Raw genomic sequence first — 72,089 nt, 5'->3', positions numbered from 1 at the left:
ACTACTCATCCAGTGACCAGTATATTTGCCCTCTACCAGACTCCTGTACCCCACTGGTCTGGGTCTGTCACAGCTGGCAGGTGTCATAAGCACCTGCCAGCTAATTAAACCATAGACCTGCAATATATCTTTAACTTGATCCCTTTGCGCTACAGTTATTAACCATCTACTGGACGTGACTTGCCTTTTCTGATTTTCTTTTCTACATAACTTGGTTGTCTCTATGACTAATACAATTAAAAGTGCTCACTTATTAGCATATTTGCTAAGCAAAAACTTTATTTAAAAAAAAACATTAAGATTGACAGCACGTTTCACATAACAACCAGAAAAAAATGGTACTTTCATTACAATTATTTTTCCATCCCATAAAAGCCTGAATTTTAAAAAGTCTGAAAATTAACAGTTGGATAAATGCAGCCAGTTCTCTACTGCCATCCCATCTCCTCTGCTCTCCTCTCATCCCATCCCATCTCCTTCTTCTTCTCCTCCTCAAGGTCCTCCCCCAATCGTCCATCACCCCCCTTTTGGTCTCCCTTCTCTAACAAGACCTTAGTTAACTCCTTCCCTGTCTGCTTTCATGTGGGGTATACACTCACCCCATCACAAGATCTTTTAATATATCTTTGTAATTCTCCTAATAAACAAAACACTGAACTACATTTCTCAATTAAGCCAATGAAACAACAACATGGAGTTTGTAGTCCACGCCATTTTGAAGCAATGAAGTGCAAAAATCCCTAAAAACCAGCAATAGGAACATTTTTCAACCATCATAACTTTGAAGTGCCTTTTCTCGTATTTTATATGGCCTCCACTACAATAGCATCTGAATATCTCACAATCTACAATGTATTTATCTTCACAACATCCCTGAGAGGTAGGGCAGTGCTATTAGCCCCAGTGTACAGATGGAAACTGAGGCACTGAGAGACTAAGTGACTTGCCACAGGTCACAGAGGAAGTCTGTGGTGGAGCAGGGAATTGAACCTAGCTCTCCCAAATTCTAGGCTAATCCCTAACTACTGGACCCTCTTTCCTTTCTAGCTTTAACTCTAACTCTATGAATTCTACTGCTGCTTCATAAAGAAGCCACATGCAGCTATATAAAACCTTCATCCTTTCACACCTCACCTGCTCCCATTGTTTTTATCCCCACTCCCAGAGTGATGTGTGAAATAGATTATAAACTCTTTTGTGCAGGGACCACATCTTATATCAGCTATGAAGTGTTCTGCACACATTTGGACATTATCAAACCACAACTAAACATAGAAAGCTTGTTTGTTTGGTTTACTATCTAAACCATATACGTAGGATCTATTCTCTCCTTGACATGTGGGCACACCTTCCAACCAAATGAAGAAGAGATCCCTATTCTGTAATTCCTTAAATTAGTCACTGAACCATTATATGGGGTACCCTTATCTTTTCCAAGGCATTTTAGGAAGAGCTATAGAGGATACATTATCATGAAGCTAAAGTAATGTTTTTTCATTATCCTATTAAACTTCCTATACCTCAGTGTCTTGTCACAGGCACTAGTAACCACTGCTTGAAAAGAATAGACTTAAATGAAATCACCCTCTGAAGGAAACAATGATTTGTGTAATACAGATCCCTCTGATTTCCTAAAGAATCTCTCAAATCCCATCTTCAGAAATATCATTTGCTATTGATCTCTGCTGTAAAAGAAAATATATCCTGACACACTCCAAGAGAGCTGAACATGAGAGTTTTTAGTAGTATTATGAGAATATGGGTTCTTGGGGGACTCCCAGTGGAAGCCAACCATTGGGGGTGATGCTCTGAACAATCTGCTTTGGCAAAGAGGTGCCATTTACATACATGTATGTAAACTGTGTTGGTGTAGGCCAAATCCCCTGTTTTTACATCACAAAGTAAACTGAATGAATCTCATATAATACTCTCTCTCTCCTGGCCCAGGAGTTGCAGTTCCCACATCTGCCAGAGCGCAAAGAAGAAATTGCCATTCCTGCTCCTAGGTGGAAAGGAAAATGCCATTCCAAATCTTGCTCCATTTGACATTTTAGGAGGAATTCCTTGGTTTGCATGAGAATATCCATGGTAAGTTGGAATCTCAACAGCATGTCCTGGGGACCTGTAGTCCTTCCGTGAGCAGCAAGCACTTTAGAGGGTTTCTATTTGCTGTTTCTCGGGTTCAAACTCCCTTTTGATTCTGGCGGCTGTGTTTTTATTAAAAGTTACCCCCTTTGTCATGAGGGCTGGCCTCGGGTTTAATGCATGCTTTTATAAGTGGTCTGAAATCACTCAGTGTCACACAGACTCTTCTGTTTCATTTTCTGCTTAGTGAGCACAGAGCAGAGATGGATGCTTTCACTGGATCTGTCACCTGCAAAGCCTTGGAGGGAGTGCCCAGAAATAAACATGATGATTTTTCTTTCTTCCCTCCTGATTCCAGTAGAAGTAAACTTTTTCTAATGTTTCCAGGCCATTCTGTGTTAAGGGAAATGGAATTCTCTTGGATTCCCCTCCCCTATTCCTCTCATTTCTCCCAGGCACCCATCCTATCGAAAAGCCCACACCATAGAAACAGTCCTTTTCGTTGATGCAGTTCTTTCCAAGCTCTATCTCTGCCCATTAGACTTCATGGTTTGTCTTCATTGTGCTTCCAGCTCCTATTTCCTAAAGAGTTCAGGGCCAGAGTCCAGATCATCCATGTCACAGCCAAGCACACCGTAATGATATTGGATGAATAGAGCTCCTATAGAGTGACAATCAGGTGCCTTTTTCACAAATAAAGCCAATCAGTCCTTGGCCCAATACCAAGTTTTCATCAGAGAAGTTTTGGGGTGTATGTCAAATTATTATTATTAATAATAATAAAAGATGCAAACTAAGTTATTTTGAATTACTCAAGTTAAAAATGGTTAAAGATCTGTGGCTTTTTGATCCCCTTCAGTGTGAGGCATAAAGTGAGCGATGAAGAATACAAAGGTCCCTAACCCCACAGAAATGGGGACAACAGATCTGACTCATCATGTTGCCCTTCTCTGGAAGCCCATGAAACCCTGGTCTGTATGTGATCCGTGCTCTGCAGCTCTGAGTTGGGGAAGTCCCAGGAAACAGTCACTCCACAGGACATGTTCCCCACTGAATCACATGGAAATGAATATTGTTGGAATCAGGAGTAGGTTCCACTTCATGCCATACCCTCCCCAAAGAGGGGGAGTAAATGGCAAGTGACAATGGTTGCTTGGTTCTTGAGGAAGAGAAGCAGCCCAGAGAGGCAGGCCTTCCATGTGGTTGGAATGTTCTTTTCCTATGGATTTCAGGATCCATGAAATTTAGAGTTACTTCCATGCCACCTCCCCTAATCCCTCCTCCACTGAAGGGTGCATTCAGAGGAAACTTCATGACATTAATCAGTGATTTCTTGGTCCTCTATACCCATGAACTTGGCTTTGAAATAAACATTTTATTAGTAACAGTAGCATATTACTATTTTGTGACAGGTACTGGATTATGAGGCCTGGAGACTGAATTCCAGCATCAGTACAAGTCTTCTCCAACTGCTCCACCAATATACCTCAACTTTGTCTGGAATTAAGGGTAAAAGGATAGTTTAATATCACTGACCACTCCTCTTTATGGTCTCCCTCTCTATAGATACTACCAAAATGGGTGTCAGTCACTACCGATTGCAAGGGTATTGTTTGTGAAGGACACCTTTCCGCTTGGAACCAGATTGAAAGGAACTACTTTCACATAAATCATCATATAGCCATCAGGTGAGAGAGATTTCCAGTCACTCCCACTCTGAGCTGGATTTAGGCTGGCAATTTAGAAATGAAATGCTCCAAATTCTTTTGCTACTCCTCTGAGCCATTCGGTCCCCAAACCACTTTAGTTCAGAGCCTCAGCTAATGTTAGTCAGCATAGCCCCATTAACTGCTGAATTACGCCAGCGAGGGATCAGATCCTTTGTTTATAAAACTGGCAGTTCACCTTTCAGCTTGACAAGCAAAGTGAAGAGATCAAGTTTAAGTGTGTGGAGTCAACCACTGAGAAAAATCTTACTGAATATTTTTAACCTATTAACCAGAGAAGCTCTTCCCCAGTGAGAAGCAAAGAGCATCAAGGACCATGTTTTCAGACAAACGCAGACATCTTTGCCAAAATTCTGTAGACCTTCAAGTAAACAAAGAAGTAGTGAATATAAAAAGGAAGCCACTAATTTGTAGACTCAATAGTGATAAAGATGCAGAAGCCCAAGATTATGTTATATACAAATATAAAGTAGAAAAATGCACACAAGGTAGGAAAGAATTAAAAGCTAGGCAGAGAGTTTGAACATAAGAACGGCCATATTGTGTCAGACCAAAAGGTCCATCTAGTCCAGTATCCTGTCTTCCAACAGTGACCAATGTCAGGTGCCCCAGAGGGAATGAACAGAACAGATAGTCATCAAGTGATCCTGTTATACTTATAAGACGCACATGGGATCTTTATAGGGGAGAAGGCAAAAATGCCGCATTTATTGAGAATAAAACAGTTAGCATATGCTTTTCAATCACACACACACACCATGCACACAGCCTCGCCAGTTGATGTTTATAGTTACCAGTCCAGAGTCTGGATCAATCTAGTGGCCAGCCAGATTGGTCACAGAGGGGAGCAGGGCTCTGTCAGTCGCTATCCGATGCTCCTGGAGTGTGGCAAGATGAACCCAAAGCCCCATAGCAGAGCACCCTGTTCTTATAGTCTTTTTCCCCCTCTGTTGAAGTCTATGGATTTTGCTGTGTCAGTTTGTGACCAGGTTACTTCTTAATTGGTGTATCTTTTGATGTAAACATTCCAATACACCTCCGAGAGGGTCATCCTGTCCTGGTTTAGATTTAATCAATTGTCCTTAGGGGTGCCAGCCTTCACCTCAGGGTCGTCAATCTGCCCTCTCTTCATTATGGATGTGCATTGATGGTGTCTAAGTCTCTTCACTCTTTCTTCCTTGACCATTTGGCTATAACAATGGCCTTCACACCTTATCTTTTCCTGATGCATACATTCCTCATTCACACAAACAGTCTTTTACAGTTAAAGGTATACAGCAGTTTTTATGTTGAGCAAGAAAAGGCATTGTAAATTAAGCCTTCCTAAATCTTATAATCAAAACAATTTACATTGGGGCCCAGGCCTTCAACGTTCCTCTAATCTCCTTAACATAGACACAATACAAGATCCTGTCTCTTACTTTCTAAACCTTAAAACAAAGAAATGTATATTTAACTAGAGTGCCTAATTTGTAATACATATAGGAAACCATAGTAGACATTATAACTTATTCTAAAACAAAAGGGTGACCATAATCAGTCATAAGGATTGTTCTGGACTGTCATTCCTTTCAGGTATTCAAAAAGGGTGGCTGGCAGGATGAAATCAAATCATACATTAATTTTCATAGTACAATTATAAAATCCTGCTCCTACAATCCATTCCTTGTCACCCATTCCCAGCTTCTGGCAAACAGAGGCTAGGGGCACCATCCCTGCCCATCCTGGCTAATAACCATTGATGGACCTATCCTCCATGAATTTATCTAGTTCTTTTTTGAACTTGTTATAGTCTTGGCCTTCACAACATCCTAGAAACTGAATATCATACATGTATTAAAAATGGTGTCACCATCTCTGCAACCTTTGTGCCTCCCAGTACCATCTGCTTTACTGACCAAAAAAAAAAGTTTCTACTTGTGTTCACACTGTAGAGCTAGTACAGCTATGGAAGAGTGAGCTAGATTGTAGTCTGCTTCATGCATCATTGAGAAAGTTGTCAACTAAGTCCCCAACTACAGATTCTTTATTAGCAGTGCTAATGTAAAAGGCATAAGGGGAACATAGCTTGACTTTCAGTGCCTAGTCTCAATTTTTTTCCGAATGAAAATTCATCCCTTTACCCATAAACTGAGCAAATTTGATATTAAGTCATCAATAGAAAATAAATGTGGAACCCCACAATGAGCCAGAAGCAGCTCCATGTGAAGTCAGTGAGTTTTGCTGTTGACATCAGTGAGAGCAGGATTGAGCCCAATGTCATTTTTAGAGAGAGTTACTTTTCTGATAACTAGATTTCAAAGAAGGAAGAGGTTTGACACCATTAAAAACGTATTCTCATACCGTAGCCAGACAAGTTGACAAATTTTGTAATATAATATGGATTTAATGTCATATTTTGTATATATTTATTCCATTTTCTTTCCTCTTGTGGCTATTAGGTTCTCTATAGATTCATTAATAGTTTTTTAAAAAATTCTTCATGAGATGTACTGGTGAACTGTACATATTTTCTATTTCTGTTTCAAATTGTGTGACAAACTGTATTTGGTTTACATGTCAGTGTATTCAATGCTCTAGAAGATACAGAAGAAATGGACCCTACCTCGAGTTTATAATCTAAAATATTCTGCTGTCATTTGTCCATATCTGGCTTTGTTTTCTGTTCTCTACAACTCAGCAGACAATGATGGGGTTGCTTTCGAGGAAAAGCAGCAAACAGCCCTGGTGTAGAGATGCTATAATTCAATTGATTTTCAAAAAGATTTCAATGATCCCACATTACTCTAGGGCTGAAATGGCATGAAAACATTAGGGCCAGACCTTTGAAAGCACTGGAGCTTGGCTAGTTTAAACAGATGAGGATCTGGCCCTTAGTTGCCATGTTTTGAATGGTTTATTTCAGATCTGAGATGCTATCAGAATAGTAATTTTTTTCTGATTGACAAAAATGATTTTTTAAACAATGACATTGCATTATGAAGAATTTTGCAAGTTGTTTTTTACTGTAACATGAGGTGCCAAACTCTCAGCCTATTATAATAAAATTAACTAGAATCATAGTAATGTAGGATTGGAAGGGACCTCAATAGGTCATCTAGTCCAGTCCCCTGCATTGAGGCAGGACTAAATATTATCTAGACCATCCCTGACAGGTATTTGTCTAATCTAGTCTTAGAAACCTCCAGTGGCGGAGATCCCACAGCCTCCCTATGTATTTTGTTCTAATGCTTAACTATCCTTTACAATTAGGAATTTTTTCCTAATGTCTAACCTAAATCTCCCCTGCTGCAAATTAAGCCCACTACTTCTTGTCCTGGGTAAGGAGAACAATTTACCATCCTTTTTTACATTTATGTACCTGAAGACTGTTAGGTCTCCCCTCAGTCTTCTCTTTTCCAAGCTAAAACCCATTTTTTTCAATCTTTCCTCATAGATCATGTTTTATAGACCTTTAATCATTTTTGTTGCTCCCCTTTGGACTTTCTCCAATTTGTCCACATCTTTCCCAAAGTGTGTTCCCCAGAACTGAACATACTACTCTAGTTGAGGCCTTATTAGTGTTGAGTAGAGTGGAAGAATTATGTCTCTGGTCTTGCTTACAACATTCCTGCTAATACATCCCAGATTGATGTTTGCTTTTTTTGCAATGGTATTACATTGTTGACTCATATTTAGTTTGTGATCTATTATAACCCCCAGATCCTTTTCTGCAATACTCCTTCCTAGGCTCATATAGAACTTTTCAATAGATCGCAACATTCTTTACAGTATTTTTATCCCCATTTTACAGATGGGGTAACTGGCATCTACAGAGTATCTCAGCTTTCATTTTTTTAAAAAGCAAGTTTCTTGCCCTGATGGTTGCTCCCCCAACATACTGCTTTCTTCCTGATTCTGCAGAGAGCCTGAATCAATGACCCAGAGGCATGAACTCTTCCATTTCCCATGAATCTCAATGGCATGTTAAACCCTAATGACTAAAAATACACATACCCCCCCACTAAAACCATTAACTATTTAATCACTGAACATTTTTCATGGATGTGATGGGGAGAGGGGTGGGAGTGAAGCCAAATGGGGACTGGGAGTTACTACAGAGAAAGAAATAGAGGGAAGAACAGAGGAGATAAAGATAAGGAATGGACAAGAGAAATAAAAAGGAAGATGGGGAAAGAAGAGAAACAAAAGGCAAAAATATCAGTGGTTCTAAATGGGAGCAGATTTTCCCACTAGCTGATGAATGCAACAGTACTGTATTGACCTATAGATAAACAAAAGTTTAGCTACCACATAAAAGCCATATTTTCCTTTCGATCTTTGAGTAAACCTCTTAGTGAAATCAGCACTGGATCCACTGTAGACTGAGGGGAATTGGGAGTCACATATACATCCCTGTCCATTGATCATAATTAAAAATTGAAATTGGCCTCCTTCACTCAGTGTGTTTGACAAACCTACCACTGTACAGTGGTGACTTTACCAACTGGTTTTGCCTGAGATAGAGAAGGTTACCTCAGTATTTGTGGTACTATATTTCTCTATTCACACTGTATTCATACTGCAAATTCTGAGGGAGTGCTGTATTGCTGCTTTAAACTATATCTACCATACATTGGACACACTTCATACTTAAAGAGATACTATGTATCTCTATGTAGGACTGGAAGGGATCTCTGCAGGCAACCCACCAAATAATCCCTTTCATAAATTTATACTATCAAGACAGAAATCACTTTAAAAAAAAGTTCTTTATCTCTGGTGCCTTACTATTACCTATAGAAACTACTAGGGGATGAGAAAAATAGGGTTTTATAGAATTTACTGTAAAATGCATGAAATATAATAGAAAATGAGTTCCTTTCCATGGAATTTTATAGTAGGGATATATTTTCTATTCAAGATAACAGGATATTTCAAAAGCCTATAAAAAGTTATCATTGCCTAGTAAATTCTATAGGGCTTGCCTATGAGGTGATACACAGGGGGACCAGAGAGACAGTCAGGCCCTGCTACCAAATTGAAAAGGCAAGTTAGTTAAAGAAGATGGACATTTCAGAGTCAGGAGGACATAGGAGGTCTTGGTGGCCCTGCCAGAGACTTGCCTGGAAATGACAAGGCTATTCCACTGCAAAGAGGTGCCAAAATTGGCGAGTGTAGGGTAGTTTTAAAATAAAAGGGTTAAGGTTGGTTTAGTCAGATACGAATATATACTAATGTGCTTTGTAGCTTATGTGGACAATTACAAAAAAGTAACAAGGCCTTAAAAATAATGGGTTCAAATATCTATCCTTAATTTCTAGATCAAGTTGATATATTTAGTTTATAATGGCTGCCACAGAAACGTACAGCGTCCAGGCCTGCAGAGGATCTCCATTACAGAACATTGTCCTGCTCTGCAGCACCTGAAAGAATGGGCTCTGTACTTTTCATTCATAGTCACCCTATAGTGAATTCATTAAAGAAAGATAGCCACAGGTTAAATTCTGCCTCATCTTGTATGGGTGCAATGTAGTGAGTGTAGAACCTCTCCCTCATCAGTCCCATCACTCTCAAACGGAAGTCAAGCAGAATGCTAACCTAGGATTCCCTGAACACTAGGTAGAGGGCCTGGCTATTGAGCTTAGTGACACATCATTGCCCTAAGGGTCTGAGGTTTGCCAAAAGGCATAGTCAAGTGCTACCCGCCATCCTGCATGATAGCTGCAGGCATCTGGGAGCCAGTACTGGGTAGAGCATACTCTGAATCTGCAGTAAGGGCCACTACTGAGTGAGTTTGTGCTCCCTGGCTCCATTGAGTCATTCTGCTGGTCTCTTTTCTGTGCATTTAGACACTACAGTGCTTCTCCATTCCTCAACTAATGTGGCAAAGAAGGGAAACACAAGAATTTGGCTCTAAGTATTTCCAACCTATCTGAACACTATACAGATGTGGCATTGTCTCAGGGACATTGGATCAACCTTAAAAAAGAAAAAAAAATGTTAGCACTGCTGTTGATCAAAATTCAAAAGGTTTGGAGATCAGGCTAGGTTCAAAAGTATCCTGGACTGGGAGTCTAAAGACCTGGGTTTTATTTCCAGATCTGCCACTGACTCTTGTGTGGTCTTGGGTAGGTCATATAACTCTCTGCCTCAGTTTCCCCATCTTTAAAATGAAGAAAATTCATATAGATCTTTTTAAAGCACTTTGTGACCTACAGATGGAAAGTACTAGATAAGTGCTAGGTTTTAGTACCCAAAAGGTTATCTGATCCACTGGTGTTCTCAAAACTGGACTTGAAATTTTACAAGAAAAAGTTAACTCATGAGATTTCTGAACCTTGCAGTCCTGCTCAGAAATGCCACAGGAGCAGACTCCCCAGCAGTATTTCAGTAGTTCCAGGTTTGGTCCTAGCTGCAAGTGCAAAACTGTGCCGAAGTGGAAAACATTTCAGCATCTTAAAAAGGGTCAGTTTGAGTTTTTCCATGAAGGTTTACAGGAGGTGATTTTATATAATCCAGGCCAATTTCCCCATCCCCAGTCAGCATACACATACATACACAATATAATTTAAAATTCATGCAGGACCTCTCTACCCACTGTGTTTAATTTCAATATCAAGACCATCATTTAAATAAATAAAAACCTTTGTTCTTTCATCTGTGTCCCATGCTACAAATATTTTCATTAAAAGCACCAAAGATTTTCTAGGGAGACAGTCCCTTTAAGCCTGAAAATTAATTACTGATAGGAAGTCCCTGCTGTCAATTATCCTGATTTCGCCTGCTTGCACCCTGAATGACAGAAAAGTCTATTTTGAGGTTTTTTTCAAGGTATGTTTTGAACCCTTCATCAGTGTGTATTGTTGATCCTATTCTGCTTTCACAAATACCTTCATCATTTTGAATATTTCTCTGAGGTCACCTTGACGTCTTCTCTTTTGAAATGAGAATCAGCTCAGTCTTTTGTTTTGGGTTGTTGTTTTTTGCACCCCCCCCCACCCAACAAATGTTTTTAATACACATTTGACTGCCCTTTTCAAGGTCTAAGACCATAGACTTATGAAGAAATGGCCAGAACAGACCACATTTTATATAAGCAATGGAAAAAACAACAAAACAATTTGCACTTCTACAGAGATTTCCATGCCAGTAGAAAAAAGTGTTTTACATACAGTATTGAGTTTATTCTCACGTACCTACCCATAAGGGGGGAGGGATAGCTCAGTGGTTTGAGCATTGGCGTACTAAACCCAGGGTTGTGAGTTCAATCCTTGAGGGGGCCACTTAGGGATCGGGGCAAAATCAGTACTTGGTCCTGCTAGTGAAGCCAGGGGGCTGGACTCGATGACTTTTCAAGGTCCCTTCTAGTTCTAGGAGATAGGATATCTCCATTATTAAAAGGTAAGGAACTATTATTAGACCTATATTACAGTTGGAGAAGTCCCAATGAGGTTAAATTACTTGCTCAAGGTGACATAGGAAACAGATGGGTGTAAACTCAGATCACCTGACTTTCACTCATGTTTGACCCACATGACCCATACTTCATATCTTGTGGCTTATATGCTGTCCCTTTAACACTACTACCCAGTACCTTTTTTAATGCATCCACTGATGTGTGTCTTCAAGAAATTTCCTACATTAACACCTCCATTATTTTCTTTGGACCACATTCTCCCACCCTTTTTGTATAGATTTCAAGGAGAGAAGGGACAAATGCTATCATTGAATCTGACCTTAATGCAGGCCACAGAACTTCCCCAAAATAATTCCTTTTGAACTAGAGCATTTTTTTAAAATCCAATCTCGATTTGAAAATTGCCAGTGATGGAGAATCCACCACAAGCCTTGGTAAATTGTTCCTAAGGTTACTTACCTGCACTGTTAAAATTTACTCCTTATTTCTTCTTCAATCAGAGGAGGGGAAAAAAGCCTAAGATCCCAGTTGAGAGAGCAAGGAGAGGGGATTTCTCCCCTTTGGGAACCAATGGGAGGAGGTGGGGCTAGAGAAGACTGCCATAGCAGCCCATGAGAACATGCTTCTGCGGGATGGGGCTGTAGCAGGGTGGGGAGTGGAAAGTTGTGTGGAGATACTATCCTGCACAGATGGCGGTGCAAATTCAGTGGATCTTGAGAGAGCCGCAGATTTGGGGGGGGGGAACTGAAGATCCTGCCAGGTTCATGAAAGATAAACTCCATCCCCCTCAAGGGTCCAGTCAAGTGGAAACTCTGAGTTCAAATTTGTGGAGCTTCCAGTGCCCTGTGGGGAAATAAACCATGCAGGAGACAATTTGCCCTCTTGTTAGTATGCTGCATGGCTGCTCCATTTAAACTTATTTGGTTTGCTGCCCAGAAGCTGGCGCACATCCTCACTGAGATTGGACTGTCCCACATTACGAGTGGTCTATCAAATTTTAGAGTTGCTAGCAAACTAGAATCACTCCTATTTGATATTTTCATGGACTCACAGATGTATAAAGAAGAGAAGTTTCCTATCTGGGGAACCTTGGAACACTTGACTGGTAACCTCTTTACAGCAAGACACTTCTTGTGAAACCTCCCTTCTCCTCCCAACACAGATTGCTTTTTCCCCAGCAAATTATTTCATTTCCTATGCTGTGACACTGAACTGTATCAAAATTAGCGTTTTGGGTTTGTGCGTATTTTAAATTTAAGGGCCATATTGAGCCATCAGTTTTTAAGTAAAAATTCTCAATGAACTCAGTAGGGAGTTCTGTTTAAAAACTGATGGCATGATACAGCTCTAAGCATTTAACATTCATTGCACTAAATGCTTGAAACACTCCAGGTTAGTTAGTTAAGACTCTCCTTTCACATGTGTCTCTCTCTAAACAAATTATGGTTTTAGAATTGCAATGTGTTCCCTCCCTAAAGTTATGCAAATTGTTGCTAATATTAGCACCACACTTGGCAGCTAGGAAGATGCTCTAATTACTGGCTATATATTGTGGCTCTTTTTCTAAACAGTGATGGCGTGACATTGTTTGGGCCTTAAGTATCTGACTCGTTATTGGAGAACTTCCACAAATTTCAGTTTAAAACTTTGCTAGTTTCAAATCATCTCTTCTTTTAATATTAGGGACAGTTTGTATCACGTAAGGAATAGCCACCAAAACTCAAACTGAACTGGAACCGAGAAGAGGAACAGGTTGTGTGGGATACTGTTATGTTTGTATTTTGTATTTTTGTTTTTTTGTAGTTTTGATGTGAGGAAGGGGATGCCCTGTGACTACGTTACTATGCCACGCACGCACACTCTGTCTACACTACTCTTTACCTGTGGCGGGGAACAGCTTCAGCAGCAGGGAGCTGCCAGAGTCTTTTCCTTCAGTGGGCAAAGGCGCCAGCAGTGGGGAGCTGCTGGAGCTTTTCCCTGCTGTCAGGGTCCTTACCTAGAGCAGGGAAAAGCTCCAGCAGCGGGGAGGCAGTGGGACACTACACGGCTAAAATAGCAGTTTAGACAGAATTTTGACAAGTAGAGAGCCATGTGGGGTATGTACTTGAGTACATACCCACATCCTTCAGGAGTGTCTGCACTCCACTTGCCTAAGCCATGCCTCACAGTCTATGTTTAAACCATGCTGGGGGCTATCCGAGTATTACATGCTGCCAAAAGACACATGCAGTATAGATGTAGCCACAGTTAAACTGTATACATTACCCACAGTTACTAACTATTTGAAGTACAGGACTGTGGTGCATTATTTCAGATACCACTGATCATTACTTTTTAATGACCAATGCTGTATGGGTGCATGTGCGCAAAATAAACAGTATAGAGTTAGAAACAAGCACACATGAACAGTAATACTTTGCATTTAGACAGTCCCTTCCATTTGAAAATCACATAGTATTTTATCAATGTTTTACAGATGAGAAAACATAGTGAAAAAAGACCCAAATTGCTTCCTCCTGCAGAAAAATCCGTTGAGCTGTCCAGAGGGAAGGAAAACTCCATGAGGGTTCTCTATCAGTTCCCCCAGATAATTTATTTTTAGAACATAATACTAGATACTTTCTTTATTTTATCTTCTACTCTACATTTCTGCTTACCCACTTCAGCCTATGTGGCCCTTCTCATGTTCATACATAATGGAATTAATTCCTTTTGCGATCTCTTTTTACTAAAAGCTTAAAACAAAATGTAGTACCAGTGAAAGGGGCTGGATTGACAAGCTGGAAGAAAGAAGCTATCTATATAGCCATAGAACAGGTACAGAGCACACACTGGTAGGATATCCCGTCCTACCAATCAACCTCAATAATGATATGGAGACATTCTGTCAAGGTGAAGGGCAGTTTGGTTTCCATACTCATGCAGTCCTTAGCACTGCTAGCAATATGATGAAAAAGTGCTTGATGAGAGAGTAGCTTTTGTTACATAGATGCCTGTCCTCTTGGAATAGGACTGAGACCAGTGACTCATTTCATATTGGCCACAAGTCATACATAATCAGTTATGTGCTGGTGGTAATGCTCTGTCTATTGACCTACCATAGACATGCTTAAAATTGTCATTAAACTGAAAGTTTTTACCAGTCCTTATGCAATTCTCCATTTTAAAGATGGAGAAACTCTCTGGAATTGGTAAGGGTAGGGTCTTTCAGAATGGTGGATCTTTTGAAGTGCATTCAATCCGGATTTAACTGGCTCCAGCATGTTTTCCATTTCTCTCGTCATAGATGTCTTACACACTATAGAAAACTCTTTCAAAATTATTATTATTATTAGGTGAATTTTCACATTCCTTCAAAATCAAATATACTTGTGTTACTTCTTTTCACAATTACTGGCTTTCTGAGTAGTCAGTCTTATTAGTTATTTACCATACTTGGATAAATGTCCACTATCATGTTCAGAATAACCTTGGATATTGTAGGCTGCAAATAAAACATAAGAAAACATAAGAAAGCAGCCCTTCAATAATTCCAGAAACATGTTCCATTCTTTGGTTTATTCACAATTGTTATCCTGATCAATGTCTGAGTCATTAAAATCCCCCATGATCGAAATTCTCACCTTACAATCCTTTTTTTTAATCTGTAAAGATCTTTTCTGATGTATTTATCCTAAGTGCTCTGGGAAGCTAGAGCAGAATCCTACAGTAACCTGACTATATGCGCTGTCCTGAATTTCCACCAAGCGATCTCCATTGAGATACATAGTTTGGTTCTGTCCACATTTCACCTTGCACTCACCATCATATTCCTCCTCAGCAGAGGAGATCGGATTTGGTTGTATATAGAAACTCTCACACTCAGGGTTTCTTAAAAGCACTTTACAATAATTAATCAGCTAGTGACAGTACAGGGTAGGCAAACGAGGTAGCTTTTAAATGGCTGACTGGAATCCTTGGAACTTCTAGCTAGAATCAATTTTATTCATAGAGGAGCTGTCAGCCAGAGCAGTGCAGCTATCCCATACCCTTCTTTTTAAAGGTACTATGCGATTTTTAACTTCCATCTGGTCAGCTACAAGAGAGACAATCAGAAATGAGGTCAATTTAATGTCTTGTCTAGAAGGTGTGACTTTTATACTGCAGCACCTTGATCCCTCATTCACCCAATGCATTTTCTGGTCAATACTGTAACAGAGACCAAGTCCCTGTATGAGACATAAAGCCCCAAAACTTCTGGCTAAGGGACCAGAGTACTAACTACAAAGCAGCACTTATGCCAATAAATTCTTTCCCCTCAATTTGTCAATCCAACAGGATACAGCATTTAATTTTGTCTGTAATTCCAGACATAACTAAATGCTGTATCCTGCATATACATATAAAGATATATAATTCAGATCTTTGAAAACAATCCAGTCCAGCAGTCACTTTATGTCGGTTCCTAGCATGATTTTATGTAAGAAAATGGTTTTGTTTCTCCCCGTTGACTTTCCTTTGGTTTACCTTCAAATCATTTCCTACAATGCTAACCAGTGAATACATTACCATTACCTTGGTATTTCTAAATTACCTCTAAATTCTTTCCTTCCCTCTTAGATATTTACACGCTTAATTAAAATCACAGTAGGGCATCTCTGACTTTGCTTCCTCTTGTCTAGATGCAAGTTGCCTCTCTCATCTCTTGATAGATGTATGTAGCAAAGTAAGCAGGATATTAAAAAGCTAATTCTCCCCCCTTTACATATCTTGCTTTTTTTTTAAAAAAAGGATCAGCTAACCCATGTAGCTTTTTGTATTCCTTTATGAGCTTGCAGCATGCTTTGTTAAGCATGATATAGCAATACAATTTAAAACTGAACAAGAGTGGCCATGATGAATGTGTTTTTAAAAAATGATTAATCCACCATTTAGTCTGATTTCCCCTCTCTTATTACAGTTTTAAGTGGGCAAAGAGCAAAATGACTTTAGGAGGTTTCTGCAATAACAACAATTAGAACAAGGACTCTGCTTGTTCCTATAGTTTAAAAAAAAAAATCAGTAGAATGGCTAAGCTGATTTGCATGTTCAGAACGAAAAGCTATTTCAAGGCTTGTACGCCATGGACAAAATTCAGTCCTGTCCTGCATGAATACACTAAGTGGGGGGAAGACAGTGCATTAAGACTCTTAATCCACCACCATAAACCTAGCACATGATTCATCACTGCCCTGCACCTTGTATGGTTATTTACATCTCTGCAAAGTGCATGTAAAACCCTACCCAGTCAGGATGGCAGCATTTCACACTTACTTTGCACAGGCCTACGACTATACAAGGTACAAGGCAATGGTGAATTGGGACCCTGGGGTTCTGATTCTCCTCTCACTTACACTGGCCGAAATCGGGAGAGTCTCCACTGAAGTCAGTAGGCTCTATTGAAGTCAATGGAAATCATCTGGTGTAATTCAGGGTAGGATCTGGTCCAATGAAATTAAACCGGAGTAAAACTGATACAAGTAAAAAGAGAGGCCTCTAGAGTTCCATTGAGCCCTGGACTTGAAGTCTGGCTAACATGACCAAGAGTGCTCCATAGTTTGAGAAGCATGGTCAACCAGTTTGGGTGTGTAGCAAGGCCTCCAACCGCCACCCCATTGCATGCATTCTGCTATCTGACAGCTGGCTCTAGGTTGGGAGACAGCACAGTGCTCCATACTGGAGCACAGATATGGAACAATGCAGAGCACACAGACCCAAATACTCTCCTAGTGCAAATTAGAAAAAACTCATTTGAAGTCAATGGAGCTACATCCATTTACATCAAGACAGTTAACCCACAGCTTCCAGGCCCATCCTGAACCATCTAGCTCTGTACATATAGAATGGCACAGGAGCGCTTCATTTCTCCTGCCACCAAGCTACATAGCCCCAAATTTTGTCACTATATATTATGGGTGACATCCTAGCACTATTAAAATCAATGCCAAAACTCTGTTGGCTTCAATAGGGCCAAGATTTAACTCTGTATATTTATATTGAATACTAGAGCTGAGCTAACAAGTCACCAAAAATGCATTCAGTGAATTTCATCTTTCCTCCCTTTTGGGGACCTCGTCTCAGATAGATTATTAATTTCTTGAATGTAGTAATTAAAAATTATACATCAATGAAAAATTCTTGGTGTGCAGAGCATTTGCAAACAGTTTGTTACAAATATTCAAAATGCACAGTTCATGCTATGGTGCTTAGTTACATAAATCTCATGGCTTTGTTTTTGGATGATTTAATGTAACCTCTCTAACCCAGCATAAAATCTAAACGAATGGAATACCCTACATTTCAGCTTGATATTAGCTTTACACAGGTATAGGAAACTTCAAGGGCTCAAATGTTTGCACCACCCTTGTATCTGCACTTCACAAACAAATGAGTCAAAGCCAAATTCACTTTTGAATGTGAATGAATAGTCTCGGAAACCTTGTTCCGCTATTCACTCAGCAATATTTATTCACAACAAATGCATTAGAACACAATCATCTCTAATTAGGGTATGATTAAAACTGGGGTTTGCTTAAGTCAGGATGCTTCTCCAGACTAATTGGAAGGGCACTACCCTTTTGACCCCAGCTTCATTGACACAACTGGCTGCTAGTTCTCACTTTCCTCATAACTGCTTCCCCACCCCCTACAATATAGGTTCCTAGTGGCTCCTGTAAGTTTGCTATAACTCCCCTCCACCCCAACTCTTAGCTCTGCAGTGTTTGAAAAGGATCCTTCTGTGGCTTGGCTGAAAGCAGAGAAGTGGGAATCAAAGTCCCTGACAACCCTATTATCTAGGTGGATGGTTACATATCACACACCCCCAGGCTCTCATCAAGGAGGCTACACTAGTCTAGCCCCAAACTTATCTATTTTCAACTTGAACACCTCTGTTGAGGTTGCCATGACTATCTCATTAGGCAAAATGTTCCATGGTCTGATTGTCCTTTAACGTCAGAAACTTTTTTCTAATTTCTAAGCTGAATTTGTCCTTTTACTTTGCCAATTGCTCCCTATCTCACTGTTTGTGTCTAATGTAGAGTAAATAACTTAATTCCCTCCCTAGCGTTAATAACCTTTAAGTATTTATATGGAATTATCATGTCCCTTTAGTCAAACATTTCTTTAGGCTAAATAAATTCAATTCTCTTTACCATTCTGTTAACTCTTATTTCCAAGTCCCTTTATACAGCTCTTCATTGCATTTAACTCTACATCATCTTTTTGGTACCTTGCATTTGGCACCCACTAGGTCTCTCCTCTGGTTTCCAGCCAAAAACTGAGTAATACTTTCTAGGGCACAGTCATGTGAGTTTCTGAGCACTTCCTATGAAGTGCTAAAAGTCCTCACTTTCCAACAAAGTAATTGGAAGTTGAGAGCACTTAGCTATTCTCAGGATTGAATCCATAATGAGAGTTCTCCATTCCTGAGATCACAGTTACCCTTCCTTATCCCACAAAAATCCTAGTTTAATCATTCGCTTTTCTTGCTCCCAGATATAAATGTAGGAACCGGATTTCCCTTCACTCTTTTACTAAAAGGACACCAAGTTTTATGATGGTTTTTCCTCCACACATAGCCAAATATGTACTTTTCTATGTAGATTTATTATTTTCTGTAGTCTGAAATAAGTATTAATGGAAAATAAATAAAAGATCGAGTTTTTTTTTTTTTTTTTTTACGAATGCTTAAAGTTACACTTAATTAGGAAACTAGCACTGATACCCCTGGGTGGGGGATTAGCAGCAGGGATCAAACCTAGCTCTGGATTTTAATGAAGGACCATCTACTACCTGAACTAGAAGACTCAACTCTCTTGCCCAAGGCCGTACAGCCTGCTCATCAATGACTAATTGGCTTAGCCACCACTAGATGGCAATATAGCGTCCCATTGAATGGGCACTGTTTACGTAAATTTAACCATATTATCAAGTGTGATGAGGGCCCACTACTTCAACTGACTTTAATAGGAACCCCTGGGTGTTCAGCATTAAGAGGAGTCAGGCCACTTATTTAAAAGCAAAACCAACAAGGAGTACTTGTGGCACCTTAGAGACTAACAAATTTATTTGGGCAGAAGCTTTCATGGGCTAACACCCAAGTTTGCAAATTAATTCCAGTTCTGCAGTTTCTCGTTGGGGTCTGTCCAAACCGGACAGTCTCTACGCAAAAGAATAAATGGACACAAATCAGACGTCAAGAATTCTAACATTCAAAAAACCAGTCAGAGAACACTTCAATCTCCCTGGACACTCAATAACGGACCTAAAAGTGGCAATTCTTCAACAAAAAAACCTTCAAAAACAGATTCCAACGAGAAACTGCAGAACTGGAATTAATTTGCAAACTGGACACCATCAAATTAGGCCTGAATAAAGACTGGGAGTGGATGGATCACTACACAAACACACTAATTTCCCCCTACTGTTACTCACACCTTCTTGTCAACTGTTTGAAATGGGCCACCCTGATTATGTTGGCCTCATTACCACTACGAAAGTGATTTTTCCTCCCTTGGTATTCCACTGTTGAGAATAGCCTACTTCCACTTTAATTGAATTGTCTCATTAGCACTGATCCCCCACTTGGTAAGGTAACTCCCATCTTTCCATGTACTGTTTATATATACCTGCCTACTGTATTTTCCACTCCACGCATCTGATGAAGTGGGTTTAGCCCATGAAAGCTTATGCCCAAATAAATTTGTTAGTCTCTAAGGTGCCACAAGTACCCCTCATTGTTTTTGCTGATACAGACTAACACGGCTACCACTCTGAAACTTATTTAAAAGCCTTACTTCTGGCACCTAGTCTTGAAAATCTTGGCCAAAGCATCTAAGTGAGAGAATGCCAGAAAGCGCTCAGTGACACAAGGTAACATTCTGTGCATCTGCAATGAACAAAATGGAAGCTGCTTCACAACAGGCATGAAGCCTCTAAAGGTAAAGGTGCACTCTACAGAAAACAGGACATCTCCTTTCAGTTACATAGCTACATATATCACAAATTTCATGGGGCTTTTTTTAAATCCAGAGAAATGTCTCCTACAGATGTACACAGTATTGGCGGCAAAGTTGGTTGTCTTGATGTACAGTTAATGTACCAGCACCATTGGGGCCTATTGTCTTTTCTGCCACACCACCATCCTTCTCCCCAGCCTCCACCGAATCCAAAAAATCCATAGTAGATGAAGAGAAGCTCCAGACAAGTGGTGGGTAAACCGAGACCGATTCAGTGATTGGCTTCAAATAAGCAGCTAACAGTTTCGATGCTCACCTGAATTATCTAAACATTCGGACTCTGCAAAACTGAGCTAGAAATCTCAGAAGAACAAGCTCTCTTGTGAAATTTCATATACTTCCTGCTCCTGGTTTTGTCGTCAAATAGGATGCCTTCACTGAGAGAATACTGAAGTCAATGAAGATTCCTATGGATTACACCGGGTTTAGGATCAGGCTTAGACACTTCAATTTCTGCACCCAAGTGGAACACAGAACTATAGATCCGAGTTAGGGTGATGACTCAGGACTGGAGGGTTATTTTATTTGAACCAGATAGTCCATCCTTATTATAGGGCAAATAAGAATTAACCCCCCCCCAAAAAAAACTTGCAATAGACATTACTTCTAGTACTCATGCAACTCCATCCCAATCTATCTGCCATTCAGCTGTGGAGAAGTGTAAAGGATCTCATAACAACTTGCAGCCCCATGAGTTGTGCATACATGCATCATTGCCTCGGCACAAAAATCATCCCCCTGCAAAGAGGCACTTGCCTTCCTCTGTGATAGCATTCCACCCTTCTCCCTGACCCCACAGATCAGGCTCAAATACAGAGCTTGTTATATAGGAGACTATTTATACTGTCATGTTACCTACATAGCTTCATGAACTCTGCAGTAAGCTGGACCTAAATTTAGTGACCAAGCCACACCAGTATGTGTTGCACTCCAGTTCATCTCGCTGTTATTTCAGACTGTCTGCAGACTCAGGCAGACAACACTGCATCATCTTAACCTGAATGTTGAATGAAATGTTTCTTCAAACATAAAAGAAGATCTAGGGGCTATTTTTAAATTAATACTTAGATACCACTATAGAATTCTGCCATTAGGGGTAGATTCTGCAGCCACAGAATCATGGAGTATATGAAGCCCCGTCTACATTTAATCTGCAAAGAAGGATGGCTATGTCTACACTGGCAACTGAACGACAAACTTTTGTCTTTCAGAGGTGTTAACCCCCCCCCCCCCCAAAGGCAAAAGTTTTGCCAACAAGCAGCGCCGGTGTGAACAGTAGGGCTCTGCTGCTGACAAAGCTACCACCACTCGTTGGGGTTGGAAGTTTTTTGTTGGCAGGAGAGCTGACAAACAGTGGCTACACTGTGTGCCTTTTGGTGGCACGGCTGTAGCCACACAACAACTGGGGGGAGGGATAGCTCAGTGGCTTGAGCATTGGCCTGCTAAACCCAGGGTTGTGAGTTCAATCCTTGAGGAGGCCACTTAGGGATCTGGGGCAAAATCAGTATTTGGTCCTGCTAGCGAAGGCAGGGGGCTGTACTCAATGACCTTTCAAGGTCCCTTCCAGTTCTAGGAGATAGGATAGGAACCCTGTCACTAAAAGCTGTATAGTGTAGACATAGCCAATGAGAGAGAGATGTGACTAACATGCAGATACGTGAAGGTAAAGAGAAAAATGACCACATGTTCAATTTTTCCTTATCCCATAGTACAAGAACAAAGAAACATTAAATGAAAGTGAAAGGCAGTAGAGTGAAGGCAAACAAAAAGGAGTAATGTATGCAATTTATAGTTAACTTGTGGAATTCACTGCTGCAGGAAGTCTTTGGGAATGGATTTTAAAGTGGGATGCACTGGACGTGCTGTATTAGGGAAGGTTTTTTTAAATTTTCCTCTGAAGTATCATACATTGACCACCACCAGAGATTATGGTGGAGTAGGTGGAATAATGGTGTAGCTGGAGCCATTAATACAAGTTTAGACACTTTCTGAAAAGTGAACTTGACACAATTGTATAAATCTTTTTTAGCTCCTGGATCATTTAATAGAAAAAGGAGCAGTGACCTTCTGCCTTGTCAGGTTAGCTCCTGCAAATGTGCATTTGTGTCACATGCTAAAAATCCTAAGGACATTTTCATTGAGTACAACAACAAAGCAATGCTGCCACAGAGCTTATTTTATCCTTGCGAAAATTAAGGCAGCCACATTCCTAAAAACATTATGAGAAATTAAATGTTCTTAAAACTAATCACCCACCCCATTTGGTATTATCATTATCTACTGGATTATCATAAATCTATTTTAAGTGATTCAGATAGAATTTTTGAAGCCTTCCACTAACATCCTATTTGTATTTATTTTTGTTAGCAATATGGTGCAGCCTTATAGTTCAACATTTCAAATCCAGCTCAGGTCACTAGTAACCAAGAGTAAATAAGATAGCTCCTCAGCCCCATATCCGCCGCCTTTGCACATTTCCAGTAGTGCAAAGAACACAGAGAACTACCCTAACAAGGTAGTTGGTGACTCCCCTTAAATAGGGAATTCCTGGAACACAGCCAGCTACACACTGTCCGCTCCTGGCCCCTCTGACATAGTGAGCATGCCAATGGCAGGAAGGTCTGATGGGGGCATGGTGAAAACACTGGAGCCTTGTGTGTTTAGAGCCAGTTCCTGCTATTGACATGCTCTTTGTTGATTCCTCATTTTAAAAAAAAAAAGGATATTGGTTTTAAGAAATTCTCTATTTGGTAAGATCATTCCCAGAGACAATCTGTGCCTGCCGATGGGGTGGGAGGGAGGGGGACGGGGCAGAGTGTGGGAAGCTGGCTTCAGCTGTGTTACTGAGCATTCTCAGTCCAAACCAAGCAGCAAATCTGGGGGACACGTGAGCCCGCATGCCCCCCTTCCCCATGTTCCTTCTGATCATTCCTGCTAAGTTTCAACTTTTTAGAGCGGGGTTTCCCAAGCTTTGTCACAGCATTCTTCCTCTAAGCACCAGAAAGATACTCATGCCTCCTCTATCACTATAAAATGCACATGCTGTGTATTTGGGAGAACAGGTAGGTGACTGGTACCGGGAGAATGGTGGGAAAAAACCTGCTTGGGAAAAATATTTTGAAAGCAAATAATGGTGCATTTGGAAAGTTTTGTTTTAACGAAGAGGAAACGCTGTATGCATAAAAAACAAACAAAGTAATTTCCTCCATTTTTTTGCTGTTCTTCTGGAAGAGGTTGGACCCTCCTTGGGGAAGCTGACCTCACAATCTGAGGAACGCTGCCTTTAAGCTATTTATGGGTTGTTTTGGTCAGGTCACTAACTCCTGTGGAGAGAGGCATATGCTGGCAATACTCAGAAATGAGCATGTCTGATCAGAATTTTGGTACAGTGCAGTTCAGAGCAAGCAAGCACTTTGGCGCACAGAAATATTTTCTCACCATGGCTGTGTGCACACACTACTTATTGCTCAGGACTAGGAAGATGTGGATTTGACATGCTACCTTGTATTCTGTAAATCACCTTTGGTGACCGATACTTTTAAAGCTACAGTTAATATATGTTAGATTAAGATTTAAACACTTCCTTTTTATTATTGCTTTTGATTCACACCAATCCTTTAAGAGGACCTTTTAGCAACTATTCTGTTATTGCATGTCCCCTTTCCCCTCCTGCTGTGCTGCTCCATACTGTGTTATTAAATATTTGAGAGAACTGCTTTGATAACTAGTCACTACAAACTAAACAATCAATCAAGTTGTAACAAAAGCTTTACTAACTGATGTGCTTAGAGACAGCCATGTTGTATTTCTCTTGCCCACAGCTGTCCTAAGCTGGTGACAGTCCAGTCTAGTGCTATTAACAGCAAGCGGTCTATGAGATAGCCTCCTTTACATAACTAATTTCTTGGTTAGTCTCTGTTCTTGCAGAGTACTCAATTCCTTCCTTAAGGCCACAAAGGTGCAGCTTAAGTAAACATTGCTCTGTGTAACCCACTCCCCCATGTGATGAATGGGGAAGCGAGGCATAGTTAGACAGCTGCAGCTAGGGCCAGGTCTTAACAGGGAGAAAAGGAGGCTGACTGAGGCACTCCTTCCTGTTATATGGTCTGTGTGAGAGGGGGCTTCTTAACATGTATCTATGTTTAAGTACAATGCCAGTGCTGGTTTACTATTTAATTGCATCTCATACCTTAGAGCAAGTTCTACGTGGCCTATCAAATCTATGTATTTCCATTACTGTGGTGCATAAGTACCTGATATTTACACTTGAGCGATGTAGTAAGAGCTCACCACACCCTTGCCACCTACTGTACAGTTGATGAAGGAATCTGATGGCAAAGAAGTATTTTATTGACAACATGGCTTTGTACTTTCCCTGCAATTTTAAAAACAGTCAGCACCACCTGTGGGAAATACGGTTATGAAGGGAAAACATACATTTTCATTTCCCTTCACAGGTTAATTTCCTCTAGGAGAAAGAGGTCTGATTGTTTGGTGATGGACAGTCAATGCAAGCAAAGGAATACAGTAATGCTATTCAAGAAATGCTTCTTCACTTGCTGATACTTACAGAGTTAATGCTACTAGATGGTGTGACATACCAGGGTACAATCCAGACTAATGAGTAGCTGTGTCACCCTTGCCCTCTAACCTGGGATGCCCTTTACAATGCTTTGCTGCTGTAGCTTCCAGTCTGGACTGCTCACAAACAGCCTCCAAGATGCAAGTCACTCCCAGCTATGTCTGTGTGTGTGCTACAGCCAGCCACATGTTGGCTTGGTTAGAATACAGGGTGATCCCAACACACGCCCTGTCTTAGATTCCAGCCCCATAAATGTATGTCCTTGTAGTGGGGTGGTTACCCGCTCCAGCCCTGACAGGGTTAAGGCCAGCCCTGGGAGAGGGCTGGGGCTGTAAGGAAAAGCCCAGGCTGATAAGGAAAGCAGGCACACCTGCGGCCATGCCCCAAACAGAACACAGCAGGTCCTTATAAAATTGCTGCTATCTGGGAGCTAGACAGTCTCTCTCCCCAGTCTTGGAGGGAGCAGGGCCTGGCTGTCTGTAGAAAGGGGAGTGGGTGTGAAGCAGGGCTGGGGAAAAGCCAGAGGAGCAGGGGAGCTCCAGGCTGGCAACTCCCCAGGCTGCAGGGCCTGGTCCTAGGCCCACCCCTGAGGTACTGGGCAGGGCCACCGAGACAGGGTTCAGGCCCCAGTGAAATTTTTTTTTCGGGCCACCCAGCAAGGGTGGATGGGCTAAACAGGGCCGACAAGAGGGGGGAAGCCGGGCCCCCTTCCGGACCGCGGGGCCCCGGTAATTTGTACCGGCTCCCCCCCCCTTGTTGGCCCTGGTACTGCGTGGTAGAGGAAGACAGCAGGTCCTACCCCCTTGCCTGTGATGACTGGCTCTTGTACTGCAGTCTGTCCCAGGGAGCAGGGGCTCATTGCTGACTGGCAGTAGCCACCGGCTGAGGCAAGGTGGGATTAGGGGGTTGGGGTCCCCAGGGAGGGGACACCCTGAGAGTGAGGGGTTACTGCCAGGAGGCAGCACCCCAGATAATGAGGCACGGGGGTCTGGGAGGGACACGGGGGCCTGGCGGCAGCGAGAAGTTGGCCTGCAGAGGGCTCTCCAAGGCTGGAAAAAGAGCTAATTCCCAGGATACCAGCAGGAGGTGCCGCAGGAGTGAGTCTCGTCCCTGTTACAATCCTGTACTGCCTAATCCTCTCCTGGACAATACGAATTCATATAAAGTCCATATAGCTTTAACAGAAATTATATGCACATAAGTTGTTACTCCAAATGGAGTTTCACAGACACTTCAGTTTAAACACACTGGATTAGTTGAAATAATAAAACAAGCTTATTTGCTACTAAGAGAGAGATTTTAAATGCGTACAAGTAATGAGGCATAAAAGTCAGAAACGGTTACAAGAAAAATAAATGTAACATAACTAATGCTTAACTTCAACTATGTTCTATTTAAAGCAAGATTCTCTCACCACATGCTTTCAGCAGTCTTACTGACCAAACTTCTTAGGTCAGGACCCCCTTTCCAATTAAATGGCTGCTTTCTTTGTCCCTTCTGGTGTAGTAAAAATTTATGGACAGAGAAAGAGGAGGAGTGCCTTGGGTTTTCCTCCCTCCTTTTTATAGTGTCAGTCCCCTTGGGAAAGATTTCCAGCTGAAATTCTGGAGACAAAAAGTCTATGGAGAAGGATGTTCCCTGTTGCTTTTTCTCACCTTTTGAGATTTCTTTTGTCTACCTTTCCTGCTTGATGATTCTGTTTACTGCTTAAATGCAAATTAAGCAGAGCACACCTTCCTTTGTTTGAGACAGACCTGTTTGTCAACTTCTGCTGTGTCTGGAACATGAGTTAATATTATAGAGGGAAATCTTATAACTTCACATACAATGTTGCCACTCATAATTTATCAGGACAATATTGACCAGCAAATTGCGAGTTTTCAGAGGATACCCCACAAGGCATACTCTGTTCAAAGATTACTACAACAGTGTGCAGGGTGTGGACACAGGGGTACATTCTGTTACAGATGGTTCCCCTTGTTATAGATAGTGTACTCTAATGGGATTGGTGGGCTCCAGAGTCTAAGCTTGACTCTGCAACAGACAGTGTGTGAGAGCTTAAGAAGGTTACTTAACATCCCTATTTTTTTCTTTTGTAATCTCAGGGATAAGAGACTTACCTGGGCTCTTTACACTTAATACTTTGAATGAGAGGTTCTGTGTATTATTAAATCCCTATCTACCTCTGGATATGCAAGCTACGGCTGCATTGTTTTTCCTCTGTGTCATTTCCACTGCGGAGAAGATGGCACTTTCCACAAGGGCAATGGAATCAGTCCTTACCAAATTCCAAATGCAGGCAACTGCATCCTTCCTACCTATATTTGTCCTGCAGTTTCAAAGGCATCCAGTATGGTTCTTCACTTCCATACTGAAGAAATTTGTAGTGTTGCTCTGCAGTGTTAAACAGCTACCATGTTGCACCCCAGGGACAAATGCATTGAGTGGTGGATGAAATGTTCCTATAGCTGAAGATTTAATCAGATGGTCTTCATTGAAGCTAAACTCCTATTTTCCTCAGTGGGAGCTGTGCCTGAGAATATAGGTCTAGGCTCTCAGCATCAAATTCTTCAGTACTTATTCAGTCTCCACTGAAGTCGGTGGCAGTTTCCTCAATTAAATACTGCAGGATTTTGCCTATTGTTTGAAAAATCAGTTTATAAAGCAATTGACGATCTCTATGAACGAAGGACATAATGCAAGTTGGTATCATTTCTGGGGCTGTGTTCTTATTCTAAAATAATATTCTATTTCTCAGAAGAAATTAAGGGAATAACATGCCATCTTAAGACCTGACCCTGCACCCCTCACTCAGGCAAAACTCCCATTGTCTTCAATAGACGTTCTAACTGAATAAGGAGTTCAGGATCAAGTCCTTAATTTTGCTCAGGCTGCACAGATAATAAAATCAGTAACTTATCCTGGGAAGTATGAGTGGGAGCAGAACAACATTTTCAAACTCATTCTAATTTTTGCAGCCATGCAGTAACCGTGGAATTTTTGTATTTAGATTTTGCAGATATCCCCAGACTTTCCCAACAGTTGAAGAAATACAGAAAGCATTCTCCTTTTGAGTGATGTAAGGGGATGGAGGTCAGACAGATCTCGCCATAGCAGTCTATTTACTTTTCCATCCATGCAGAGTGGTATATCCAGCACTGTTGATTCATTCTCACTTTGTCACATGTGAGTGATTTAACAAATGCTTTGTCTAGCAAATGCCTCCTTGAAAATGTTGGGTGAGTCCTTTCTTGATTTCTGAGACACAAGTGTTAAATATACAGCAGAATATGCATGACTGTAAATAATGGATTGTGAATATTTTGTGACACTAGTCCTCATTATGCAAGTTCTATGCCAAAAGATGGATTTTAATATTTTTTCATAAATCATTTGCTTTTTTTAATCTGATTTATTTCATACACGTACTAAATTCTCTCTGGGTTACACTAAATTCAAAATTTTTAAGCATATTTATTCAAAACAAGAAATGCCAAAGGAGAAAAGTGTATTTAAAAATCATTTTGGTGGTTCAGATAAAATAATGAAATTTAAGTTGTGGGAAAATACTCAGAAACAATTCCTAATATTAATACAAGTGTCTAGATGTTCTAAAGAAAACTTGAGTTTTAAAAAACTTTTTTGTGCAAAAGTGAGTAAAATACACTGGGCAGCTTATAAAAAGATTTTTTTTAAAAAAATCACATCTGAATATAGGTACCAATCCAGCAAAGTACTTAAGCATGTGAGTAGTCCAATTTACTTCAATTAGTCCCATTTAATTACATATGTGCTGAAGTACTTTGCTGGATCAGGATCATAGAACATCTGTGAGGCAGATTTCCTAGAGTTATAGCAGATTCTTCTGTGCCCTTTTGGATTCTTGGCTTGCTCTCTGCTGCCAGAAGTCTATTTCCCCCCATTCTCTCTTTTAGGTCTCCTTCTCTCTCTCTCTCATTCTTCTTCAGTCCACCCACTTCTTGAACAAAATGCAAGAGCACTCATGTAACTGACATCAAGCTCCTGCACAATATCACATCAGCATTGCAATGCCTTGGCATCCACAGACATTACGCACAACAGACTCTTTGATCAGATCTGTGGATTTTGTGATCTACAGTATTAAAGGGAAACTTTGCCACCTTAGGAGACCAGATCCTTTTCTGTTTTCCTGAACCCAGCAATATCCTGTATGCTCATTGCTGTGAGAAAGGGACCACAGTAATCTTCTTTACAGTGCGTCAATTACAAATGCTGATAAAATCTGCCCAGACAGCTCCAAAGCCACAGGATCAAGTTAACTGCTAAAGTCTGGAAGCAAAATGAGGAATAGTCTCTTCTTGTGTTGCCTATATGAACATGAACATTGAACTACAGAAGGGAATAGCCTTCTGTGGTGTATAATGCTCTAACTTCTCAATACACACATCAAAACCCCTTTAATGCCAGGTTTTCTTCCAAGAGTATAACAAAATTGGAGGTTCCTGTGTAGTATTAGGATTTTAGGTTTGTATTTTGTGTAATTTATAATGAAGGATAAAGAATAATATAACATGTATTAAATGTATTGATATATGATTTGACCATATCCTGCCAGCCACCCTTTTTGAATAGCAGAAAGGAATGGCCTAATGGGCCATTGGCAGAGATGCATCAACCAGAATCTGTGTCTGGGCGGATTTCAAGGCAGTAACAGACCTTTTAGGGTCACCACTTTGTTGTAGGCTTAGCATTTTAAAATAAGTAAAAGAATGCCATGATTGTTTTTCTTTTGCATTGCAACTTGATGTTCCTGTTCAAATGTTCTGTGTAAAATAATTCTGTTTTGTGTGAGAGTGAGGAATGTGTGTGTTAAGAGATAAATGTGAAGGCCATCACCGAACCAGATGTTCTAGGGAGAAACCGAAGTCAGACCCAAGGGTGCCAGGAGGTTGCAACATGCCCTTCTTGAAATGTCAGAGGAGGGCAGATTGACAACTCTAAAGATCAGACAGGCACCTATCAATGGGGACAAGATAGCTGTGATCAAAGCCAGCATGGGGTAACTCCCTCTAGGGCCTGGTCTACACTACGGGATTAATTCGGATTTAGCAGCGTTAATCCGAATTAACCCTTCACCCGTCCACACTACAGAGCCAGTTAATTCGAATTAAAGGGCCCTTTAAATCGATTTCTGTACTCCACCTCGACAAACGGAGTAGAGCCTAAATCGATTTTGTTAATTCGAATTAGGGTTAGTGTGGACGCACACAACCGAATTACTGTGTTTAAGTTAATGGGGTAGTGTGGCCGCACACCACCGAATTAATGTGGTTAAAAACCGAATTAAGGTGCTTAGTGTGGCCGCGCACAATCGAATTTATACAACCTGTTTCCCAAATTCGAATTATCTAAATTCGGATTAATCCTGTAGTGTAGACATAGCCTAAGAGACTTAATGAAAGAACAAGATAAAGAATGAGAAGGACAATTTAAGAAAACAAGCACTTGTCAAACAATGGATTACAGCATGACGGTGCAAAACTCATTGGTCCCAATGAAGGAAAATCACTATATAAACAGGGTGCTTTGCCATGAAACTTTGGGTTCGTCCTGCCAAGACTTCCCCAGAGCATCGTGTCATGACCGACAGAACCCGGCTCCTACCTACCCATGATCAACCTAGCTGGCCACTAGATTGATCCGGACTCTGGACTGGTAACTAGAACATCGACTGGCTGGAGTGTGAGTGCATATGCTAATTGTTGTATCTTCAAAAATGCAGCGTATTGCCTTTTCCCCTGAAAAAGATCCCATGTGCTTCTTATAAGCATAACACCTGCTCCTCCAAGTGTATTGCATCCACAAGGCACATTTCTGTCAGATGTCTCTGATTCAAGAGGCAGCTATAAAGAACTTAAAACTATTCATCTATGTATCCCATCTCTGACAACACTGGTTAGGTCTATAAAGGTCAAATTGGCCTCTGGGATGTCAACTCAGTGCCTTGTCTATGCGGTCTCCCTAGGATGCATCTTTATGTATGCAATAGGTTTTCAATTTACCACAGTATCCAAATAAATACACAGTACTGCAATCCCTGAGGTCCAGTTATCCTAATTGCCATTATAATAAAACTCCAGGACTTAGGTCAGCAAGCTAGGTCATCCTTTCAAGCCACACCCCCCACACTAGAGCTCTCTTTGCTATTGCCTCATGCACTCAAACCCTTTGCATGGAAACAGCTAAACATTTTGTATCACCTATGGGAGAGTTTAGTGAAGGGGTTTTCACATTTTTTTAGCGCATGGACCACGTGGAAAAGTAATGAGGAAAAGTATTGTAGCTGTCTTTAATGCAAGTAGAAGAAACCTCTAGAAACAGAGGGAAATAAGGAGAGTCAGTACCATCTAGTCTGCTAGGTCTTTGCAAAACACCACCAAGTGGATTGTCAATTAGATATCTCTACTTGAGACAACTGTTCTCCAAAGGAACAATGCAGCTGGAGAGACCCAGATTTATACTCTTCCTCTGCACCTGTGAGGAGTATTGCTGGCAGCAGAATCCCACCTATGGAACATCTTACTTGAAGGGATCAGATTGAGCTCAGGATAGACTCCGCCTAGATCAAAATGTAAAGCCTACATATTTGATAAAGCTTTCTGCAAACACTAACGCCCTTCATATAAAAAAAGGGATTCTGCTACCATTGGGAGGGAGAGAAAAGAAACACATCTAATTTGTTGCTGTTCCATTTAGCTTCATATGACGCTGTCATTCCAAAGTGACGGATACCTCAGAAGTACCATCTATGGACAGGTAGGCAACAGATAAATAAATATTGCACTGCCAATAATAGTCTCCACAAAGCTACAACATCCATTAAGAGCACTTAGTCACAGTTACTCTAATCAGGTCTCCACCTTGCCTAGATGTGGTCATTGTTAATTATATTGAAAATGGGCTATAAATGAGCATCTCCCCAATCTCCCATTTACTTCCATGGGAGTTTGTCATTAAGTTCAAATCTCTGAGAAGGGTCACTTGTACCCACAATTCAGACAGTAGAGGGCGGAATACCAAACAATGTCGCCACGGGTCAAAAGAAAATTGCCAGTATAGCTGGGTTCTCAAATTAACTCTAAACTCCATTTATTGCCTTCCATTTACCTGTACTACAAATGGAGTTTTGGGTGTAAGACTTATTTCCTTCTCCTAGTAAAAAAGCCTCCAGGCAGGACTACACTTACAAACATAAGCTTCAGCCCCCAAGCTCCCTTCTGAGCTGGCTGTCCTTGTGGTTTCTGCCTGCAGGATCTCCTCTCCCTCCCCTGCCTGAAAAATGACCAGCCTTTTATAGTTCTGAGCTTTAGTTGATTTGGCTGTCAGAATGAGTCAACAGATTAACTGCACCTCCACAATATGTCCCATACCAGGCTCAAGTGGGCTCAGCAAAATTTGATGTTATCTTCTCTGCTGAACCAGCTGTGATCCCAGTGACACATCTCAGACCTAAATTTATAATTATTTTATTTAATCCAGCCTTATTTTGTGTACAAAATGGAAGGATTTTCCCCATGGTTGAATAGGTCAGTGGAGATTGGCTGATGAGGCTCCTAGTTGTATCCCTTTGCTCACCCTTGTATCAAATTAAAGTGGACACAAACATGGATAAAAATCATAATTTTTTTAAATTGGCTTATTAAATTAAATACATTTTTCTTTTTAAAAATAAACCAACTTAAAGTTTAATTTGAAATTATGACAACTTATGTTAAGGACTAAACTTACTATGATCTATTAAAATAATTTAAATTAAATAAAAGAATATCATAGTCAAGCAGTATATGTTTGCTGCCAAAATTTTAAAAGAATGTCAAATCACTGAAATGGTGGAAGTCACTGGCTAAGTACCTGGAACTAGAGAGTTTGTTGAAATGCTGAACCAATGTTTGATAACAGTAGCCTCTTCTGAAGGCACAGAGAAAATATTTTCTCCATTTCAATTTATTTACCTAGTTCAGTGCCTAGTTCATTCAAAGTTCAGAAGCCAATTAGAAACTGAAAAAGGAGGAAAATTTGTTTTCCTCTTTTCAATCTATGAATAAAAATGAGGTATGAGGGGATGAGATCTATTAGTTTTAAAATCTTAGAGGACATGGTGATCAGAAACAATCTGTATAATTCACTAACTAAAGCTAATACTTCCTTAGTTTAATAAGTCAGTTAGTTTTAAATGCAAACTTAAAAAAAAAAAATCTATCCAACACATTTAAGGTACTAAATATCAGAGGGGTAGCCGTGTTAGTCTGGATCTGTAAAAAGCAACTGAGAGTCCTGTGGCACCTTAGTCTTAAAGGTGCCACAGGACTCTCTGTTGCTATTTAAGGTACTGTTATTCAACTAACAATTTTAAAGTGAATTCCGATTTTCATCCAAATGCAGCTTGCAGGGCCGGCTCTAACTTTTTTGCCTCCCCAAGCAGCAAAAAAAAGCGCCGCCCCGCCGTAACACCCCCCCCCCCCCCCCCCGCCCCCCCCCCCCCCCCCCCCCCCCCCCCCCCCCCCCCCCCCCCCCCGCCCCGCCCCCCCCCCCCCCCCCCGCGCGGAGTGCCGCTGAACACCCCCCGCGGAGTGCCGCGCTGCCAGAACCCCCCGCCACCGAGCACTGCGCCGCGCTGCCCCCCCCGCCACTCCAAGATTGGCCGCCCCTTACCAGGTGCCGCCCCAAGCCCGTGCTTGGTTGCCTGGTGCCTGGAGCCGGCCCTGGCAGCTTGACCCAAATCACAGGTAAAAAATAATTCTAGTAATAAGAAATACATCATCATTCACCATTTTCAAACATAATACAAAAATAAAAATTAAGAATCTGAATAAATATATGTTAAGCTATATAAATGCTTAAATAAATGTGTAGAGCTATAGTGTATCCTCCTGGGTAGCAAAAAGAAGTCCTTAGGAAAATAACTAAAAAAGTACAAAGGCAAAACCAGATTAAAACTGATCATTTAAATCAAGGTTTCCTGCTTGCTGATTTAAGTTACTTTGATTTAAATCAATCCATGTTGGCAGACTCCCATTTATTATTAGAAATAGAATAATTGTTTTCTGTTGTGGAATACATCATAAATGAAAGGAAAGGCACTCTGAAAATATACATACACACGTGGCAATTTTCTGATCACAAAGCACACTCGTGCCATGGTAGGGAAATTCCATGCATTTGGTTAGTGAGTAAATACCTCTGAGGAATGGTGTTATTCCAGCATGACATGATTCCCCTTTAGGCTTCATGCTTAATATGAAGACAGTTTTAAGGTCATTTACATTAACGTAATTCTTTAATTACAATTAACCGCACTTTGTAATACTAGTGAAATATCTAGCAATATTAATACAGGTACTTGCAAATCAAGTATTTGGAAAGCTGCCAACTTCACTTGATTGGATGAATTGCTTCCCCCATCATGCAATTTTTTCCCCTGTGCTCATAAAGTGGGAAAATATTAAAAGGCACAAATGGCAGTAAAGTGCCTAACTTCTATTGAGAGGCAAAGTCTTTAATTTCTCCGACTTGCTGGTCATGAATGATTTTCTTTTGGCAGGAAATATCTTTTTTTCCCCTCTTCTTCAAGTGAATTTAGGTTCAGTAAATAAAGATGTTGAAGTGACAGCCCCGAAGACTGTACTCTCCTACTTGCCCACACGGGCAGCAACAATTCAAAACTTCTCCTCACAGTCATGCCAAGAGGCACTGCCCCCGGTGAGAAGGAACAGATTCTAAAGAATCAGAGGCCCATTGAATGCTGCATGAAGCCCTGTTCCATGCAAGCCCTATGGATCCAACCTTCATTTAATTCCCCCCATAGACTGTTAGTTATGCTTCTCAGACTTCTAGCTAGAAGCATCTCTTCTGCGGCACATGAGGAACTCCCTCTCCTAAAGGGGCCTCAAATGTATTTCACTAAAGCACACAAAGCAAATCAATTTACTTGTCATTAAACTCTTTACAAATGTTTAGGGCCAAATTATCAAAACTGAAATAATCCTTCCACTAGGTTCTACTAAACTGCAATTTAAAGCTGAACAAACAAGGGTTGCCCTACAATTTACATCACAGAATGCATGGTAAGACAAACATCTAAAGAATGTATGATCCCTCCCTTCCCGCAGATGAAATTTTTGATTCTGAGGGTTAAAGGAGGAGGGAATCTTGTCTGCACAATCTTGTGGTTCATTCACAGCCACAAATTGTGGGGGGAAAAACATTAAGTGCCATTACATTTTACAAAACAGTTCAGAAGGGCTCTGTGGCATTGTTACTGGGTCTCTTTCTGACATACCTGCAGTTAATGGAGGAGAAGACAAATTATTGAACATGAAAGGTCTTCGGATACAGTGTTCCCACATGTTTCAGTTACAGGACTAAAAAAGGTTTTAGGCAGGTATTTTAGCTAACCTAGTTCACCTATTTTAATTATGAGTGCTTCCAAACCCTCCTTGCTCTTGTGGCTAATGCAGAGTGCAGCAAAATTGGAATTTCCATCACACAGGAAATTCTGATGTTTCAACATCTGGCTTTGACCTTTCTGAATTGAAATTTTCTGGGGGTTTTCATTCTTAGAAAAAATTCAGTATTTCATCTTTTCAGCCTAATTTGGAACTAAATATTCCATTTCAACATTTTAAATCAAAACAAAATATTTTAACATTCCAGAATTGAAATGTTACAGTTACTTGGATCAAAATCACATCAGAGACCAGGAGGTGAGTGGTCATGCCTAGTGGTTGAAGCAGAAGTTGTTAGCCTGGAATAGGAGTCTAGGGTCAGAACCAGAGGCCTGACGCCAGAGCCCAGGTTCAGAGCTCAAGTCAGAAGTCAGGAAATCAGAGCTGAGGACCAGAGCTGGGTTACCTGGAGTGAGGTAAAGCAGGACAAGACATGGACTGAGACTGGAGTGGGGCTGAGTCCAAGGCAGGAACAAGCCAGTACAGGAGCTACTACAGCCATAGACAAATGCTTAGAACAGCCAGCAAATTGCTGGTCCTGGTGGGCTTAAGAGCAAACCTATTAGCTTCCTCAGCCAATCAGGGTGGGGCACTTCATCAGATAGTCTAGCTGATGCAACCCAGCTGTGCTCATTAGGCTCTCAGGAGATTGAGCAGGTGCAGTTGCAGGGTCTTATTCTTGGCAAATTGAAATGTTTCATGTCAAAGTCAGTTCAACATTAAACTGCATTTGCCTATGGCGCCATGATATCTCAGGTGGATTATCGTTTGAATTCCTTGTCCCTATTACCCTTTATGGGTCAAGACTCCCTGGCCTGATTCCAATTCCCATGATGCACCAGACAACTTAGTGGGAGGGGGCAGACTGTGATGCATTATGGGAGATACAGGCCAAGCTCCTTTGTTGGACTACAAGGGCATAATGCACCCAAACTACAACTTATGTCTGAACTGTGTGGTTGGCGATTGTATCTGAGTCAAAATGAACCCCCCAGTGTCATGCTGTCTAGAGTGGCTCACGACTATGAGTGCCTATATCAGGGCAGACTGTCAAAACAGGGGAAACATTCCTGGTGGTATGTTCTATAATTAGATTTCACCAAGCCAGTAACCAATGTGAACTCCTGGATCACTATAACAGTCTTATCATGGATTCAGAGACAGTCCCCTTAGATTCTCCAGTCCTTCTTGCTACTCAGACAAATTGAACTTAGTAATAAATGGTCACTTACACCAAAAATCACACCACATTTAGGTTGCTTCGAGTCCCAGGAGACCAATCACTTCCTCCCACTTCGGTATCCTAGATTACACCAAAGACAATGCTTGTAGCCAATCCCATAATAAACTAAAGGTCTATTAACTAGGAAAAATAAATGAGTGTTATTTACAGGTCAAAGCAAGAAAACATATACACACACAAGTGAGTTGCAAACTAAATCCTAATTGGACAGATCACTATAACTCTGTCACTTTCAAAATGTCTTTCAGGGAGGGCCCAGGGGAACATTTGGGGATCTCTGGCTTCAGTTTAGTGTTTCTGGCTCTGTAAGAGTTCAAATAGCAAAGAGATGAAAAATCTTCATGTCCACTATTTTTATTTCCCTCTTCCAGCATTCATACAGATGGGACAAGGCCTTCTGCATGTACTTCTCTATGGGTGGATGGGGGCAATTAAAGCTAGTCTTAAAATGGCCCACTTAATTTTTGATAATCCTCTTGGATGGAAGGGGAGGAGGGGGCGATTCCATGCTTGGGTTCACAAGTTCAGAGCAAACATTTTTAAAGTTATAAAGCAAAACTTGCCTATTTCCATATTACATGGAACACCAACATTACAAGTGAGATTAATGCATGCAGCAATTTACAAGCATTTCATAGAGTCTAAATACTAAATGCATTGTTATGAGACTAATACCTATTTTGAACAACACTAACACAGGTGCACTGGTTTAGTTTCCAGCTATGAGTTTGTCAGTTCTTAGCGAATGCTTATAGCCTTGGCCAGAGCTGGCACTTAATTTACCAGTGTCAGAACCAGATTTGAACACCCCTGAGCTTTGGGGAAGTTTAGACCTAAATCCAAACATTTGTTGCTTGGGCCCATCTCTAGCTCATATATACTCTCTGTATAGAAACAGTAGCTACAGCTTTCTTGAAACAGATCTCTAAATACTAGAGAAAGAAAATACTCAATGCGTTGATCTGTTGTGACATTTATGTACATTAATAAAGACCAGTCACCATATATTACACATAATATACATTACAGATTTTTTTTCTCTCCTGTTTTTCTTGAGGAATTAAGGTAGTTTTGAGGCCGTGTGGAAAATGAGTAGTGCTTGGAATGTGTGGGATAGATGGTTCTGAATAATGTTAAATTTTTAATAACTTTGCGAGTTGTTGTGTCAGAGGAGCAGCAATAGATGTGTGAGAAACTAGGAATAAGAACCACATGGAAATATCTCCACAGTTACTGTTGGCTTTCATTTTTCCCCCCACAAATCTTTTTGAAGGATGCTGCTGACTCCAAGCCTTTTGCTATTGTGAGTCATGTAGTACTGATCACCTACCTGAGCATAGGAGATATCTCTGGGGAAGTGGCATGTGCAGGGTGGGAATAAGTTCTGTAGGAAGGGAAAAGTCAGCCTCGCTTATAATTATTTTTTCTTCAGCAAAGCAAGCACCAGCAGTGGTGATTTTCCTTAGGTGCTGGAGTAAATCAGAACAGAACACTCCTTTCTAGCTGTTTAAAAAAAAATCTCAAATTTGTCTCCTTGTAAAAAAAAGATTGTTTTGATGTTCATTGTTCAAATATAATCAGCTGATGCAATATCCTTCCATTACAAAACCAAAATGTAAGTGTCTATTTACTGGTGATATGACAAAGCCACTGCGTGTGGGATGCAGTGTGCAATGCAGTGCATGCAAAGGGAGTTTATTTGTCCATTTCACTCTAGACCACAGTAAATTGCCAAAACATGTTTTTTGTGCTCAGCTGGTTAATTAGATAAAAAGTTGTTGTAAAGCAGAGTAATGGCTTCTGTTAGTGTTAGATGATTTCTCTCATTTCCATATCTACATTTACCACTGATATGCTGTGTGATCTTAGGCCAGTCATTTCCCCGCTCTGAGCCTCTGTTTCCCTTCCCACGGTTTGTCTGTTTAGATTGTACACTCTTCTGGGCATGGACTGTGTCTCTTTCCATGTGCTTGTAGAGCACCTAGCACAAGGGGACCCTGCTCTTGATTGGGGCCTGAAGGTACTACTTTCATACAAATACATAATATTATTCATTGTGCAAACTGAAAGGCCATCCTTCCTCTACAGTGAAGGGAACTAGGGTGGGCTCAAGATATCTGGAACCAATTTCTGGCTCTGCCATAGACTTCCTGTGGAACTTAGGCAAGCAATTTAGTGCCCAATTCAGATGCAGTGAGCATCCACAACTCCAGCTGGAGTGAACAGGAACTATAGATGTTCAGCACTGCTGAAAAATCAGTCCCTTTATCTGTCTGTGCCTCAGTTCTCATCTGAAAAATAGGCATAATAATGCTTCCCTACCGTACAAGACTGTTGTAAGGATAAATTCATTAATGTCTGAGAAGCATTCAGTTAGTATAGCAGTAGGGGCCCATAGGAGTTCAGGGATAGCTAGAAAGAGAAACATTTTTTTTCCAAAATAAAGTTATTTAGGCAGTTTCTGTAGAGGACCTTTTCTGACAGGCTAGGTTATAAGTGTTCAAAATATAATTGATTACATTTTTCTCACCTCCTAAGGAGGCACTGTCACACTCAGAGGACTGAAATTTAACCTATTTGTTTGAAAAGTTCACAAATGTTATATTTATGAGTGATAGAGCAGTGTAAGCATGAACCATGCTTTACCAAAAATAGAAAAAGACAAAATTCCAGCAACCAAAAATCCTCTGAGCGTACTCAAATACAACACATAAAACATCACTTCGGATGTAAGATGGCGAGATGTCAGTGGCGGGAGACCAATGCATGTATTTTAATTGAAAAAAAGACATTAATTTATCTTTTTCCTTTAAAAAACACACAAATTTAAAAGATAAAGCAATTCTGGCAGTGCACGAACAACCCTACACTAACAAACTAGGAGGTGATCACAGTAGAGGAAAGTATAAATTCTAATATGGAAATGGATTTCATTTTTAAGCTTAGCATAATTACAAACAAGAATGAGAGAAATTTATTATACTACTAATACATTTTATATTTAATTTATATAGTAGGTGGAAGCCTTTGAAGGTAATTCTCACTTGTTCTTTAGGCAAAAGTGATTGTATGGTATCAGGATTGGGAAATGGACAGCTCTCCCCCACACCTACTTTTCCCTCTTCTCTCAGTTGTTTTTTTCTCTTTACTTTGTTGCTCTCTTTGGAACCATAGGGTCTATTGCTCATGGGCAGCTGTAAAGAAGGCATTTAATAGCTTTTTGTGCACTGGTTTGCATTCTCACAATGTAACATGTGGTAGTTCTGTTTTGTCTGATTGTATTTCTAGAAGGATTTCCGCCACACTGAATAATAATTGGGAACGTATATAGCACCTTTGAATCTTAGAGATCTGAAGCAAAATGCACACTCACCAAAACTGCATTCCAAGCCATGGAAATGCATTTCTCTCTGTGGTTGAGGAAGGCAACTAACCAGTGCATAGCATTCTGCAGAACAGGAAGTAGAAGGAAAAAGCTTGTCCAGTGACAAAGAGGCAAACACCGACCCCTAGAAAACATGAAATGGAATCTTTAATGACCATATAGAACAGATAGAGCCTCCGTTATGAAAAATACAGATTGACAGAATATCAGTGTCCTTCTAAACACTTCTTGTTGGCATAGTTGCTTGTGCTATAAGTAAACTAAGTAGCAGCCAGAGGAGCTTCAGCTCCTCTTCCAAAATTGCTATAATCCTTATTTGGACCAACTAGCAGACTCCTCTGGAAATTGAAAGTGTTTCCACCTGTTCCTTTGGAGCAGGCAACTTTTGAGTTAAAACTTAGTAGAACTTTTAGGAATTACCTTTGTTGCCCTTTCCATCATATCCAAATGCCAGGAGAATGTCATTCAAAGCAATAGTGGCCATTGTCAGGGAACAAGATATATGAAATAATTCTTTCATTGCCTCACAAACAGCCCTTTTCTCCTGACTGTTCCCTAGTGGCCCATAAGCCTCCTGGATGCTTTTGCATTAGGAACTGTATTTATTATTTGCGTAGAATCTGGCCCCTATACAGTTAGAGCAGCATCAATCCAGAATAGCTCCACTGAAGTCAATAGAGTTACTCTGTATTTACACTGGTATAATGGGAAACAGAATCAGGCCGCATGGCTTTATCTGTTCTTTCACATTTTTATAGGCTGAAATGTATATATTGGAAAAACTAAACCAGAAAACAGAACTAAAAACTTCACAAATAGTCAGTTTTATTTCACACTTAGTAATTATTTTTGCTGTTAGACATCACACAATATGCAATTAAATGAATGCATAAGGATTTTGTTCTACTCTTGCAAAACACAGCACAGCCTATGTGTAAATGAATCCACACCTGCTATGGGCCGTCTCTTCCCCATTTGATGCCACTAGTGCTAAATCCTGAGGCCCACTGTTCTGAAACTGTTGCAAACTGCAATCTAGAACTGAACTGGGCCAGCACAAGTGTCATATTTTGTGCTTCCTTTAACAATTAAAGAAATGCTTATTTCCTTTGGAAAATGGCGATGTTTGTTACTCATGGCCAACACCAAAACAAAACAAATTCTAATTGTTGTAACAGAAACTTGACCTGAGAGCTTTTTGCAACTTGTCCCTCATTTTTAACTAAGCAATTAAAGTGTAAGTATATAGTTAACCCAGTTTAACACATCTTTATTCCCTGAGAAAAAAAATCTCGAGTGGCTGTACTCTAATATTGGACAAAATAATACTGCAGCATAGTGCACGTCAACTGCACTCCTTCACTGTGATGTATGACAGAAACCAAAATAAATAACCAATAATATGATGAGTATGGGTCTTCATTTTTTAAGGCAACAGTTGGGGTGGGCATACCTTTGGAGCAGAGGGGTGGGGTGATGGAATTTGTGCAGTTATTTTATAATTTGCATACTGCAGTCACTTGCATAAATAAAAACATGCTTCACTAAAAAGATGACCTGTTTCAGAAAAGTAGGAACATATTAGGAATTCCCATTGGACTTAAATTATCTTGGCTTGGGCCTGGATCCTACAAGATCCTGAACCCTCTGGTGCTGACAGGGTGGCTCCAGGCACCAGCGCATGCCTGGGGCGGCAAGCCACGGGGGGCGGCCTGCCGGTCAGTGTGAGGGTGGCAGTCAGGCGGCCTTCGGCGGCATGCCTGCAGGAGGTCCGCCGGTCCTGTGGTTTTGGCGGCAATTCGGCGGCAGGTATGGCGAAGGCGCGGGACCGGTGGACCTCCCGCAGGCATGCCGCCGAAAGCCGCCTGACTGTTGTTCTTGGGGCAGCAAAATACATAGAGCTGCCCCAGGGTGCTGATGCAGCAAAGCATTTAAGCATGGGCTTAGATTTAAGCAGTTGAATAATCTCACTGAAGTCAATGTCACTCCTCGCATGTTTAAAGTAAAGCATGTGTGCAAGTGCTTTGCTGGATCAGAGCCATTTATATTGGAAGCCAAACGTGCTCATCTCTCTCTCTCTCTCTCTCTCACACACCCCTGTCCTGGTGATCAGAGAAGCACAACGTTGGCCCTGGGAACACATTACTTAGGGCTTTGGATGAAAGACAATGGCCCTGATCTTCAGGTTCTGCAGAGCGACGCTCAGCACTCCCCATATCCTGAAGCCAGTGCTAGTATAGGTTTCAGAGTAGCAGCCGTGTTAGTCTGTATCCGCAAAAAGAACAGGAGTACTTGTGGCACCTTAGAGACTAACAAATTTATTAGAGCATAAGCTTTCGTACTTTTACCATTTTTAAAATGGACCATTTATTCCTGCTTTCTATTTCTTAGCTGCATTCTAATCCATGACACTACTTTACCTCTCACACAAAAACTGCTTAATTTTCTTAATGGTCCTGTGAAGGGCTTTCCCTTGTCTTGCTGCTATCTTTTTTTTTCATCAAAGTTAAGAAGATTAGATTATCTGGTCACAAATATTCATATTTCCTCCAGAATTTAAACCACTATTACTCATATTGGGCCTGATTCTGATGTAATTTATTTGGGTAGATATCAAGTGAGGAATAACGCCAAGAAAATCAATGGAGTTAAAACTGATGTAAATGAGCTAAGAATTGTACCAAAGGAGATGTTTACTAGCTACAGAAACCATACACTGAACACCAACTTTTCTCATAACTTGACTTTTTGACCTTGTTCCACCTACTACTACATTTCTACTTGCCTGACATTTTAATTCTTTTTAGCAAATCTGTGAAGAGCAGAAGGTAATGGAAAGTTGGTGAATTTGGAGAAAATTAGGCATGTCAGAAATATCCCAATTAAGCTAAAGAACATAGTGTGGGCTACTGGTTACAGAAAAAGGTCAGGACCTGGGGAGCTCCTGCGTTCCAATATGACCCGAGCAATTCACTCACTTGGTGACCTCCTTGAGCCTCAGCCAATCCAGCTATAAAATTGGGTAAGAGCAGCAAGATATATTTTATAAAATTCTGCTGCCTTCATTCTCACAGAAAAGATTTTTAAAAGCATAAAAAGTGCCTCAGAAGAATTCCATTCTCAAGCCTAAAGCTGTAATGAGAAAACCAAACAGGAAAAGTTTCTTATCTGAGTCATAAGATCTTTTTTTTTGGTTTGTTTCATTTCTCCTTGAATGCAGAACAATGCTTAAAAAATAGTTTTCCAAGTGTCTTCAAAAGATTTAGTTAATTAACTTCTTAATCTTTTTTATTGAGGAATGAATTGCACCCTTTACAACAAACACTTACATCTCAAAGAGCCACATGTAGGTTCAAAAATAAGATATGGGAGAAGAATGTACAAATATTTTTTACATTCAATTTTTAACAACATTTCAGTCAAATCTCCTATTTCCCCTCTTAAAATATCCTCAGATGAGATGCCTAGTAACCTGATCTCATATTTACTGTTTCGACCCAGTTTATTTTAAATGACCGATTTTGCTCTTTGCTCCATTGATGTTAATAGTATGGTCAGGGTAGGGACTTTAATAGAAGATTTAGGATAAAATTATCCTCAGAGACTTATATGGGAATAGTACAGCTGTATTCTGCTCTTGATGTCAATGAGAACTCGGCATGTGTAGGGAGAGCACAATAGAGAAGCTGACTGCTACTGTGCAGGTTTTGCCCTTGAATTTCAGTTGGATTTTACTATTTTTCTTTGGGTTTTAGAACAGCTACAATTTTTAAAGAAATTAATGCGATAGATGCTACGCAGGTCTTCTGAAGATACAATTGGCTCAAGACTGGTGAGGGTATCTGGTGAATGGGTTTTACATGAACTGTAGATTTTGTTAGATGAGGTCATATGGCTACTGTACTCTCGTGATATAGTGCAAGCAATGGAGTGAACATAATTTCTATACTCTGATTATCTTCATGTTTGGGAGAGTTTAGAGGCACCTGACTAGATGGGCTACAATACTGCTTGAGTGATACTCTTGGAAGTGCTTATTTCTGAAGTGATACGTCCCAGTATGACATCACATTATTACTCGAAGCTGATTAAAATACTTTCAGAACGCATGTCAACCTATTTCTCTAGGTTCTTATATAGCACCTATCACTATGGTCATTGAGAATATGCATTTTGCCATCTAAAAGCTCAGCCGCTACTTTCCAATCTCCTATGTGGGTAGGTAGGTTATTTAGTTTAAAGAGTTCGAGAATAATAGAGCAGGTCAGCTATGTCACTGCATATCCATCTCTGCTCAAGTCTGAGGGGAGGGCTAACTGGCTAAGATAAAATAAGAACTAATTCCAACTCAATACCACCCCTTTTTGAATGATGAAAAAGAGGTGGGTTTTTTTTAATTTTACCCCCATCCTCTGAATTTCCTGGTTTTAATTTGGACCAGAAATAGAAACACAACAAGGAGGCCTCTCTATGAGATATTTCCAACCCAGACTAAGTCAGGAAACACCGGAAGCTTCATCCTCCCAGTTCTCATGACATTTCCATCTAAATTTCCAGCCCAAATAGTTCTAGATAAGTACTGACAAGCTTAGGTGAGATATGCTAGAGGATATTAGGTAGTGGTTTAAGCTCCTGGCTTGAAATACTTAGAACCCTAAGTCAACAAGTTGAAACACTGGCAAAGTTGTCACAGCCCTTTGCCTTTCTGAAGCAGATAAATTTACTCCATTAGTATGCTATGTGGCTTTTTGGATAAGACCTTAAAAACAGAACTGGTCAGGAATTTTTTGATGAAATGGGAGAGGAAAATTTTTTGAAATCTCAAATTCTTGAGAGACAGGAAAACCATTCCCTGCCCAGATCTATTTAAAAACCAAAGTCCTGTCTGCTTCCCATTAAAGATTTTATAGCATTTTATGAAGGAGATGGAGTTTGCAGTGATATTGATAACCACAATTTCCACTCCCTTCCCACAACATATTTTGTAGATTGGTTGTCAACCTAGCTGCTTCCCCTTTACTCCTAAGCATTAAGGGCTTGATCCTGCACCTTCAAGTCAATGTGAATTGAGCAGCAGTGATATCATGACCCTCATTTGACACTGCATGTATATAGTCATAAAAGCACTTGGGCTGAAGGACCCAAAATAAATAAAATATTATTGGTTGAACTTTCAAATATTTACATCCAAATGAAACCAAACTATGGTACATACAGAGAATGTTTATTTAGATGCTCATGTTCCTTGAAGCATCGCTAGCAAATATTTAAATTAAGGAAACCCATTCTGTGAAGCTGGGATAGCAGCTAGTGCATACAGAGTTTCTATTCTTAATAAAGTTTTTATTAAATATCTCATTTTAAGAAAAAACATATTTAAATGTTTGTGCTCTAATCCTTTAGCTCTATGCCCAATGTTTTGCTCAGATACGTTATCATTCTTCAAAAAAACTCATTTTCTAAACATAGAAAAATCTTACATTTGTTCCCATCAGCTGTACTTTCACAGGAGTTTATCAGTCTTCATTCTGAATTGTCACTATCTCTTCCTATGCACCTTTAAGAAAAAAATACCACTGTAATGATCCAGAACACTAGAGGGCCCGATTCCCTGCTGCTCTGCACCAGTCAAGTGTAAAATGCTACCATTCTAATTTGGTAGAGCTTTACACCCAGTTTTCACTGCAGTAAATGTGAATGACAATGGGAGAATCAAGCCCTGCAGGGTGAAACCCTGGCCCCATTGAAGTCAACGGCAAAACTCCTTTTGACTTCAACGGGCCAGAATTTCACTCATAGCGTTTGCAGATCCCAAAACACTGCAGTGTTTTGGGATATTATTTTAGAATGATGTAGTATTCTTTACAAGGTAACTTGTCTCCATTCCCAAGGATAAATCCCTCAGTGCCTGTGTAATATGTAAGAATAGGGTTTAAATCCCTTTAAATACTTTGTGAGCCCTCCAGTGGTGCTCACTGTGTCCTGTGTTTTAGAAGCCACCAGAAACCAGTCAAAACACCAATATGTGTAGGCCTTGCATGTTTGTATGTAGTTAGTAAACACAATTATTTGGGACCCAATTCTGCTTGTGCGGTTTCTTCATATTGTTATTTTTCTGTAAGAGTAAAAGACAATAGTTTGACACAACATTTCCATTTCTCCCAGATTACAATATTGTTTCTCTTTCCTTCCTTTTTCCCTGCGCGCGCACACACACACACACACACACACAGGGCCTTGCTCTATTTTACTCTCTCATTTGTATTTCTAAATAGTTTGGTATGTTATGGGTGTGTTGGTCCTACAATATGATACACACAAGGTGGGTGAGGCAATATCTTTTGTTGGACCAACTTCTGTTAGAGGAAGGGACAAGCTTGTCTCTTTAAATAGTTGGGAGGCCGTTCCCTCCTTCTTCCCCTCAGAGAAGCGGCTGATGCACGAGTGTCTGACGACTACTCTAGGCTAAATTTTCTCTCCTCTTAAACCCTATTCCCACCACTACCACAGATTTTCTAAGAATATTAGTTGTATTTATTGAATATTTTCATGACTAAAACAACCCATAGACTTGAATTGGTTGGGAATAGCCTGTCAAAATGTTGTTTCAATGGAAAATGTGGTTTCAGCAAAACTAAGACTTTTAGTGTTGGGTTGGTTCAATGTTGACCTCCATCTGCCTGAGCTGCTGCAGTGCACCAATTGGAGTTGCACTTCAGTGCCTCACACCACCATTCTCCACTACAGGCCAGACTCACTAGCTGGATTATTTCTCCCATGATCCATCATCCTTTCCCCTCTGGTTCTCCCACCACAGTTCACCATGCGAGTCCTGTGACTACAGTGCATGATGGGAGATCTTGCATTGTTTAATAGAATAATGTGGTATTAAGATTTTCTTCTAATTTATTTTTTAAATTTAAAATAGTTTTCAGTACAATCAATTCAACACACTATTAGAACATGTAGGTCTCATATGTGAGGCAATGGCAATTTTAAAAAATGAGGAGGTCAGTGGAGAAGCATGTTAATGTTATGCAAAGTCTCTATTCTAACTACTTATTATTATTATATTTCCCCTGGTGATAATTAGGATGGCTAAAAACATTTCTTACAAAAGGTAAAGGTCATTCAGTTATCATTTTTGCTATGTTTCTCCCTTCTGAAAAATGGCTCTTGAAGGTCCCCTTAGCCAATTAGTGATGTGTTATCAGTTTGCAACATAAAATTCCCAAACAGATTAAAGAGTTAAGTCTGGAATGGCATTATTTAATTACAGCATTACACAAATGTCTTTCTATATCTATCCTATTTTAATATAAGAGAACAGTTGTTTTCATACTACTGAAGTGAAACTGGATATAAATAAGCTATTGAGAATTCAAGTACCATATGTACTTGATCATAAGCCGACCCCCCCCCCAAGATGGATAAGTAAAAATGGAAAAATTTTATGACCCATTCATAAGCCAACCCTATAATTCAGGGGTCAGAAAACTTTGGCTCCTGGGCCATCAGGATAAGCCACTGGCAGGCCAAGATGGTTTGTTTACCTCAAGCGTCCGCAGGCACGGAGGTAAACCTAAGTAAACAAAGTGTCCCGGCGCACCAGTTGCTTACCCTGCCGGGCCAGAACAGCAACTGGTGGGGAAAGTTTTTTGGGGAGAGAAGCTGGGGGTCAGGGGAGTAACCCCTGTGACCACCCCCACATGACCCCACCCCTACCACAGGACCCCCACACTCTCCCTATCCCATCCCTTCCCACCTTATCTGGGGAGGGCCAGGGAACGATGTCTCTGGCCTGGCTGGAGCTGCTCCAGCAGGCTGGGCGGCACGGCCACAGCCTGCTCTGGGGGCTGGGGCCGAGCGGCACGGCTGGAGCCTGCCAGCCCTGGAGCTGCAGCTGCTTCAGAGGCTGGGGGGAGAGCAGCGTGGCCAGAAGCGGAGAGACTCTGGCCCCACCTCTTCCCTTCTGTCTCTGCTGCCTCTCCTTGCTCCCTCTGCTGGGGGGAGGGGCTGTGTCCCACCTCTCCCTCTCTATACCCATTCATAAGCCGACCCCCTTCTCTGGTGCTTCCCTTTTTTACTAAAAAAAAAATTTGGCTTATGAACAAGTATATACGGTATCCATTGTTTTACAGGAACGTCCCTTTTAATAAGTGCCTTCCATTAACTATGTAATAAAACTCTATGGCTCAGAATCTCCCTTACTAAGTTTAGCCCAATGTAGGGCTAAGGAAACTCTGAGTTTGCATTTTCAGAGTTTCACTAGAATTCTTCAATGTGCAGCAGTCAAAAAAGCAAACAGAATATTGGGAATCACTAAGAAAGAGGTAGATAAGACAGAAAATATCATATTGCCTCTATATAAATCCATGTTTCACCACACATCTTGAATACTGCGTGCAGATGTGGTCACCCCATCTCAAAAAAGATATATTGGAATTGGAAAAGGTTCAGAAAAGGGCAACAAAAATGATTAGGAGTATGGAACAGTTTCCATATGAGGAGAGATTAATAAGACTGGGACTTTTCAGCTTGGAAAAGAGACGATTAAGCGGGGATATGATTGAGGTCTATAAAATCATGACTGGTGTGGAGAAAGTAAATAAGGAAGTATTATTTACTCCTTCTCATAACACAAGAATTAGGGGTCACTAAATGAAATTAATAAGCAGCAAGCAGGTTTAAAACAAACAAAAGGAAGTATTTTTTCACACAATGCATAGTCAACCTGTGGAACTCCTTGCCAGAGGATGTTGTGAAGGCCAAGATCATAACAGGGTTTAAAAAAGAACTAGATATACTCATGGAGGATAGGTCCATCAATGGCTATTATCCAGGATGGGCAGGAATGGTGTCCCTAGCCTCTGTTTGCCTGAAGCTGGGAATGAGTGACAGGGGATGGATCACTTGATGATTACCTGTCCTGTTCATTCCCTCTGGGGCACCTGGCATTGGCCACTGTTGGAAGACAGGATCCTGGACAAGATGGACCTTTGGTCTGACCCAGTATGGCCGTTCTTATGTAGGGGACAAGATTTGTTCCAATATACAAACAGTAGAAGGTTCAGCCCATTGAACCCACTGATGTCAGAGAAATCCAGCTGAGGGCATACTACACAAGTCCCTCCACTAGTCACTGCCCCCAGAAGATGCATTACAATCAACATTAAAATAAGTGGGGAATTTCTGCAGAGCTGACTGAAAAAAGGGGTGATACTATGGAGAACATTTGTCTTCTCTTTGTACTGCTGGTTCTTTTCCAGTTATGAATACTAATTCCCAAGGAGAGGGTTTCCAAAAGGTGGGGAGGAAGATGTCACAAATGTAACATTCCCTAGTTAAATGTCCCTCATCTGGGCTTTGTCACAACTCTGTTGCCTCAGCTTGAAGAAACAGAGGGAACAATCTTACCCTGTTATCAGGGAGAATCTAATTCATCCACCTGGGGGAAGTAGAGCTGGGTGATATTTTTGACTTTTTTTTGACAAAGAATGCAGATTCAGCCACACCAAAACATTACCAAATTGCTCAGTTTTCATGTCTAGTTTGAAATGACTGTTCAAAACAAAAAATAAAATTTTTTTTTATTCAGAAACATTTACAAATGCTCAAAATAAAAAAAAATGTTTTGTTTTGGGTCAAACAAAATATTAGGTTGATCCAAACCAAACTGTTTTTCAACTTTTCAAAATTGCCCACGAACTCAAAAAGTCCATTATTCACCCAGCGCTGGTGTAAGGCCTGCAGCACAGAGTACAAATATGGGCACCTGATATTTGGTGTGTGGAGGCTTGTTTTTCAACATTCCACAAAAACATTCTAATTGAGGATTTCATGGTATATTGAAAACCAGGGCTTTGGAGCTGTGCTCTGGCTCCACTCCAGCTCCAGGCAGCTCCACTGCTCTGGAGCTACTCCGTGCTCCAGCTCCGGGCTCCGCTCCAAAAGCCCTGTTGAAAACACCAAAGACAACATACTGAATAAACAATTTATTTGCAGTGCTATTACCAGTTTGGTGAGTTGCTGCCTACCCCCTAGAGAGAACAGCAATGTACTCCAAACTGCTACATTTATCTGTATGTTGTTTCCTTGAACTGTATTTTCTAATCCATTATTCAAATGATTATCCAGCTACCTCCCATGTTTTGAAATCCAACAGAGCTGCCATTAACTCAGCAGTAGACAGTACGTACATGGATAAATTGTTGAAAGTGGCCCAGTCCCTTTAGGGAGGCACTTCATCCATTTCTTCCAGAAAATCTGAAATATGGGGCAGAGCCCATGTGGAAGATGGCTTGGGAAACCAGATGTGAAGGATGAATGGACTCTTAATTGTGACCACTAGTCAATGAGCATCTGGCAAAAATATCAGTGACTGGAAGGTTAGTCCTCATATTTTGAGGTTCAGCTTTTGGGATGAGGGACATGTAGTCCTCATCTGATGTCATCTTAAAGTCACAGGTAATCACGCAATAGAAAGATGTGACATTGTTTCCCTCAAATAGCCTTTATAAAAAAACCCAAAGTTATACTTATTTCTATTTCAAACAGTTTTACTCCAGAAAAGAATGTTACTCAGAAGGATTTTGTTTTGTGTTTTGGAGGAGGGGGAGTATTAATGATGTTCTCCTACATTTTGTATAGGATCTTGCATTCCAAGGCATCCCAAAACAATTTACAAATTATTTACAGGAATCACTGGAATACAGCCATCTCTAGGAATGGAACATGGTTGCTATTTTAGCAGCACATGCAACTGTTTAGGACAGGAAGCAAAGAAGAATATAGTATTCTCTGCAGAGAGCAATTAGGTACTTGGAATGTAAGTCCCCAATTGAGAATTTAGTCAGGACATATATTGAGTTGGCATCTCAAACATCATGGTGCCTTCTAACCCCATGCTGAGGCATTGGTCCTATACTGACGTGGTGCGAAATGTGCCACCTATTGAATCACCAACATCATATCCTCTTTATACCAATGTCTGAAGATGGGTACCTTAATGCTCAGGATAACTGTAAAGTGACAGGAAATTCTGTTTGCTAACCGCCTAAATGGGGGAGAGCAAAAGGAATATAGTTTATGCCAGTTAGAAGCTGTGCAGAAGCTACAGTGCTACTGAGGGAGAGCTGGAGGCCGGGTTCTTCATGGGCTCCCTGTTTGTGCCTGGGGAGTAATTTGTGACACCCATTTTCAGGGTGGAACATGATCCTCTGCAACTTCTGCAGCCAGCTCCACTGGCCAGCATGGTGGGTGGGGGGAGGGCAGGAGGGTCTGAGCAATGGCTCTGCCTACTCCATTCCCCTCCCTTAACATTCTTTGCCCAGTTGCTCCTGGTGGAGAGTATCTGGGACACACATACTCCACTCCATCAAGCACTGGGGCTGCAACTATACTCTGACTTTACATGGGCCCCGTAAAAGGAAGCAAGGGGAGGAGAGGGTTCTTACTTCTTCCTACTGCTCTGCATGGCCACGTAAGGCGAGAGCACAATCTAGACATGAATGAGGTATGTCAACAAGAGACATGACCTTTGTGATCAATGCTAATAAGGAAAGTGCCCCAGAACATTAAATTGACCTCGGTTCTGTCTCTCCTGTAGAAGTCGAATATATATAGGAAATTCCTCAGGGCCAGATTTTTAAAGATATTTAGGTACCTAAAGATGCAGGTAGACAGCTACTGGGATTTTCAGAAGTACCTAGGTGCCTAACTCTCATTGATTTCAACAGGAGTACCTACACATTTGAAAATCCCAGCAAGTGTCGATCTACACCCGTAGGTGCCTCAATATCTTTAAAAATCTGACTCTTACTTTCCAAGGAGCATTCCCAAAAGGGTGCACTGTGTTTCCCCTTCTAAGTTACTAAAGTCTCAAGGGAAAGCAGGATGCGTAACATGACAAATTCCCACACTGAAATCCGTAGACCTTCCCATTAATTTATCAACCAAGCAGAATTTATGAGCTATCTAAATTGGAAATGAGATGTGTATCTTAATGGCCTGTCCCCCCCAGTAAGCAAATGAATACATAAATAAATCACACAACTCTTGTGGACAAAATGCAGAGTTACTTACATCTTTCCATTCAGGCTATAAACATTTGCAAAATCATTATGTGAACACAATGAGGAGGAGCAGGAGAGAAAATGTGTTTTATGCACATGGTGCAATGTGCAAAATATCCATTTGCTGATCAAACATAAACCAATAAAGATCGTTATGTAGATGAAGTGCTCTTTCACTAGCAAAATAAGCATTCTAGAAAGAGCACTGCATACTGCCATGGTTTAATATGTAGAGAATATTACCCAGCAGGTGGGAAATTCTGCATATTTTATACAATGAAAAAACAGTGTGACTCATGATTGCCATGGGGCTGTCAGATCAAAATGATTTGGACTTAGACTATGTTGTGAGAAAATTATGAATACAATTTAAGCTGAAATCTTAGCACTGAACCCCAAGATGGTTTTGCAAGGAATGTTCAAGATGACCTAACCAAAGGAAATGAATGCAAGTATCCTCATCGTTTTGGTAAGCTTTATTCCACACCTTACATTAAAGGAAAATAGAACAGCAGCTATGTTGATGTAGGAGTTGCAATTCCAAGAGGCTTGCTACATCATTGGCCTAATGCTAATTTTCCAGATCCATAGTCTTTTCTATTACAGCTGATCAAATGTAAATACATTTCTATAACTAGATTGCTTGGAACTTGCTCAAGATTGACCTGCGACCTCCGCTTATGAAAACTGGACATGCTTGATTGCTCCATGCTGACACAGAGCATGTTCAATTAATGCTTACATTATAAAGATTGTGCAAACAACGCAAATGGAAATTAAACCTTTTCACTAGCCATCTACATCAGAACATTCATAAATTGAAATAAGTGTGAAAGAGCTGCACTCAATCAATTTCAGCTCAAGTCCCTGACCTGATTATGTTATGCATGTCAATATATGTTCCCTTAATTAAATGTGGTTCAGTGAACATTAATGGTAGGGAAAAGGGAGACTCTGGGCCTCTTATTACTACCCAGGATATTACCAGGGGAAACAAAAGAAAATAGATTGATAGAAGCTTCAACTGAACACAAAAAATGTGTACATTATTTTAATTATCTCCTATGCTGGGTGGCTTCAAAACAGGGTACTACAAGTATCCTTATTTTTTCCTTGGTGATCTATTGTGGGGGCCTAACAATTACAGAAAGAGACACAATATACTACAACTTATTGGGAAACTAAGTACCGTATAAACACCATTCATCTGCTATTGTTTATGTTAATGCCATTGCAGGCAGTAGAAGGTGCCTCATGGAACACTGCAATTTAGTGGGGGGTGGGGGGGGGCCTTAAACCTGTTCTTTAAATTTACTTCCATTTCACATCAACAGTAAATGGCTTCTACAAAACGGAGGGTTTCTTGTTTTGCTTTATTTTATTTTAACACCCTCTTTTTTATTCTTTCCTCCTCTGCCCTTTTCCACTGTTTCCAGCCACAGTGGCACCCGCGGAAGCCATTATGCTGCACGCTTTACCACATACGTTGCATAAGTGGTTTTCACAAGGGAGAGTTTTCATCAATATATCACTTGGTAATGGAGGGCCCCACACAATGGCTAGGATTGCAGTGCTGTGAAGTGCTGATAATGATGTTAGAGGGCGTTAATTAAGTTTCTAACCAAGATTGCTTTTTACTCAGTATATTGCAAATCCTTGAAGGAAAAGAGGTGACAGACTGGAAAAGTCACAAAGCACTGTCGTAGAGATTGATTCATGAGGGGGAAGAAATCTTTCCGATGGTTGGCTTGTGTTATTTCAATAGTATCTCCTCCCCCCTCCTCAGAGTTAGGCTGTGGATTATACCGCATTTATGATTCAGAAGGAATAAAATGCCCTACAGTGTGCTAACAGGAACATCCTGATGTACGGATGGGTTTAGAGGATCCCACATATCTATGCGCATCATAGCCAGAAGCATATGGTCGGGAACTTGTCATTCTTGCCCACTGTAGAGAGTTGATCGCTTCTCGAGCTGGGAATAATATTCAATTAAGGACAATCAAGGTCACCTCCACACACAAAAGCAAATTAAAACATACAAACCAAACATATTGGAACAGCCTACACTGGAATAGCCTGTTTGACTCCAGTGCCCTGCGGCAACTGCAATCATGTTTCCATATACAGAATATAGCAAGTTTTCAATCTTCCCTTCTAGAGATCCTGCTAGATTCTATTCTCTCTTTCCTCCTGCCTCAAGGGCTTCTCCCATCAATTATCCACCACTGATGTCCAAATAGGCTAGAAATGTTGCTCTTCATCTGAGCCAAGTGCATCAACTATAGCTATAAACTTGACAAAATTAGCTTCTTTTCCTGTTCATGGATTATTTTAGAGCATCTTACAATTGTCTCATATTCAAAATTATATGACAAATAATATCCACAAATACTTCTTGATTTGCAGCTGTTCATGAGCAATTCAGTGCAAATAAGTAGCATCTGAGAACTGACTGTACTGATTGACTTGGATTAGATATATAGATCCCATGGTATTGTTTCTGCTCTCTGAATCAGAGAGACTAACTCTTAGAATCAACTTTATGGTGTGCATACTTGCTTTTAGGAGTTTAAAATTTGCTTTTTGTGTATATTCTCCAATTGCTCACTTAAAGTTTGCAGCTTTCATGCATGTTGTTGCTAGTAAGCGCATTTGCCAGAACATGCATAGAAAGCAAAAGGTTGTAGCAAATTCATTTTTATAGGAACAAATATTCCTGAAATATTGTGTATAGTTACCTCTGGGTCAAAAAGTTGGGTAAGTAAAAAAAAAAAAACAAGGACACTGGGAGAAGGGTCAGAATCTGGGGAGAGCATGGGCTGTTATAGCAGGGATAAGGGAGAGACAAGAGAGAACATGGGGGTGGGAATCAAATGTCTGTATACTCTTAGATGTCTGTATACTAATGTGAGAAGTATGGGGAATAAGCAGGAAGAACTTGGAATGCCAGTTAATAAACACAACTAGGACATAGTTGGCCTCACAGAGACTTGGTGGGATAATACACATGACTGGAATATTGGTATAAAAGGGTATAGCTTGCTCAGGAAAGAGAGACAGGGGGAAAAGGGAGGAGGTGTTGACTTGTATATTAATAATGTAAACACTTGGACTGAGGTTGAGATGAAAATAGAAGACAGACTTGTTAAGAGTCCCTGTGTAATGATAAAAGGGGTAAAAAAAATAATGGGTGTGTCATGGTAGGGGTCTGCTACAGACCACCTAACCAGGAAGAAGAGGTGGATGAGGATTAAAAAAACCAACAAACTAAAAATCATCCAAAGAACAGGGCTTGGTGGTGATGGGGGACTTCAACTACCCAGACATCTGTTGGGAAAATAACACAGCAGGGCACAGATTAGCCAACAAGTTCTTGGAATGTATTGGAGACAAGGTGTAGAAAGCTACTAGGGCAGAGGCTGTTCTAGATTTGATTTTGACAAATAGGGAGGAACTGGTTGAGAATTTGAAAGTGGAAGGCAGCTTGGGTGAAAGGGATCATGAAATGATGAGTTCATGATTCTAAGGAATGGTAGGAAGGAAAAAAACACAATAAAGACATTGGATTTCAAGAAGGCAAACTTTAGCAAACTCAGGGAGTTGGTAGGTAAGATCCCATGCAAAGCAAGTCTAAAGGAAAAAAACAGTTCAAGAGAGTTGGCAGTTTTTCAAAGAGACATTATTAATGGCACAAGAGCAAACTATTCCTTGGAATAGGAAAGATAGGAAGCATGGCAAGAGACCACCCTGGCTTAACCAGGAGCTCCTCAATGATCTGAAACTCAAAAAAGAGTCCTACAAAAAGTGGAAACTAGGTCAGATTACAAAGGATGAATATAAACAAACACAAGTATGTAGGGACAAAATTAGGAAGGGCAAGGCACAAAATAGATTAAACTAGCGAGAGACATAAAGGGTAACAAGAAAACATTCTACAAATATATTAGAAGAGGAAGACCAAGGACAGGCTAGGCCAGTTACTGTCTTCCCCTCTCACTGAGTAACAGAAAATGTGGAAATGGCAGAAGTGTGAAATTACTTTGTTTCGGTTTTCACCAAAAAGTTTAGTAGGGATTGGATGTTTAACATAGTGAATGACAGTGAAAATGAGGTAGGATCAGAGGCTAAAATAGGGAAAGAACAAGTTAAAATTACTTAGACGAGTTAGATGTCTTCAAGTGAGCAGGGCCTGATGAAATACATCCTAGAATACTCAAGGAGCTTACTGAAGAGATATCTAAACCATTAGCGATTATCTTTGAAAAGTCATGGAAGACAGGAGAGATTCCAGAGGCCTGGAAAAGGGAAAATGTAGTGCCAATCTATAAAAAGAGAAATAAGGACAACCTGGGGAATTACAGACCAGTCAGCTCAACTACAGTACCTAGAAAGATAATGGAGCAAATAATTAAGCAATCAATTTGCAAACCCTTAGAAGATTATAAGGTGATAAGTAACAGTCAGCATGGATTTGTCAAGAATAAATTGTCTAACCAACCTAATAGCTTTCTTCGACAGGGTAACAAGCCTTGTGGATCGGGGGGAAGCGGTAGACGTGATGTGTCTTGACTTCAATAAGGCTTCTGATACTGTCTCACATGACCTTTTCATAAACAAACTAGGGAAATACAACCTAGATGGAGTTACAATAAGGTGGGCACAAAACTGGTTGGAAAACTGTTCCCAGAGAGTAGATATCAGTGGTTCAAAGTCAAGCTGGAAGGGCATATCAAGTGGGGTCCCACAGAGATAAGTTCTTGGCCTAGTTCTGTTCAATACCTTCATCAATTATTTAGATAATGGCACAGGGAGTACATTTATAAAGTTTGCGGATGATACCAGTCAGGGAGGGGTTGCAAGTGCTTTGGAGGATAGGATTAAAATTCAAAATGATCACGCCATTTCTCCAGATTGTCCAGAAGTAAATAGGATTAAATTTAATAAGAACAAATGCAAAGTACTCCACTTAGGAAGGAACAATCAGTTGCAAACCTACAAAATGTGAAATGACTGCCTAGGAAGGACTGCAGAAAGGGATCTTAGGGTCATAGTGGATCACAAGCTAAATATGAGCCAAAAATGTAACACTGTTTTGGAAAAAATGGAACATCCTTCTGGGCTGTATTAGCAGGAGTGTTGTAAGCAAGACACGAGAAGTAATTCTTCTGCTCTACTCTGCACTGATCAGGCCTCAATTGGAGTATTGTGTCCAGTTCTGGGCACAACATTTCACAAAAGGTGTGGACAAATAGGAGAGAGTCCGGAAAAGAGTAATAAAAATGATTAAAGGTCTAGAAAACATGACCTATGAGGAAAGACTGAAAAAAACTGAGTTTGTTTAGTCTGGAGAAGAGAAGACTGAGAGGGGACATGATAACAGTTTTCAAGTACATAAAAGGTTGTTACAAGGAGGAGGGAGGTAAATTATTTTCATTAACCTCTGAGGATAGGACAAGAAACAATAGGCTTAAATTGCAGCAAGGGCAATTTAGGCTGGACATTAGAAAAAACTTCCTAACTGTCAGAATAGTTAAGCACTGGAATAAATTGCCTAGGGAGGTTGTGGAATCTCCATCACTGGAGATTTTTAAGAGCAGGTTAGACAAACACCTGTCAGGGATGGTCTAGATAATACTTATTCCTGCCTTGAGTGCAGGTGACTGGACTAGATGCTCTCTCTCAAGGTCTCTTCCAGCCCTACGATACTATGATTTTATTATTCTTGTGTAAGCCGAGTCAGGATGAGCTCTACACTGACATCTGGTGGTGAATTATGGCAAGTGTGGAAAAGAACTCCAGGGGCTGATCTTGTTTGCATAGGCACACCCACCCGCCTGGCATGAGACAACAGCAACTGAAAGTGGTTACTTTGGCTGGTGTGGGATCCTGTTTCTCTGTTATTGGGGCAGGAAGAATAAAGTTTTGTTACCCTGATTCTGGGAATCAAGGCCAGTGGAACTGTTGTATGACAGAAGGACTCACCATTAACTAAGTAGCACTCGCTTGACAAGGGGCATGGGTTACAAAACCTAGTGAATTGAGAGAGGTTGGGGACAGGTATGTGTACCTGATGGTATGGGCCCCTTTTGAGGGCCTGGAACATCAATTGCACTATTCCCTCTCTCCACTGTTGAATAGCAGAGCTAAGTTTGCTTCCATTAGAAGTTGCTGAACTGAATTCACTTTGGGCCAATGGTGCACCAGCACTGGGGCTCCCCTACTACAAGCTGAAATCACTAAGAGCTAAAATGGCTGAGCTGAGATCACTGAGTGCTGTGTTAACCAGTGGGGGAGCCTTAAGATATATTGCTAAGCAGCTGGCAGAGACGAGCAGTTTGTGGGATGGTTGGTGCGGCCCATGGAACAGCGAGCGGAGCTGAGCCATTTGCGGGGGCAGCTGGAGCGGTTCATGGGATGGCTGGTAGAGCTGAGCAGTTTGTGGGACGGTTGGAGCGGCCCACGGAACTGTTAAATCAGAAGTGTTACAGTCACAGAGTAGTCCCACATAAAGAATTTTTCAATCAGCCACACAATTTATTATAGTCCATTTTTGTTTGTTTCTACTTTAAAAAATAAATACAATGTGAATGTAATGCTTGCAAAGATTCTTGGGTAGATAAACAGATTTCAGTCTGTTTACAGAGTAGGTAGGGCATGGCCATCAACAGTGGAAGCTTCCCCACATTGCCCTACCAATGTGTCTAAGCCCTGACTTTGGGACTTATAGAATACAAACCTGGAGATATGTTAACACAAATGATATTAAATTTGACTTTGTAGCTAGTATAGACAGAAAAGTCACACTTAACCCCGTGTTAACCTGTGATCAGCTGACACAATGTTAAACATGACCTGCACCTATCTACAGAGTCACATTTATCATATTAGTTAACATGCCTTCTATTCTAATCTATATAGGTTCTCACATCATGATCATCACCATAGTATCTGAGGACCTGCTTCTCAGAGCTGCGTTCTAACACGATCTAATTTTCTATTAAGACAGTCCTCTTGCAGGCCAGTCACTAAGGGCAATGACAGGTTTCAGAGTGGTAGCCGTGTTAGTCTGTATCAGCAAAAACAATGAGGAGCCCTTGTGGCAGCTTATGCCGAAATAAATGTGTTAGTCTCTAAGGTGCCACAAGGAGCCCTCCTTGTTTTTAAGGGCAATGAGATTGTTTGACATCTATGACCATTCAGTCCCTGGAAGAGACAGAGTGGATGACAAACTTGGATGTCAGCATTTAATACTGCTTTTTAAGTTCACATACGAAAAAAGTCCTTGATGCATTTGCAGATATTGCCAACAAAGATGCTAATTAAAGCTGATTGCAGCAGTGGTTTTTGTAATGAGGACATTTTGTCCCATAAAACCCAGGTTAAATCCACTAACCACTCTGAACCCCAACAGCACAGGCATTTTGGGTACTCTCTAATGGCCCGTATGTTCCTAGAATATTAATAACTCACCGCTGGGGATACCTCCTCCAGTAAGATCCCCTGCTCCCTTTCAAAGTCTCTCCCAGTACTGTGAATAAAATCAATAACTACTCTGACAATTGCAGAGTTATCAAAAACAGGCAGTTTTCATCCTAGTATTTCCACTTGTATATCAGAGAATGTTGCTTTCCCTTTGACCTTTCCAGGCTTCACTAATCCAAATTCTCCCTTGCAAGCACATCTGGCGCAAATTAAATGGATTAACACAAACCCTCTTAACCAGCTTTAGCTGGCACTTACACATAGCTTACTTATTTCATTATGCTCATGTACAAAGCTTGCTCCCCGCACCACCTCCCCTGCTTCAGGGACCATAAAAGACATTACCCAAATCTGTCAAAAGAAATGTTATAGCTAAGCAAACAGGTAGTGTCCTGTCCAGACCTGCCTACCTTGGTACAAAAAAAAAAAAAAAAAAAAAGCATAACAGTTATATGTAGGATTTGTAATGCAAATTTTAAAATCCCAACATGAGGCCCATGCTACACAACCCCACCCACATCCATCAATCACCTCCACACATATTCAGGCATTTCTACCCCTTCCACCATTAGTTCTCCCTCTCCCTCAGTGCACTGATTTGCCTGCTTGCCCTAATCCATCAATTTGTCTCCCACCAATTCTATCCGCCCTCACTATCCATCAGTCCTTTCCATTCCATTAATCCTCTCATTCCTCCATTCCATTAGTCTCTCTCTTTGTCCCCATCTATAAATCCTCCATTCCTAGATGCTCAGTCCTCCTCCAGGTATGTATTTTTGACTTTACATTGTTTCATTTTCAAAAGTTTCAAAAATGTTTTTTTTTAATTATATAGTCCAATATTAAATGCATTATGGTTCTTCCTGTTCTTCACCTATCACCCTGTGGATATGTGCATGCTTTAATAAGAGTCCTTTTGAAATGTATGGTCTGGAAAAAACTTCCCATATTATACAAATAATAATATAATAGTAATTAATAATGCTAATAAAAATACATAATGTGCAATGCATTGTGGAGAATATTTATATTTTAAACATGTTTTGTCTCGTCATTTAGAAAACACAAAGTAACCATCCCTGAAATAACAGTTTGAATGTCTTGAATTGTACATTAGAAGAGGTTTACCTGTCTCTCTCTTTCATTCCTGCAACTCCTATCACTGTTGTATCTAAGCAACTCCACCTGCAATGAATGTGAACAGCGTTATATTATGGCAGATCAAGGACATCTCAGTATTATAATAGTCTTATTTATTGGCTGATGGTGAAGCAGATGCTTGAAATTGACTGTTACATATTTTGTTTTTAAGGATTACGATATTGATATCCAGAAAAAAGAAAAAACAGCCTTGCAGTTGTATTTCCACAGGGAAACCATAACATTTGGAGTACAAGTAGGTTAATCCTATTGTTTGTTAGTACTTTCCTATGGACACCCACCGCAAAATAAAACAGATCAATTACAATTAGTCAGTTGCCAAACCCTTCCCATTATAAGACCCTGCCTTTAATTGCTTACAACTTTGCCAAATATTAACCATTTGAGCTGAAGTTTTCCATGCTATCAGGGATGGTCTAGACAGTATTTGGTCCTGCCATGCGGGCAGGGGACTGGACTCGATGACCTCTCGAGGTCCCTTCCAGTCCTAGAATCTATGAATCTATGCTGGGTGTCTGCCTCAAGCTGAATTGTTCTGGAAAATTGCAGCCAGCATGGCTCAATTATTTCTGAGAATGAGGCTAGGGGAAAATACGTTGTTCTGCCCATGTTAAATTCTTGAGATCTTTTCTTTGAAAAAGCTCTAGTGCCTCATATTTTGGAGCAGGGACTTGAAATTTTGGCCGTCGGGACAGTGTAGGTGGTGTGTGTGTTTGTGTGATGTGTCTTTTGCGGTCTCCATGAAAGTCTACCCAAATTTGGCCAAGTTCTAGACCTTTGAAAAAAATGCAGTTTGCACATACTCAGACTTGCTAAACTTAACAGCTAAAATCCCCAAAGATTCTGGCTTCTCTGAGCATTCTCCATCCCCTCGAAGCGTCCAGTATTGATAGGACTATGCATATGCTGGGGTCATGTAGAAAGAATAGCATGTGATGATGTAATTACAGACTGTACCATTATGCATACACACAAAGGGGGTGAATGAAGCTTGCACAGACAACCTTAGTAATGGTATTAGTACTAACTTCTGAGTGCTTGACTTGGCAGCCTAACTAATATTCTTTTAACAGTTTTTGTGTGTGTAGTTAATTATATAGCACCATAGATTTACACCATACTTTACATGGGAACATAGAAATTGACATGTGGGTTCAAATCCATCGGCCATCTAGTCCAGTATCCTGTCACCAACAGTGGCCAGCACCACATGCTTTGGAACAAGGAGTATGAAACCTAATATTAGGCATATGTGGGATAATCTGCTCCTTATAGAAGTATCCTCCTAACTCCTAGGAGTTGGAGGTTGAATTAAACCCTGAGCATGAAGTTCAATATTACTTCCAAAGTATTTTTTTAGCATCAACTATTATAACTCTGCATATTCTTGTTATCCATATAAATGTCCAGTTCCTTTTTGAATCCTGCTAAGTTTGTGGCCTTAATGACTTCTTGTGGCAATGAGTTTCACAGTCTAATCATAGGCTGTGTGGAAAAATACTTCCTTTGATCAGTCTTCACTTTCCCTCCTTTCAGTTTCATTCAGTGTCCCCGTGGTGTTCAGATCTAGTATAAACAGAGAATGCAATGCCATGTAGGATGAATATCAGCATTAAATGGGAAGCTTTAAATTGGAAAGATTGCAGGGCTATTACAAGAAAGGCTTCAGTGAATCCTTAAGAACACCAGAATGGCCACACTGCATCAGATCAATGGTCTATCTAGCCCAATATCCTGTCTTCCAACAGTGGCCAGTGCCAGGTGCTTCCGAGGGAATGATCAGAACAGGGCACTTCATTAAGTGATCCATCTCCTGTCATCTAGTCCCAGCTTCTGGCAGTCAGAGATTTAGGGACACCCTCAGCATGGGGTTGCATCCCTGACTATCTTGACTAATAGACATTGATGGACAATCCTCCATGAGCTTATCTAATTCTTTTTCAACCGTCATTTTTTGGCCTTCACAACCACCTCTGGCAAGTAGTTCCACAGGTTGACTGACTTGTGTGAAGTAGTACTATATTTTTTTTTAAACCTGCAGCCTATTAATTTCATTTGGTGATCCCTGGTTTGTGTGTTATGTGAAGGGGTAAAAAGCACTTCCCTATTCACTTTCTCCACACCATTCACGATTTTATAGACCTTTATCATATCCCTCCTTAGTCATGTATTTTTTAAACTGAACAATCCCAGTCTTTTTAATCTCTCCTCAGATGGAAGCTGATCCACAGCCCTACTCATTTTTGTTGACCTTCTCTATACTTTTTCCAAGTCTAATGTACCTATTTTGAGATGGAGTGACCAGAACTGCACACAGTACTCAAAGTGTAGGTGTACCATGGATTTATAGAGTGGCATTGTGATATTTTCTCTTTTATTACCTATCCATTTCCTAATGGTTCCGAACATTGTTAGCTTTTTTAATTGCTGCTGCACATTGAGTGGGTGTTTTCAGAGAACTATCCATAACTCTGAGATCTCTTTCTTGAGTGGTAATAGCTATCTTAGCCCCCATCATTTTGTATGTGTAGACGGGATTATGTTTTCCAACATGCGATATATTGGATTTATCAACATTGAATTTCATCTGCCATTTTTTTGCCCAATCATACAGTTTTGTGAGATCCCTTTGTAACTCTTTGCAGTCTGTTTTGGACTTTACTATCTTGAGTTATTTTGTAGTCCACAAATGTTGCCACCTCACTGTTTACCCCCTTTTCCAGATAATTTATGAATATGTTGAACAGCACCGGTCTTAGTACAGATCTTTGCGGGATCCCACTTTTTACCTCTCTCCACCGTGAAAACACACCATTTATTCCTACCCTTTGTTTTCTATAAACCAGTTACTAATGCATGAGAGGATTTTCCCCTTATCCCATAACTGCTCATTTTGCTTAAGAACCTTTGGTGAGGGACCTTGTCAAAAGGTTTTCTGAAAGTCCAAGCACACTATATCCACTGGATCACAGTTGTTTACAGATTTGTTGGCCTCCTCAAAAAATTCTAATAGATTGGAGAGGCATGAGTTCCCTTTGCAAAAGCCATGTTGACTCTTCCCCTGCATCTAACCAATTATGCAATAGCATAGAGGCAGGAGTAGGGGGAAGCAAGTCCTCTGTCCTTAGCAGTAATCAGCTTACATCTGAAGCATTCTTCAGCTTCAGAGCATCCAAAAATAAACATAGCAAATAAAAACTGGCTCTCCTGCTCCTCTGTGCACTCACTGGAAAGAACCTATCAAAAACTTTTGCACCCCACTGCTACAAGATGCATTAAAATCTCTTTCAGTTGAGTGCAAAATGTGTCAACCACCATTGCTATTCCAGCTCCATTTAGGAGGGGAAAAATCCATTTTATACAAGCTGTCAGTGAAACACTTTCAGCTAAACATTAGTCCATGCTAGAGACTGGCCCTCTATTTCACGCTTAATGAGCCAAAATTTAGAAAAGAACCTCTGTGCTCATGCTTGGCACTGACACATGCAGAGCGTTGACAAAAGCTCCCTTACATGGCACTATTTTTTGTTGTCATGGCAATCCAACCTAATTTGAAGTAGCCTCCACCACCTCCCAAGTGGGTTAGATGGTCTCTGTTCAACAACTATGGGGTATAGGTACATACTATTAGTCATATCACTGATCCAATAAGCCAGGAACAGTCAATAGATGCACTGCAGGCCAAATCCAGACCGCCAGATGCTTTTGAATGGACTGCAAAATCTTTTTATTTACTTTTTATCATTATTGTGGCATGAAAAATGTTTCTCTGGCATCTGGATCTTGACTATACCTTGACCAAGAAATTTGGACCTTGAGAAAAAAATAATTGACTATCCCTTCAATAAGCTCTGTGTTCTGTCTTTGGCAAATAGCCAGTATCTGATATTTCAGAGACAGGTAAACCCCTCTGATGTGGGAAAATGCATCTAATCATTTATGCAATGGTATACAGGTGGGAGTGGGGGAAGGGGGAGAAGTAAGTCCTCTCTCCTCTCAGCAGAAATCAGCTTACATCTGAAGCATGCAACTTGATTACCCTTATTTTATCACATGTAATTTACAGGTGTTATCACCAGTCATAAGTCTTCCTCAGAAGCCTGGTCACTGCTGCTGACCAATATGAAAATCAACCCCCATGTGTTCCAGTGAGGATCTATGTAAAGTATATGACTTATTTTTGTTGCTTTGATCATGGATGGGTTGGGAAAGGAGCCCCTACTTTTCCTACTTTTTTTTTTTTTTTTTTTTGGCCTTCATAATATGGCAGTGATGCTGAATGCTTATGAGACAATACTTGATGCAAACACAGGTACTAATGAGTAAAATTCTGGAGTTCACACCTGATTAGAATTTTTGTAGATATCTATAAATCTGCATATCAGCTCACCTCTTACTAACCTAACCGCAGGGGAATGGATGTTACGATTCCAGCCTATCTCCAGTATACACATTTATTAATCAAACTGTTACAGAAAGGACATTTCCCCAATCATCAATTTGGCACGAAGCAAAAAAATTTAGCTGAGGTTAAGGAAAGGAACATTTATGGCATCAGAAGAGGCCAGCAAAATTACCCTTTTTGAGATTTTAAATGAGAAAAGTTAAATTTATAACCCTTTATCCATGCTTGTTGCAGTCTAAATCAGAAGAATGGACTCATTTGTGACGTTTTCTCTTCTGATTACAGCCTTTGTCTGGAAAATGAGGTTTCAGAACTTTTATGTCTAATAGATTACATTCATTATACAGCAGGCAAAAGGTGTTCTAACAGTTAACAGAGTGGCTGCCAATGACTTCTAATGAATAAACTACCTACCCCTTTAAATATGGCTAGTTTTAGTGTTCACGAAAGCAAAATATCTTTCATAGCATTGGCAAAGTCACGCATGGTTCAGGTTTCCATTCTCCCGTGGTGCCTAAATAACATCCTGAATTGCCCCTGCTACTCTGTCACCAAAATCTATATGCACCAATGATTCCAAATTGCATGGTGGCACTGTTCTAGGGCACAGGAGGAGCACAGCACCCCTTTAAATCTAAATACAGTGTGTTGCAGCCATCATATGATGGAACCCATTACCAATGGATCATCAGATGTGTTTCTCTGTGTTCCCAACTCATCTTGTCCTGACAGTTGCTACATTCTCTTTTTCCCCCATTCATTCTTTTAATTCTTTCCTTTATTTATTCTTCCCCTTTCTTCTGTTATTTGACTTCAAGTTTTTATTTTTTCCTTCCACATCCCTGCTGACTCGTCCTCTTTGTATGCAACAGAAAGCTCCTAGGCTCAAGACACAGGCACTTTTGCAGCCTTCTGCCACAGGAATAAAGAGACAAAGCTTGGTCTAGTGGACTGTTACCTGAGCTGGAAACACTGTCTACTGGAACCATTCCCATGACTGACTGCAAATTGAGAGCAGGAATGCAAGAAGCCAGCTGTCAAGGACCCACCTGTTAATTGTATAAGAGCCCAGGTCTTCACTTTCAAGGCCTATTCCTACCCTACCTATCCTATCTTGTTTCAGGATCAAGATGTCAAATCCCATCTCTAATCAGCCAATGGTGCCAGCCTCCATTGCTCAGGAGTTACATTTTCAAGCAAGCACTTTCATGCTTTCTCCCGTGTTGCCCCTCATGCATGGGAGAAGCTCCCAATATACATGCACAAAACTAATTCATTACCTGCCTTCAACACTGTCCTTAAAACTCTCCTTTGCTGTGATGCCTACAAAAAACTTGTCTATGGTGAGGGTGCTGGTGTGCTGATATCACTGCATATCATGCTAACCAACACGGTCTCTGTTTCCTTATACACACCATCTGTTTGTAACCATCTATTGTCCCTTGTCTTTTACCCAGATGTAATTCTCTTGGGCCAGGGACCATTTTTTTGTTCTGTTTGTGCAGTGCCTAACACAATCATGTCTTGGTTCCTGACTAGGGCTCCTGGGCACTATAATAATAATAAAAAAATAATAGGGTGCAGGTGTGGAGGTGAGAGAGAGGGCAGATTTGGGATCATGCAGACTTGACAGCACATTAGTTCTTCTCTTCTACCCTGTACTTCCCACTCCCCATCTAATCAAATGCCCTCTGGGTAGGGAAACACCAATTTACCTCAGTTTCTTTAGAGCTGAAAGGTTAGCCAATAGTCTATTCAGTGAGCCAGCTTTTGAAATCCTGGACTTGAGAAACAATTGGAAAGAGGAGCCATCATAGCCTAATCAGATCAGCATATTGTGTTATCACGAGTCTTTTTTTAAAATGGCCTAGCCATCCCACTCCTACCCTTGGAGTAGGTAGGAGGGTTGTGTTGAAACTTGCAATCAGTGGAAATAAAGAACACAGATAACTGCCAATATCCAAAACATTAGAGCACATTGCTATATTACTTTGCTTATACATGGTTATACTACTTGACCTTAGCTATTACTGAGATGGGCACTCTAGGTACAATTAAGATGTATACATTATAGGGGTACCAGGGATGTGCAAATCAGATGGACTGAAATAAGAACAGACTTGAACCTACTAGAGAGATTCTAGATTCACCCCTTTGACAAATACAGTGTTGTAGCTGTGTCAGTCCCAGAATAGTTGAGAGACAAAGTGGGTGAGATAAGATTGTTTATTGGACCAGCTTCTGTGGTGAGACACACAAACTTTCTATCTTAGCTCAATGTAAGCTCCAAAGCTTGTCTCTCTCACCAACAGAAGTTGGTCCAATAAAAGATATTACCTCACCCACCTTGTCCCTCTAAGACCAGAAAATGACACATTACCCCCAAAACGAGTTAAAGATCACAGTAAGAATGAGGAAAAACTTCGATCTTTCACACATCTTATTGTAGACTTGACAATGCAGTCTACAATGATCTTTCTCCTTCAATGACTTTAATTCATAATTCATTAATTTAATTCATTTAATTCATTACTGTCAGTGACCAAACAAATATGCCAAGGAGAAAGCCTCGTGAAATAATGAAAACAGGAGCTAACCTAAATATAAATAAAATAAAACAAACAAGTTAGACATACAGTTCTAGAAGTGTAAAGGAAAAAACAACAACTTTAAAAATCAACAACCTTGAAAAAATAATGTATTGGTGCACTTATCTCTACAGAAGGAAATGAAGAGTGGAGGAAGCAATACCAACAGTAAGCATGTATCTAATGGCTCAGCAGACCTGTAGGTCTGGTACATCTCCATACACAGAGCAATTCTATGCCTCTTGAACATACAGTTAGTGCTTTAGTTAATTATGATGGTGGCATATGATACTTTTACCAAACAAAAGGAAAGACTGACATTCCAAAGGTACTGCCATGACCTTCATGGTAGAGAAGATACAGGACACTATTATAGGGGCCAGAGTCAAAGCCCACTAAAGTCAATAATAAATATAAAGCCTTATTGAGACCGCAGGACACAGTGATCCTGTAGTATTTTAGGCTCCCTAACTGCCTGACTAAACAGAACTGTCCTTATTGAAAAAACATATAAATTATAATAGGAAAGAAACCAATGGGGTGCTATAGAAATGTTAAAAGATTCTAAAGACCTAAAGAACTTAAGAATTATATCCTTCCTATAGAATTTTAATCAACCTATAGTACCCAATAAAGAATTGTAGCCTTATTATAGAATTCAATAGATTAAAAATTCTGCATGTGGGCTATTAAACTATTATCTATTTAGTTTTAGGATACTTTTCCAGAAAGTTGTGGTGACATAAGACAGCATGCAAAGTCTTGTTAAGTTCTAGCCTGGATTAAGCACTCATTGAAGGAACTGCGGATTATACTAATACAGTGGTAAGTAACAGCCGGCATGGATTTGTCAAGAACAAATCATGCCAAACCAATCTAATTTCCTTCTTGAACAAGGTAACCGGCCTAGTGGATAGGAAGGGAGCAGGAGATGTGATGTAGCTGGATTTTGGGACTTTTGATACAGTCCCACAAGACAGTCTCATAAAAAAAACTAGGGAAATATGATCTAGAGATGAACGTACTATAAGATGGAGGCATAACTGGTTGAAAGACCATTCTCAAAGAGTAGTTATCAAGGTTCAATGTCCAACTGGGAAGATGTAAAAATGGAATCCCATAGAGGTCTGTCCTTGGTCTGGTACTAGTCAAGATTTTCATTAACGATTTGGATAATGGAGGGCAGAGTATACTTATCAAATCTGCAGACGACACCAAGATGAGAGGTGATTGCAAATACTTCAGAGGACAGGATTAAAATTCAAATTATCTAAATAAACTGGAGAACTAGTTTGAAATCAGTAAGATGAAATTTAAGTAAAGACAAGGGAAAAGTACTTCACTTAAGGAGGAAAAATCAAATGCACAAATACAAAATGGAGAACAACTGGGTAGGTGGCAGTACTGCTGAAAAGGATCTAGGGGTTATAGTGGATCACAAATTAAATACGAGTCAATACTGTAATGATGTTGTGAAAAAGGCAAATGTCATTCTTGGATGCATTAATATATAAAACATTGGTGGTAATTGTTCCAGTCTACTTGGCACTGGTGAGATCTCTGCTGAAGTACTGTGTCCAGTTTGATGCACCATACTTTAGGAAAGAGGTGAACAAATCGGAGATAGCAAGAGGAGAGCAACAAAAATGATAAGAGGTTTAGAAAATGTGACCTGTGAAAAAAGGTTGAAAGAACTGGCCATGTTTAGTCTAGAGAAGAGAAGTCTACAGGGAGACATGATAACAGTCTTCTCTTTATGAGAACCATTTACAAAGTTGGATGGGGATCAGTTGTTCTACATGTCCACCAAGGGTAAGACAAGAAGTAATTGGCTTAGTTTGCAGCGAGATATATTTGGATTAGACATTAGATTTCCCCCTCTAACTATAAGGATAGTTAAGCACTGGAAAAGGTTACCTAAGGAGGCTGTGGAATCCCCATCATTGGAGGTTTTTAAGAACAGGTTAGGCAAACATCTGCTGGGGATGGCCCGGGTATGCTTGCTCCTGCCTCAGCACAGGCGGATGGACTTGATACCCTCTTGAGGTCCTTTCCAGCTCTACATTTCTAGGATTCTATTAGAGGTATGACATGATGTTTTAAGGGGGTGAATCTGAAGCTGGCACTTGGCAAGCTCGTAAATGCGAGTGCTACCATCTTGGGAGCAAACTTTTAAGAAATCCTCCCCAAAGTTTACCAACAATGCTGTATCCCTTTCCTAGCACTAATGGTGTGAGCACTACAGGTTACGCAGGTACAACCCATGACACAAAATATGTCACAGCATGTGAAGCTTCACACCTGGACCCCGAATTCCACTACCCCTCCACTGTGAACCACAACTCATAGCAACAAAAATTAAAAAGTAGTAAAAGTGTTTCAGAAAAATCACTAAAAAAAAGTATGAAAGATTTGCTTGCAAGTTGCTGTGCAGTATTGTTTTAAACAGTTACACTTTTCTGAGTACCTTTAGGAGACATAACATCCAAGGACAAGACTGAAACAAGAAACTAAGACCCTATCTCTGCAGTCCTTATGCAGCCAAAACTTCAGTTGAAACATAGGGCATTTTGGCTGATTAAGGAACACAAAAGTTGTCTCTATGATGTGTAATCAGATCAGTTTGAGGAACTGGAAATTGTTGAAGGGGAGAGAAAGGAGGGGATGATTGTGAATTTTCTTTCAAAATTCTTTTCTTACATTTTCATTGAAATGTAGCCAAAATTTTGAAAGTTGACTTAAAAAAAAAATCAGCTCTAGCAAAGAATTTAGAGACATTAGTTGAGGACCAAGGTTACAAAACAATTTAGGAAAGCATAAATTCAGCAGGTCTATGGCTGGCAAGTTGAGTTTTTGAAGAGGGGCCTGACCCCGAGTCCCTTATGCACCCAAAGCTCTAAATGAAGTCAATAAGAGTTTAGATTGCATGAGATATATAATGGATTCACTGGACAATAAAAATAAATGAGTGATCAGAATCTTATATGGATTTCAAGAAAACATTTGATGTTGTATCAGCACTACAGGAAAGAGTAGTATACAGAGAAAAATACTGACATGCTAAAATGTGTATCTGTAAAACAAGATAGAGTTCAATGATGTATTCTGTATAATACTGCATATTTTTAATCTCTTACGAACAAACATTGGTATGTAAACATATTTTCTACAGACCCCACAGAAGAAATCTCTATCTCTGGTACTTATATTGCTCCCCCCACCCTTCACTGTACTATCTGAGCACCTCATCATCCTTAATGTATTTAGCCCCACAACAGCCCTATGAGGAAGGGAAGTGCTATTTCCCCCATTTTACAGATGGGAAATGGAGGCACAGAGATTAAAAGCCAGATTTTAAAAAGCATTTAAGCACATGGTGATACAAATAGGCACCTAGAGGGATTTTCAAAAGTGCCTAGATTCCTAATTCCCACTGGTTTAGATGTGAGTTAGACACCTATCTGCACCTTTAGGCATCTAAAATACATTTAAAAATCGAGCTCTAAGGGACTTGCCCACAGTCACACTGGCAGAACAAGGAACTGTACCTGGGTTTGCCAAGTCTCAGGCTGGTGCCCTACCACTGGACTATCTTTCTTCCCTTCTTCAGATAGGATTCAGGTTCTCAGATACCAAGGTAACAGAAGGGTATAAGACACATTAGATAGCTGAAAAGATATAAACAAACTAGGGTCAAAACTTTCAAAAATGGGTGAAAAATTGAACTGCTATCTTCAACAAAAGCTCTAATACATTCAGATCTCACTAGAATATTCAGGTATCAGGAGGGGTAGCCACGTTAGTCTGTATCCACAAAAACAACAAGGAGTCCGGTGGCACCTTAAAGACTAACAGATTTATTTGGACACAAGCTTTCGTGGGTAAAACCCACTTCTTCAGATGCAACAAATGCATCAGATGCAACAGACACATCCAGGACACATTACACGATCCATTGTCTACAGCCAATCCCTAAAATACAACTGAATTTGCTCCAATCCCTCAGACAGAGACAAACACCTACAAGATCTTTATCAAGCATTCTTAAAACTACAATACCCACCTGGGGAAATGAGGAAACAGATTGACAGAGCAAGACGGGTGCCCAGAAGTCACCTACTACAGGACAGGCCCAACAAGGAAAACAACAGAACACCTCTGGCCATCACGTACAGCCCCCAACTAAAACCTCTCCAGCACATCATCAACGATCTACAACCTATCTTGGAAAACGATCCCCAGCTCTCACAGACCTTGGGAGACAGGCCAGTCCTCGCTTACAGACAGCCCCTCAACCAGAAGCAAATACTCACCAGCAACTACACACATTGCCACAGAAACACTAACCCAGAACCAATCCCTGTAACAAACCCTGTTGCCTACTCTGTCCCCATATCTACTCTAGCGACACCATCAGAGGACTCAACCAC

This window comes from Terrapene carolina, unplaced genomic scaffold, assembly GCF_002925995.2.
Source record: "Terrapene carolina triunguis isolate 2854851 unplaced genomic scaffold, T_m_triunguis-2.0 Scaffold85, whole genome shotgun sequence".
Classification (NCBI taxonomy): Eukaryota; Metazoa; Chordata; order Testudines; family Emydidae; genus Terrapene; species Terrapene triunguis.
The sequence above is the reverse complement of the archived record's forward strand: the minus strand, read 5'-3'. Positions refer to the sequence as shown.